The 62,500-nt window shown below is 44.2% G+C and overlaps 2 protein-coding genes across 3 annotated transcripts in view; one reads left to right on the forward strand and one right to left on the reverse strand.

The window, feature by feature from the left end:
• Positions 1 to 12,139: 12,139 nt before the first annotated feature.
• On the forward strand, positions 12,140 to 53,135 carry MMD (monocyte to macrophage differentiation associated). Of its 2 annotated transcripts, none has more exons than XM_027749776.2 (7): positions 12,140 to 12,304; positions 42,089 to 42,170; positions 48,262 to 48,422; positions 49,204 to 49,278; positions 49,607 to 49,708; positions 50,078 to 50,147; positions 50,929 to 53,135. In XM_027749776.2, the coding sequence occupies exons 1-7, from the start codon at positions 12,264 to 12,266 to the stop codon at positions 51,127 to 51,129; spliced, it is 732 nt and encodes a 243-aa protein (XP_027605577.1). In that variant the 5' UTR covers positions 12,140 to 12,263; the 3' UTR covers positions 51,130 to 53,135. The 2 variants fall into 2 exon arrangements, with proteins under 2 accessions (XP_027605577.1, XP_027605578.1); XM_027749777.2 differs by lacking the exon at positions 12,140 to 12,304 and adding an exon at positions 35,628 to 35,799.
• An 8,880-nt stretch (positions 53,136 to 62,015) lies between these two features.
• Positions 62,016 to 62,500, reverse strand: part of HLF (HLF transcription factor, PAR bZIP family member) — a 35,858-nt gene continuing 35,373 nt past the window's right edge. Inside the window, exon 5 of the mRNA XM_039390274.1 lies at positions 62,016 to 62,500. This exon is cut by the window's right edge and continues 3,003 nt beyond it. The gene's annotated coding sequence lies outside the window, so the exon portion shown is untranslated.

Genomic DNA, 62,500 nt, shown 5'->3' on the forward strand with positions numbered 1-62,500 from the left:
CTTCTGCATTGCAGTTTAGGGAACCATTAACTTTATCCAGTGGAGAGTGTTTATATGGAAAATATGAGGCCAGGAAGTCTCTCCTGATTGTGATGTCGAGGCTATCAAAGGAGCTCGCTCTCGCTCTCCCCTTTTTTTTGTCAATCTCTACGTGTTGCTTTCCCACCCTGTTATGGCAACACCTCTTCCCTGGCCCCTGTGGGGTGACACTTGCCATCTCCTTGCCAGCCAAGCTGCTGTTCCTGCCTTCTCCTTCTCCTGGATTGGATGCCACGGGAGCCTGTGGAGCCGCTCTCAGCTGTCCCGTCCTGCTCAGAGTTGTGTGAGGAGGCTTCCTACCACACGTGCACGGATTGGCCACAGTCCAGAGTACACTTGGAAGTATTAAGATGAAGTTTAGGAGTATAATAATAAAAAAAAAAAAAAATTAGCTTCCATGGGAACAAAATTTCTGCTCTTGCAGTTTGTTTAAAATGCAAGACAGTGTGTCTGCATGGACATAAAATATCAGGGGTTGGTGGATGATACCCCGCTGTGCTCACAGGGCACTTGGAGTTGTGGGTCTTCTGCATGAAACATTTAAGACTTGATATTTATCTCCAGTGATTCTGGTTCATTCAAAGTCTGTTCAGTTCCTGCCAGGCAGGTAGAGGTCTTGATTTCTGCACTCCGGGGTAACAAAAAAAAAAAAAAGAAACTGTCATGGAATTATGGAATTACTTGGTTACAGTGTCTGGTTCTTGGAAATCTGACCAGTGGTAAAAGTGGAATCGTTCATTATGTGCCCAGGGAAACTTCCTCCCTCAGCAGCTCCTCCCTGTTGCTCTGCAGCCTCACTGTGCTATGGACATGGCTGTCCCTGCTATGGAATTGCTATCCTGGGACCCTGCTATGGAATTGCTATCCTGGGACCCTGCAGCCAGGCTGGGGTTTTATCCTCACCAGAAATTAGTGTTCGATCACACATGAGGGTCATGGCTGTGGTAGGACTGAGCTTCTATGTTCTGGATCCATCCATTTGAGTTTTGATCTTCTTTTAGCCAGGCCCTTATGTCCTCCTTAGTTTTTCTCATGTCTGTCTATTGGGGGGAGTTTTTATCTCTTGTCTTAAATCCTGTGTATTTATTTCTGTTGCTGAAGTATTTTCCTGAAATTCTCTTACCTTATAGAGATAGTCAAATCTCACACAACTCACACACCCTGGCAATGTTAGTTGTGGGCCAAGTCAGCCTTGGATTTCTTGCAGAAAACCTCCAAATCAAACTCTTCCAATATTGGAGAAGGGGTCTCCCTGGAAGTGGCCTTTTTCTTTTTTTTTGTTCTTTTTAAACTTGAAAGAGCTTTTGTTTAACTTCTGAGCAAGCCCTTTGCTGTCTGTGACCTGATCTCAGGCACACAAACCAGCTGGGAAAACAAAAGAGCTGTAAAAGCAGCAGAACAGCAAAGGCATGGACAAAACCATGAGAAACACGGGGTTTTTTGGCCACGCAGCTGGGTGGTCCACATGGAGCATGGGTGTTGTGCTTGTGGAACATAACACACCTCTGAGCCCAAAGATCTTCTCTGCAGGTTCAGGCACTGAAGGACAAATACTGGGGGTGGATAGTGATGTCAGCCTGAGCTGTGAGGAGGGGTGGCTTTTTAGGAGGTTCTCTTAGGATCTGAGAAACACACTTTGGTGTGAATCCAGCCCAAAAAGGATTGTTCTGTCAATCCCCAAGGGCAGCCACAGAAGACTCAGGGATCACTGAGCACAAGCTCTTCTGGTGGCCTGAGCTTGTCATGGCCTCAGCACAGCTGATCTGGCTCTCTGCCCTTACAGCCTGGGTCAAGTCACCCAGAGAAACCCTCCACCTGGAGCAGCACACCCGTCCCTTGCTGTCCTGTGGTCACCTTTTCTCCAAGAGTTCCCACTGCAGACCCATCCCAGCGCATGGTGGCTCCGCTGTCCTTCCCTGCTTCTCCAGCACCAGGGGTAAGGCAGCTTTGGGCCCTTGGAACAACCATCTCAAACATGCATGTGACAGAAAGAAAGGAGGATCTCTTGGAAGTGGTGGGGTGTGTGGAAAGCTCTGAGGTAAAATTGCTGCATCTGTGAAAAAGACAAATCTTCCACAATTTTTCCACGTGAATCCAACCTTTAAATCCTCACACTTACAGACACACACTCTCACACAAGTGAGCCATTCACTTCCTCACTGAAGAACTCTCTGTATCTCCCTTGAAACAGCACCAAGGGGCAGATGGGCAGCTCCTCTCCCCTTCCTGCAGCTCTGAAGCTTGAGCATCCATTTGATGAGGCAAGGAACAAGCCTTAGTTTTGAAAACATGTATGTGAAGCTCTTGAGGTTGTAATCCAGGATGGGTCAGCCAATGTGCTGTTTAAAAAGAATTACAGTATTCAGAATGAAATTATTTTTCTCCTTTGAATCACGGCAGTCAACTGAAGTGCTTCCAGACCAGAGCCAACTGTTTGTAATTGGATATTTAATTTGTTTTGTGTAGTTTAGCACCGAGTCTCCATGTCGTCTGAGCAAAAAAACAGAATAAATTAAAAAATCTTTCAAAGTCAAAAGGATTTACCAAGCTCGAGGATATTATTTTGTACTCTAATTAGCTCATTTGTCAGAATAAGAATGAAAACAACACTTGGCTGCGCTTGGTTTATTGAGGTGCTGCCCAAACCAGGACAATGCTCATAGTGGGGTTCGCACTTTTCGCTGTCAGGAGGTTCAGCCATCACTGCCCAGGCAGTGAAGGGACACCAGAGAGGAGGTTGGCATGTGCCAGTCTCATATGGCACAAAGTTTTCCTTTGCTTTGGTTTTGTCTCTGCTCTGACTGGGTCTGTGTGGGCTGCAGCTGCTGCATGTCATTGACCCATGGGCAAAGGTGGCACATCGCTGACAGTTGGACTGGAACACCTCTGTCCCCAGGGATTATTGATTGTCTGAGCATAACTGTGACCAAGAACTGCTGAACGTTAGACAAAAGACAGGTTTGTTATATTAAACTGAAAATAGATGTCTCTCTACAGCGTGGCACTCAGCCCAAGAGCAGAAATTGTTGTGTCCCCCTCCCTTTTCACAGGGTGACCTCCCTCTGACACAAGATCTCAAAATTTCCTCTTTGGCCACCTTTGCTGCATGAAAGGTTGTGTGCTGCTAATCAAAAGAAGTTGCTGAGCAACTTCTGAAAGTGTTGGAACTATTCTCAGAATATCATGTATTTCTGTCAATTTTCCTTGTGATTTGTCTCCACTGCATGACCCAATATACAGAGAAGTGCTACCAGGTAGTTAATAACTTACTTGAAAGCATTAAGCAATTTTATTCCCATGTGCATGGAGTTGGCCATCTGCTTGGAGATCTGGCAAACCAGAACTTCTGCAGTCACTTGGAGACAGAAAACTGATGATTTTTCAGCAAATCATGTAAAACTCTAAGCAGTGCCTGATTTCAGAACAGAACCGTATTTTGGCAGGAGTTCACACAGGTGGGTCTGTGGAGCATCACAGGGTTTTTGACCAACTGGGCTCATTTCACATTGTACTTGTGAACACTTTCATGGTCACCTTCACACCACCTGGCCTTCTCCCCCAGCTCAGGGCCTTTTTGGGTCAGTTGGAGGATACGTTTAATTTGAGTTCCACTGAGATTTCACTACATCGAATGCACTGACAAGAACAGAGAGAAACCAGGATGCTGTGACAAATGGTAATAAGATGTCCAATGAATGACATCAAAACCTGACTGAAGATAAGCCCACAGTGATACACACAGAGCCAGAAGACAGATAGGAACTGCAGAGGAAGCCAAGAGGGAACAATGCAGTGATGATAAGACAGCAGCCAGGAGAGAACAATGTAGAAATGATTTGGGCTAAATTTGCAGCAGAAAACCGTGTCTGGTGCCAAGAAAGAAACCTGGGGAACATGGCAGGACTGACTGCAGCACAACTGATGGGGCTAGACAAGAGGGAGAGCCCAGGTATCAGAAGGAGGAGATCAGAGGCCATGGTTTCTTCCTCGTCAGAGAGGAAAAACTCCCAGGAAAAGTCCCTTACTGCAGACTGGAGTCCCACCTTTGTCTGGGGAGTACAGAATTCAAAGGTGGGTGTGGAAGAAGCAGAGACAGAACAAAAACTCCTGATGCTAAACAGGGTGGAAGTGGGTGAGGCAGGGGAACAGGATTCAGCTGGGACTGACGCATCAGCTCTTTATCACTGTTTGTATCCCCGTATCTTCTATCTCAAAAGGAAGGCAAGGGCTTTGTCCTCAGGGCTGGTTTATCTGTGCCCAAGGGCAGCTGGCACCAGTGATGAGGGACCATGTTCCTGTGACAGAGGTGGCTCCAGGCTGACCTTGTGAGAGGTGTAAAGACAGGGATGGGAGCTCTGGGTGCTGGGATGGTGACAGGCTGCTGTCACATTCAACCTTCCCCTGTGGGCACATGAACCAACTCACAGAAACATGTGTGGCTGTGAAGGAGGGAAAAGAGAGGTGACAACGTGGATTAGGTTTGAGCACAGTGGGGATGGAACAGTTCAAGGAGTCTGTCTCAGCAAAACACTGGGATGTGCCCAGCTGTAAACATCAAACAAGTCCTGCAGCCTTGACTGAGGATTAGGAATAAGCCTTTTCTGTTTTTCTGAATTAAACCAAAGCTTTAAAAACTTCATGAACTTGAAACCAGGGACAGCAAAGCCAGTCTTGCTCTATTTTTCATATTTGTTCCCAGAGGCTTCTTGGCAAAATTGTACTCTGTGTGCTTTTTCAAAAGAAATCTGGGACAGAATTACTTGAATAGGGAGCTATAAGTGATAAAAATCTGTTTATACCACAACATCTCCAGCCAAATGATTGACGTATACATTTCTGTCCTTTCATTGATGTAACTTTTCAATTTCCTGTTGATGTCTAAGCTTGATTTATTTTTCCATTTATTTGGGTTTTACAAAGAGCAACTACAGAGCTTGGCACTTGGGGCTCCTTTTTTTGTCAGTTCAGTCCTCTTAGTCCTCGATCACTTCATTGTTTCTGCAAACAATGAAAAAGAGAGATGGAAAGAACAGCTGTGAACAGCTGGTTTGCTCACCAGGTGTCTGACTGGTATTCAAGTATCCTCTTTTGAGGGAGGCCTGTATTCCCTGAAAAAAAACCCAAAAAAATCTAAATTCAGAGTTCACTTTATTTGCTTCCTTCGCACATGATATCACACAGATTTGCAGATCTGAAAGAAGCCTGAAAAAGCAAAGCAAAACAAACAAGAAAAGCTGCTCCAAGAAACCTCAGGGTTTTTTCCCTCAAGTTGCACCCCACCCCAGCTGAATCGAGCGGAGAGCTCTGCAGAACCTTCTTAGGCAGATTGTGTATTTTTAGAGATTCCTTTTTCTTCTCATCATACAACTGCCCTCTGCCTCCTTCACCCAACATCATACTCAACAAAGCAGTGGTCAGGAACCAGACCTGGAGACCTCTGGTTTTGGAGACGCTTCAGCAGTGGCTGTTCATGACCACAGTGACTCCTGTGATTTATTCTGCCTGCAAACCTGCACACTTGGGCAAAGAGTTTCCACCTGTTCCCAGCTCACAGGACTCTCCTGGTTCCTTGAAAAGTAGCTCTGTGTGGCCAGTTGTCCCAAGGTAGCAGAGTCTTGAATGCAAATCAAGAAAAAGCAGATTGAATTCAGAAGCAAAACTGATTTATTGTAGTAACATGATCACACCAGTGCTTGAACATGCCCCAGGAATAGGGAGGTATTCCTTACATCCTGCCCATGAGCTTTATCCAAGGCAAATAGAAAGAGGTAAGCACACATATGTCAGCCTGAGGGAGGACACACAGATTTAGTGACAAACAGAACCAGGAACTGCTTAGCAGCTCTGAAAAGGATTCTGTGTGACTGTCAAACTTTGTGATCCCCTTGGTGTGGGTCAAGCTCTCTAACCCTTCCTCCCTCTGTCATGCAGCATCCTGGACTTGTACACACTCCCTTACAGAAATTGATTTTTTCTTTTTTTTGCCTGCAAAATCCCTATCCAAAGCAAAAATGTCACAGCACAGAATCAGATCCTTCTGGGTTTTTCTCCTTGCAGCATCAAACAAAGCCAGTTCTGATGCCAGCAGAGCCCTCCAGCAGGGAGCTGGGGTAGGAGTAAACACCAGCACCCCATTTCTGTTTGATACATCTCAGCTGGGCCAGAGGTTTGAGGGACACATCTCACCTGCAGCTTGAGACAAAGGAAAAGCAATCAGGAGAAAAGCTGATCAGCATCTGCCACCTCATGGTAACTGCTTTAATTTTCCTGAGGACCAGACCCTCTCCAGCTGAGTCTTTTCTAGTAAGTTGATTTGCAGATAAGGGAAATTGGATTTAAGTCAGTATGTTTGTCTGCTGAGTATAGAGGGCTGTATGTGGAAAGTGTTTTCGTGGCTGTGGTAGCAATAGTGTCTGAGCTTTTGGGGAGAGGAGCTGAGACATGCAAGCAATGTTCATGAGCTTAATCTGGTAAGGCTTCAGTCTTTGTTTTGAGTATCTGACTTTTTTTCAAATCAGGATATGTTTAACCTCAGTTGCCAGCTGTCTCCCTCACCTCTGTAGGACTGTTCATAGCCTCAAAGTCTGTTTTTTCAGTGACTGGTGTGTGTGGGTTTAGGGTCCCAGGAGAGCACTGCAGTACAAATAACTGAGCAAACTGGTTCTGTATCCTAATGGCTATTTTCTATTTTACCTTTTCATCTTCCTGCTTGAATTTCTACTCCTTTCTCAAAAGCAGCATTTTCATAGCTGTTTTCTGATGCTGTAGAGATAAATAACAACTTCACCTGTAAAGCAGGAAAGGGTTTAGCCACTGTGCCAATGCTTCCTGAGAGCGAGCATCTCAGTGTGAGCCCTGAGCAGCGACAGCGGGAGAGATGCTGAAGAAGGATTGAAGCCGTTGACCAAAAGAGCTTTAAAAGTAGAGGTGTCCATCCTGATAAGCGGTGCTGCGTCTGGCAGAGGGGAGTTTGCTGTCAGCGGGGTCCGCCCGCGGTCCCCCGGTGCCGCCTGCCGGGCCCCGCGCGCTCCGGGATGCTCCATATGGAAAGCAACAGCACCTACGTGTGGCCAGCCGGGATCAGGCACGGGGAACGCTGGGGTGGTCTTAGAAAACCCGAGCTGAAAGAGGCCTGCAAGGGAAAAAAAACCCCAAAACCAACACACAAAACACCAGACATAAAATCACGCTGTTACCTTGTACAATTTGCTTGGGTTCTGGGAATTCAGGTCTCCGGTGCCATGGAGATGCTTCAGCTCCTGGTATTTTTAGTGGCACTGGTCAGTTCCAGCCTCTTTTCACCAGAGTTCTCCAATATATTACATTACTTCTTGCATTAGGGGAATATGTAGGCAATATGAGACCTGGGTGAGTGGCTCCTTGTAGCACAGCAGGAATACAGGAGGGGATCAGGCCCAGAGTCTGTGCTAGAGGAGAATGTGACCCCCAAAACCACAGGCTAGGGACACATCTATGTGTGGCCCCTCACAAACACCATGCATTGTTTAAACAGGTATTTGGGTATCCCAGAGACACCCCCAGGGAGCTCAGTGGTTCTGCCATTGGTATTTGCACCCGAGTGTGTAACACATCTGCTTTTGCTGGATTTGCTCTGGGCACTCAAGGTTTGGCCTGTAGGTATTGGAGTAACTGTGGTTTGGCTCCTGATAACATTGAGTTTCTCCCTGCTGCCCCCAAATCTCTGCAGTTTCTCATTCTTAAGTTATGACTTGTTTGAGGAAGGTGATGGCCTTGGGTAGGTCCCTCCAGCTGTCCTGAGCTGCAGCCACAAGGCATTATCCAGCAGGTAGGCCTGTCCTTTCTGATTTCCTGTCTCAGTCCAGTTGTTGTTCTGCTTGGAATACACTGGTATTCTGTCATCCATATTCCCCTCTTTCACACTGCCCCGGGATTGAAAAGGTTTATTTCTGAGGGGCTATTTTTAGCAGTGACACCATGGCTAAGCCAATCCAGCCCAGCAGTGATGGCTCTCACTGGGTTGCAGCTCCGAGGTGCGGGCGGCTGGAATTGGGTCAGCCCTGCCAGGCAATTCCTGCAGCACACAAGGCTCTGCTGGCTATTGGGCTCCAGCTGGGAAGCACCAGGACTGGGAACTGCTCTTTGTTTCCTGAGTCCAGCAGAGCCTGGTCTCACCTGGATGTTCTGCTGTGTGCATCCATCTCGATGCCTCGTGTGCTGGGTCACCCTCCTGAGCTGCTGCTTTGGATCTACCAGCCAAAATGCTCCTGTGACCAGCCTAACCTGCTGTGGTCAAAAAGAGATGGCACAGCAAGGACCTGGTATTGAACTCTTGCACTGGATGAGAAGATGCTATCATTTCTCACAGACTGATTTATTTTTTTCTGGCCATTGCCTGCAATTCCTTTGTAGTTCCTCTCAAAACAGCTCTTGTAGCTCTCTCCCACCAGAACCTCTTCCCAAGACTTTCTTTTTAGATTCTTTTTTTTTTTCTCTGATTGTAGAGAGGTTCTTTGCTGTTTTAGAAACATCTGAACTTTTGTACTCTGAAACTCACTGTGCAAGAGAGAAAATTACAGAAAATATATAGTTCTCAATTACGTACATCTTTTACCTTCATCTCTCCTCCCAGCTGAGCTGGTGTTTGCAGAAGAAGAAGTGCTTTCTGTCCAGAAGTATCTATAAATTGAGATGGAAAAAAAAAAGAGGATAAAAACCTGGAGGAAAGACTGAGTATGGAGTTGCATCAGTGGCAGCTGGTGGCCTTGGGTCTCCACCAGGAGCTCTGACCCTCAGGTAGGCTTTTTGTCAAGCATTAAATAATGGAATAGCGGAATAAATAAATAGTGGACTCCAGCTAATCCACTTTGAGAGGCTATAGCAGAGGTTTTGTGCAGCCCAGCATCCCTGCACTCTGGCACAGGTGGTGTAGCACAGATGATTTGTGAAGATATGAGGAAAGTGTGTTCTCCAGGTGCTGTCTCACCAGTCACTGCTAGACCCAGCCTGCACGAGGCAGTGCTTTTCCCTGACCACCAGCCAGGCTCCTGGCTGCCTGGGGAAGCACAAACACAGCCTGCTAGGTTTTTTTTTTTCCCAACCCAGCAAAGCTCCTGCCGCTCTCAGTTGCTCAGGGGAAATGTGTTCCTGCTCAGTGCAGAGCTGGGGCACTGTCAGTGCTCCATCAGTGTGGGTGCAAAGAGGAATTTGAATGACTTTTCTATAGAAAAGGGTGCAGGCATAAACAGCAGGAGGAGGGTGAGATGCCAGAGGCTGGTGAGGGATGATCAGCTGCAGAGCCGAGGCTGCGGGATGGGCAGGAGGGAGCAGTGTTGGGCAGGGGAGGACCCTGGGACACTGATCCTGGGAGCAGTGCCAGCTTGTTGCAGTGAGGCTCCACTATAAAAAGCCCCAGTGTGTGTGTGCAGATGAGGTTCCCAAGGTGGTTTGATGCTCCTTCTCCTGGGACAGGGCTGCTGGCAGATGGTATTAGATCCTGGCAATCCTTGGGCACAGGAATATCAAATGGTGAACATCTATAGTTTGCCCTGGATTTGGGCTGGGATGAGGGAATAACTCCTGGTATTAAAGCCAAATCCTCTCCTGGACCAGTTTTCATCACACTGACTTGCTGTGTGACTCCCTTAAGCTGGGAGCAGCTCCAGCTTAAGGACAGAAATCCTGGGAATACAACAAAGGCATAAATGTGAGATCTCCTTGCTGCAAGCCAGGCCCTCGGTACAACCTGCAGGAGGTGTCTTGAAAGTACCATCTATTTTCACTCTAAGAGAATGTTTCAAGAAGCTGCAGAGATGGAGAAACCAGAAAGCTTTTCTCTCTTCAAGCGATCGTGTCTGCAGTAATGTAGTACCAGATTTTACATTTTGAAAAGGCCCCTAAAAGCTGGCCTGATGCCTATCTAAATCAAACACTTTATGACATGTATCTCCCTGCTGCAGTGTTAGACAGAAATCTGAAACCAAGCTGTTAGCGTGGAGGACCTTAGAGGAGACAATTCAGGTTTGGCAAACTTGCTGGTACTGAATATGTGCAAGGCAGAAAAGTCCCATAAACTTTGTTTTGTGAGCGCAGTGCTGAGGTTTCAGAACCCAGGCTGCCATTTGAGGACCGGTTTAAAAGACTTAATGTAAAATCCCACCTCTCAGCATGAGAACTATATATTTCCTACTCTAGTACTGATCTTTTGTAGTGCGACATGATTGAAATTTAAGATCATGAACCCTTTTGCCCTTCAAAGACCCAGGTGTTCCTGAACACTTTGGTGGGATTTTCAAATTACTTTGGGTTTTCCAGTGAGCACTGAAACCAAATCCCAGTTCTGGTTGCCATCACTTTGGAAGGAAAGTGCATAATTAAGAGCCTGTCTTGAAAAAAAATCTCAGCCTCATCTAACCCATGTCTGAGAGCCAAGTGCCTGCCCTCCTTCAGACACACAACAGCGGGGTCACATGAATGTGCATCCTGGGTGCTGTTGGGTTCCCTCCGCCCGCCAAGCGTACCCTGGCAGTGCCAGCCTTGGGATTACTCCTCGATACCAACTTCTTCTCAGCTAAAGAGCCGTGAGGGCAGATGGTGGGGGACGCAGCTGACGTTGACCTTAAAACGAGCGGCATGTGCTGAGGTCGATGGCAGCAGGGTGGCCCCGTGACATATTTCTTACAGCTTAGACACGCCAGATTGGATTCCCGCTGACACATAAAGCCCTTTTCCACAGCTCTGGCAGTGCTAAGACCTGGGACAGCCTAATCCCTTCCTAAAGCCCTGCTGTGCTGTAACCAAAACCTCAGAGTTTTGGGTGGAGCAGCGAGTGTGCTGATGTAGGGTCTGTGGTGCTCCTTGACACCACCTCCAGTCTGCCTTCCTGGTGTCACACACTGGGACATCTCTATTTTGGGGGAAGAGGGGTGGTCTCTCTAAGCACTCACTGTGTGGGTGATGTGTGGCAGCTGCGTGTGTCCCTCCTTACTCTGCAGCTTCAGAGATGTAAACCTGGAAGGTGCAATAGGTCCTTGGAGGTTTTGTTGGGTTGGGAGCCTGGCCCTGCTGCCAGGCAGGGAACAGCCACATTACAAACTTCCCCCTCTTTTCAGAAAGCAGAGAGTCTGTGTAGGAATAATAAATTAGCAGTGCCCAGGCTAAAGAAACTCTGCAGTTGTGTTGTACCTTCTCACACGTGGGAGACTCCAAGGGGATGGAGCAGCCTGTGGGAAGCAGGATCCTGCAGTGGAGATTGTGCAAGGACTGGCTGGGCCATGTGTGACACAGCAGTGTGACGTGTCCCTGTAATCCTGATAGGGACTTGGGTAATAAACATCTTTAATTCACTTTAAAGCCCTTCTGTAGCACTAGCCTAGAGAGGTCTTAGTCGAAAGCAGAAGCAGGCTCATGGGATTTTGAGAAAAGTTACTTTGCAATGACTTCCTAATTATTTCTGAATTCATTTACTAATTGCACAGGTCAGTTTTTTACAGCCCAAAAGCCCAAACCCACCTGAGGAAGGAAGGCTCTGCAAAATGCCCGTAGGAGAAACACATTTTGGTACCTGGCTGTCAAGGATAGAGACGGTCCCTGAGCAAGGGGGCTGTTTTCCTGTCAATGTAGCAATCAAATTTAGCTTCTGCCACTGTAGGCAACGTGGCATTAAAAGAAGGAGCTTAAGTTATTAAACTGAGCTGCTTTAATCGTCCGGTTCAGGGAAATCCACTGCTACAGGAGACCTGAGGATTAGTGTATTTTTACCACAAAGCCAATACATCTATTCTGATCGGTCACCGGCCGCTCACTCGTGCATATGAAACTTCATTCTCCGGGTTTGCACTCGAGAGTATGGGACCAAATGGAGTTTTATCTGGAGATTGACCCCGTTACCTTGAATCTCATCATTCTGGTGTCTAGTTATGTTATTTTGCTCCTGGTCTTCCTGATCTCCTGCGTGCTCTATGACTGCAGGGGGAAGGATCCCAGCAAGGAATACGCTCCTGAGGTCCCCGCAGACACCCAGCCCCCGATCCGGCTGGTGGTGATGCAGCAGGGCTCTCCCGGCACCCGCTGGGCGAAGGGGCTCATCTCCGCCTACGAAAACCCCGCCGACCTGCAGGGGAAAAGGACTACTGCTGTGTAAGGGGACCGAAAACCCCGCCGACCTGCAGGAGGAAAGGACTACTGCTGTGTAAAGGGACCTGCCCCGGAGCGCCGGTCCCGCCGCTCCGCCTGCCTCGCCTGCTATGTTTACTGCCCGTTTGCAAAAGGATAACGCGCTCACAAGGTAAGTTGAGACGCCGCTTTATTTGATACGGTGCCATTGCCGAGGGGGTCATTTTATGTCGAGCTGTGCTCTGCATCGATATGAGCTTGCAGTTCTGACTGCCAGCCATAAAGAGACTAATTTCCATCAGCGCTGCCGCTGCCTCGCAGCCCACTGGCAGTGGGAAGCAGTGACGCTGTTCATCCACTCCGGCACTGATGAGGGGCCTTGGTTCAATCTCGAGTTGTGCCTGGCACAGTTATTTTTGCAGGAACGCGGTGCTGTTCAGGGCATCCCACCCGGACGAGCTGAGCTGTGCTGCAGCCTCGGCACATCTTCCTCGGCCAGCAGAGTGCAGATGACCTTGGTAGGCTGTTCCCATCTTCCCAGGGAGAAAAGAAACACTAAGGATTTTAAAAGGATACAGATAGTGTCTTTCTGATAGAAGCCAGCTGCTGCTCCCATCAGAATTTAATACTTTCCATGCTGTCTGTGAGCTCCCCTAAGGGCACTACCTATACCTACCTTCCAAATACCTGCCTATTTTTCGTAGGTAGAACATGAGCTCTGCTCTTATGGGGCACTCTTACCCCTTGCCCACACAAATCCCCTGATGGGATACAATCTGCTTCCTGGAAAAGCTGGGTATGGTGTCTCCTGCCCAAGAGAAAGTGTGAAATGGGGTAAATTTACCAGTAATGTGATATGTGAGTCATGGCTGCCATGTGTTCCACTGGAACAGGAATTTCTGACCCTCCATCCTGGCTTCCAGTGAGCATCTCCACATGTCTGACCCTGCCTCTCCCCCCTGAACCTTCCTTCAGCTGTATCATGTTCCAGCTGAGCCACACGAAGGCTGTTATTGCATCTCCAGTAAGTCTAATGTTATCTGCATCAGCTCCTGTTATTCTTCCCACAATTTGGGAGCTACAAGCTCAAGGCCTTTTTGGTTCACAAGGTTCTTCTTCATCCTGCTGGGTTTCTCCCTCTCAGTGCTTAATGGGATGTTTAACACCAGGTTACTGTGTCCCTCTAGATAGTGCTCAAGTTCCTGTATGTGGTGCTCCTTAACTGGTGGATTTTAACTGGTTACTAAGAGAAAATTAGCCCTGGACCCCAGACTGTTGTAGGTGTCTGTCCCTTGGGCTGTTTTACATCATCTTAATGTGAAGCACCCACAGAGTCCTACAGAAAGCTTTAGTAAACACAGTGAGACTTATTACCTGTCTGTGTCAGGTGGATGACTCACTGGGTTGCAGTGGTCCTAATGCCTTCAGGACAGGCATTTTAAATACTTCCAGAAATAAACTGCAGTGAATTTGAACCACAATTGAACAAAGCTGTTGGCTGGATTGCATGTTTTGTACTCCAGCTGGGTAGGAACTGTCAGCCTGTGCTGCATCCCCAGACGTGCTGGTTTATGAATCAGCCGCAGAACATCCTGGCAGTGGCAAAGAAATCTAGAGAGTATCTTTTCATTTAACTGTATTTTAAGAAGAGGAGCCAGAATCATTAGTGGTTTTTCTTTTGGTTTCTTAATTCTTGTGTGTGAACCCAGGTTTTGTTTTCAAGCTGTCTTTTGCATCCCGGTGAGTTATGGACATGCCTGGTTTTGGAAGGAAGGGTCCTGAGAGCTGGGTGCTGGAGTTAAACCCTTGATGTGATGAAATGGTAATAAATCTGAAGTTGGTGGCATGGTCCTCTTCCACGTATCAAACTGAAATAATTATGTTGAGTGTTGTTTTTGTTATTTAGCAATGAAAAAGTGCAATTATTCAACTGCGAGTTGTAGCTGCTTTGGCAAAACTTGGCAGTGACTAAGCTGCTCATATGTCATGGCCACTGTCACCCAGGCAGGCCAGTGTTGTCTTTTCTTGGGCTCTCCCATCTGCCTTCTATTCAGCCTGTAAGCTCTTAAAAGCTTTTTGTGTGTTCATGTATCATCTCACATGCTAGGAGCCTTTCTGTGATAAGGGATCCCTGGCATTAGGGAACAGAAATAATAATCTTTGCTAAGAAGACCTTGGGGGGACTAAAAAGAGCTCAAAAATATCCCAAAGAGCTGTTTTCTTTGATGGTGAGGTGTCATAATGCCAACAGAAAAGCTCTGTGGTTCTTTGATGAAGGTCATGCAGATAATGTAGTGATTCCATGCCACGTGTGCCATATCATTGCCACGTGTTTGGTTCTGTAATACTGACTGGCAAGGCTGGGTTGATAAATACTTTCAGATAGCTGAAATCCTCCTGATAGTTTCCTCTAATGGCAAACCTTTTGTGTACACCCACCACGGACCCCTGGCTCCTTGAAACTCAGTGGGAAGTTGCTGATTTTGGAAGCTGGGCTGTGGACTGCCAGTGGTGCCCAGGGAGGCTGGGAGCAGGGAAGCAGTTTCCCTGCACAGTGTTCACTCATAAGGAAATTTATCAGCTGTGATAGAGTTGATGGACTCTGCCCTGAAACATGGAGGCAAAAGCAGCAAATGACACTTTTCTCCTGATAGCAGGAAGGCAAACAGAGGATAAATCCCCTTCTGGAAAATGAGAAACTGAAGTGCATCAGGACTTTGCCTTCCCAATGGGGATAAAATGGCTTTCTTAGTTTTGTCTGTACTAGAACAATACTGGAGTATTAAAGCAGTGAGAGAGCCCTGGAGTATGTACCAAGAATTCCAAGTAATCAAGTCACTGCCAGTGAAATTACTGCTTTGGGGAGGTCTGGGCTACCACGCTTTTTTAATGACTGTGGCAGGATTAATGCATGCAAATGGGCTTTTATCAGGCCAAGCTTACCAGAAATCACCCTTGAAGCTGCATTCCCTTGAGTGCTTTCAGTCCTCTGCCACGTCCTTTGCACCACTGCAAGAAAATGGGGGTAAATATTCTCAGAGCAGTTTTGCTATTTTCCCTAAATCGTGCTGTGTAAAATGTGTGTTCCTTGCTGGAATTCACATGGTTTGAAAAGCATCCCGTGCAGCTCTTTGCACATACTCTGTGCCTGGCTCTTCCAACCCTGTTCAGTCGATCCTGGGTTTGTGCCTTGCTTAGTCCTGCCCGTGCCTATCTGTGTGTGCTTTGCCCAGAGGATTAGGCAGTGCTTAGGGCCGGGATATCCAGCACAGAAATACTGTTCTGGAGCAGGTGCTATCTGCAAAGGAGCAAGGTGTTGGTAAAATTGTGTTAGCATTTATTCAGGAGCAATATGAGTTGGAGAACATTGGATGGACAGGCAAGGATTTAGAAAATACTCTCTATTTCCAGTTTTGCCCTTGGCTTATGGGGCTCCTGTTCCCGCTGCTCTTTGCTCCATGTGTCTGCTCTGCATTTATTTTCTCTTGCTCTTCTGCCCTCTGCACTGAGATTTCTCTCTTCTTAGTCATTTATGCAGTTCATAAGGGGGTTACTATACAGCTTGGCATGCAGGGGATGCACCTGAGTTCCACTCTATGAACTAACCCTGGAAGGTTCAAAGAGAATGAAATAAAATATACTCCCACAAAAAATGCCCGGAGCAGGAGGAACAGAGGAGTTGATGAACAAGCCACATTAAATCTGGGCAAACCCTGGACACAGAGCCTTACACCACCTGCTTTGAGTGACCTGTGGTCACCATGGCACTGATCTCTAGCTCTGTGATATGGAGGGAACTGAGGGGTGCTGGGAGGATTTCTTGCTGTTCTGCAGGAAGCAGGAATTCAGTCTGCACTGGCTCACTTTCAGTTGGCTTCAGTGCCCTTCTAAAATCACATATTACTGCTTCTGTAAAGCCTTCGTTAAAGGGTTTCACAGAAACAACACAGGGAAAAAAAAGGATTTCTAGATTTCTCCAACATTAGTTCAAATCAAACATGTCATTAAATTCCCTGAAAATACATCTTTCATGTGAGCCTGTTCCACTGTAAACATACTATCTGAGCCTTCAGATTTCTTTTTAAAATCCTTAATAAGCCACTAAATATGAGTAGAGGATTAGTCCAGACAGACTAACCCATATTCACAAGAGAGAATTACTTCCCATGCTGTGATTGTTTTGAATTTGAAAAGGGATAAATCTTGTCTCATTTTGCACATTGTTTCATGGTGCAAATGCTCATCCTCTGATAGTGCTGAGTACAGAAGCACAGTAACATGTCCAAGTCAAACCCCTGGGCTTTAAGAAGGACTTTAGAATAGTTTTTACTGCCTAGAACTGCATCACCTTGAGTTATCAGTGATTCAGCTTGTGTGATGTTGGTGCTTTGGTGGGGATGCCAAGAGGCAGGAATTGATGTTGGGAGTTTAATTGGAAATACTGTTCTTCCAGCCATGGGCCAATACTGCTTCGTGCTTAGGGGAGCCCTACAGCCCACTTACCATCTTTTAGATGGATTAAAACCCAAGCATCTTGAGCTACCTGTGTCCTTTCTATAAGGCAAAGCATCAGGCTGGGTCTCCTGGTCCTGCTCCAGCCCAAATGACTCCGTGACTCCCCCAGGCACTGCAGAATCTGTCCCATCAGGTGGGATCTGGGGGTTGAAAGCAAATCCACGTGTCCTGCTGGTGTCCCTGAGGGGCTCCTGCAGCCTGACCTGGAATAGCTGCTCTCAGTGGTGGATGGAATGGCAGCTGGAGCTGCAGCGAGGATGTCACGTGGGGAAGGTGTGAGGGATGGGGGGATGTGTGCTGGACTCTGCTGGTGGCTGCTGCTGCCCAGGAGGGAAGCAGGAGGGCTCCCGGGGCAGCTGTCAGGACTCTGAGGTAGAGCTCTGGTTCTTCACGCTTGGATGATGGAAAGCTAAATTAATTGTTTATAAATAAGCTGCCCTGACATTCACAGCAGAAAGGTATCTGACTTATCTAGAGAAAATCATAGCAGAAATGTAAAAAATGGGAAAAGCAGAACAGCTGCCAACTCTAGCTCCTGTTCTGCTCCTGGTTTAATCTCCTCATTCCCTCCTCCTCACGTGTGCTGGTTTCCTTGGAGACGCTGCTCCTTAGTTTCCCTCTCTAATACTGACGCTGTTTGACATTAACATTTCAAAAAGGCATTTCCACCCTAACGTGACAAACTGGGAGCAGCTTTTGGAGGCAGATCCTTGTCACAAGGCATCCGAATCCAGCATCTGATGGTTCAGCCCAGGCTGTGGATGGGTCAGTCTCATCCCAGATCTGCAGCAGATGCTCTGTGTGGGCAATGAAGCTGTGCCCTAGTTTCTCCATCTGTTAATGGCAGCAATAATTGTTACACAAGTGGAGTGTTGGGTTGATTTAATTAATATTTATGAAGGAACACGAGATCCTTTCATGGGTGGTGCTATAGAGAAATTGTTAATTATGAATGATTATATATTTGTGTCTCTTCCTGAATGCATAGAAGACCTGGACATATTGTTTAAGCACCCACATTTCACACCCCTTCAGTATTGAAGCTGATTGGGCACATGATATAGCTCTTCATTATCTAAAAATACACTGAATTTAATTGCTATTGACTTCAGATGAGCAAAGAATACAGGCTTAGCATCCAGCTCTATTTTTAGTAATTGTATTTCCTAAATCATCAATATTTTTTGTAACTTTATTAGGCAATATTTTTCACCTTCTATTTTTAGCTCCCATTCTCTCAGGAGCATATTAAGCATAAACTTGACATAAATCACAAACTTGTTTCCTCAAAAAGAAGAAACCCACCTGTTTTCCTTCCAAGAGCAGAGAGAGCAGCCTTGGCTTGCTGGAGGACACACCTTTCACCTGTCCTGAGCCTGAAGGACACGTCCCTGGGCAGAGAGAAAGGTTCTGTCCAAATTTCAGCTGTACCCCACGGGGAGCAGTGCAGGGCTGTGCTTTGCTCTCTGCAGGGCTCAGGGCAACACCTCCTTTGAATCATTTCTCATCAGCCACCAGCAGCTCTGCAATTTCCAGCCCTCCAGGCAAAGCACACAGGTCACCACGGCAGAGAAGGTGTGAACTCAGAGACGCTGGAGGGGAAGAAAAGCTTTTTACCGAGATGGGAATAGTATTTTATCACTTTTCAGGGCATTAGTTTTAGACCAGGTTTACACTGGAACCAGGGTGGTTTAATAATGGGTGTGTGGTTTTATTACTAGCAAAATCTCTGCTGCTGCCATGATTGCACCAGCAAAAAGCAATTTGACAATAAGCCTTATTTTCCTTGCTGAAACAATGTGTACTAACTTGGCAGATAATCTCATTAATTAATTGAAGCTCTATTTACAGTTGATGGAGAGAGACAGCTTGTAGGGACATGCCATCAAGTCTTTTCTAGAGCAGACAAGGCTCTGTAAAGCTGCATTTTTATTTATATACATAGGCCGAAACGAAAATCGGGGCATTGCTTGTAAAGCCAAGAGTTCTATCCCTGGGGAACTGAATAGAAGGCAAATCTTTGGCATCAGGAGGCTCCGTGTTTGTTTTGGGAAGGAGAGCTGGCAGGGATCCCAATGCTAACTCTGAACATCTGAGGAAAAGGCTGGCTGGAAAGAATTATGTCCTGACGCAGACAGGGGAAAGCCAGGAAATTTGAAGCCAGGACAGAGACTCCAGTGTTAACTCATTCTGGCAGGGAAAAAAATAATTGTGAAGTATTAACACCACGTCCTTGGGACATGTATTTACAAAACATGGTGGTGTGTGAGTTCCTTGGGAGGATGGAGGTTTTCAGCAATCCACGGTGGCAGAGGATGGAGAACTGCTTGGACACGTGGGAGGGCTAAGCTATGACTGGAGAAGATATGGCTCATCATTGTCAAATCTGTGTGCTGTTGCAACTGTGTTGGCAGGGTTATTTGGCTTGGGAAGGGACATGCTGCTCCCCTGTTGTTGCCTCAAGAGAGCTGAAGGGACAGAGGACCCTTTTTCTTTCCCTCCAACCAATTCTGTCCTGCCAGCAGACCCCGGGCTTCCCTCCTCTTGTGATTTTGTGTTCTCGGTGTTACAAAAGTCCATCTGCTTCTTGGGGTGACAGTTAAACTGCCATTAGGGCCATGTAAGACATTATCATGGGCTGGTTAATGGGAAACTGTTTTGCAGATGGACTGGCTGCTCTTCCCCTTTTGCAGACAGAAAACGCTTTCCCTACTTCAGCTGCTGAGGGTGAACGTGTGGGTTTATTTCTTTGCCTGTTTTCTCCTGGTGTGCAGTGAAAGACAGGATGCCCCAGCCTGGGGTAGAGCTCCTCAGAGGAGAAGGCAGTTGTGTTTGAGGCAAGAAGGAAAAGCAAGGTTCCAGCTCTGGCAGGGGGTGGAGGGTGAATGGTGCCTGCTAAAGCTTTCCCACAGGTGACCCAAGCCTGGCCCTCAGGGCAGAGCTTCAAAGCACGGTCATGCTGTAGGGCTGCCTTTTCCTGTTTTGTTTAACAGCTGCTTGGGAGGACAGGGGTTGTGGTTTTTTTGTCCCTGTCTGCTGGGAAGCGCTCAGGGTAACCTGCAGTCACAGATGTTATAGGAGCCCATTTCCATTTTTTTTTTTAGAGCAGAAGTCAAGGCATACTTACTGGATGAAAGGGATGAAGGCAAATGGCTTAAACCCAGGCTGTGCTCTCATCACACAAGGGTGAAGCACCTCTCTTTGTTTCTACATGTAGCAAAGGCTTACCTGGACTGGACCAGGGCCAGCCTTTTCCTATTCCTGATTTCCAGGCAGGTGTACAGCAGCACTCTCACCTGTCTGTACCCTTGGATCTCTGGGCACTTCCCATCCTGTGCAGACAGAGGGAGTGAAAGCTGGATGTTAGCTGCCTACCTTCAGAGGCCAGTTCCCACAGGATGAGTACCAGGACCTTGTGAATGGCACCATGGCACATCCTGAGCAGGGCCAGGCGAGACACGTGTCTGAGTTGGAGCAGTGTGTACAGTGCTGGGAGCGTGGGCAGCTTCCTCTCACTGCACCCTGTTAGCACAGGGCTCCAGAGCATCCTCCTGGGTCAGCAGCATTTTGCTGCTCTCATTTGATTTAAGTGCTACCCCAGATTAGCTCTGTTCCTACAGGGCACTCCAGATTAGCTCTGCTGCTACAGGCATCTGTCTTAGCAGATAAACCTCTGTCGGCCAGATCCGTCGTCTCAAACTCGCAGCATAACCCGCCAGAAGGCAACAAGGGCTCAGATAAGCCCTGAGTTCAAAGGGGCACTTTGGGCTTAGAACTTACAGTGTGTCTGATCATGACTTTAACCTGGGATGGGGACAGCAAGTGCCTGAGATGACCGGAGCAGGACAAGGCTTCGGAGAGAGAACTGGGTTTGTAGGTGCAGCCCTGGCTCGGCACAGGCTCCTGCACGTGGTGAAGGCAGAAAGTGCTTTAATATTTTGTCATGGATTTAAAAACCTGAAACCATCGTAGTGCATATCTCCTAATAAAAGGATAATATGGAATGAGAAGCAACTATATCAGCTTCTTTGGTTGTTATACCCATATTAATGTATAATGCATACACCTACACAGGCAGAGACATGTCTTTGTGCACATAATTACAGCCTGTTGCATAAAGATTGCAAATGCTTCCATTTTAACCCTGTATTACAGTATCTTAAATTTGCAGAAGTCACCCCAGCTTGATTCTCATTCTTCACCTCACCTTGGATCACCCTGTTCTCTTCTCCAGAAGCTCAAGGGACAGGGCAGATGATTTGACAGTCAACTGCATAAAGCAACTACTGGCCCAAGCATCAGCTTTCTAAAAATCATGTTCTGGGATGCAGGTACAGCACATCATGTGCAGTTGGTGTCTCCCCACAAATCATTGGTCTTTCCATGCTGCACTTTTGGGATTTCCAGAGGCCAGATTCTGTTGCTCTGGACTCAGGTGTGACCCTGGACCAGGTCTGTGCTCTGCTCTCCCTTTCCCTGCTGCAGGCAGGAGTTTACTCGAGGTAATTCAACAGGATTTCGGTGGAAATACCCAGGGGTGACCTAAGTGCAAGTGCAATGCAGCAGAGGGGCCCAAATTTGCATGGATACAACCACAATTACCATTTGGCTGCCACACTCCAGAGCCCGTGTCCGGCCCTGGATGTGCTGCCCCAGTTTTCTGCCATCCCTCCCTGCTTTCAGGTCCGGCCGCTCTCTGACTGTTGGTTTTCACACTCCCTCTGTTGCTCTTTGTACAACATGACCACTAATTGCTCCAGCTAATTAACTGTTAAAAGACAGCGGCTTGGGCCTCAGATCCAACCCATGGATTTGAGGAAAGCTTTCCTTGGAGACAAAGGCAGTTACAGCTGTGAACACCCTAAACCCCTGGCATCAGAGCTGCACCCCGGACAGGCAGCACCTCACTTTGTTTCCCCTTTGAGGCCTCGAGCAGGGTTTTTTCTTAGTTGAAAGTCAGGATGCCTTGTAGTGGACAGATGGCGTTTTTCAAGTGGAGATGGGATGAATGAAATCAAAGATCTGTTTCAATTTGAACTAAAATAATTTGTCTAATCAGACTGTCTTCCCCTGGCATCTATCCATGGAAACACAAAACACAAAGTGGCAAGCAGCAGCTCTGGATTTTACACTCGAGTCCCTCCCTAAAGACTGAGTGTCCTGTCCAGCACAGATCTCACTGGGTTCCCAGGGCTGTCTTGCTTTTTTTGATGCTTGGTGCAACAGCAAAAATTGCTTCTTTGTTTCTTTTTCATTTTAGTATCTGCCTAAAGCATCTCTTCTCTGAGTAACTTTGCACCTTCAGAACTGGAGTCCTGATGTACCCCCACAGAACCTCCATCCAGAGGGGATGTGTAATGCTGCTGATACAGCAGCTCTGGCTGCTCCATACCCAGCCAGGAGCAGCTACTGGTAACCAGACCCTTGTTTTTGTCAGCCCAAGATCCCGTTTCAGGTAGACCTGTACACAAGCTATAAATCATCAAGTCTTTTCTTTCACTACCGTTTGCATATAAGGTAATAGCAGTCCTACTTTCCTTTGACAGTGCAGTAATTTATCATTTGACAGTGTTTTAATGAAAACCCTGCTGTTCTTCTCCCTGGAATTGGAGAATAAACATTACAAAGAAGTCCTTCCTTGACCTTTCCCTGTTGGCCACTCCTGGAAATTAGAGTGTCTTTATTTTAATGAGCTCAGAGGATTGGGGAGTTGCAAGAGAAGGAAAATCGACTTCAAAAATACCTAACCTTCTGTGAATATGTCAGGACATGTTTTTAGATACAGAGCTCTTAACCTGAACAGGCTTGTTCTCTCCTTATTCTATGGCTCCTCCAGCAGAGCTGTTTCTTGGCTCCTATGGTTTATGATGCAAGGACATGTTTACTTTGCATGAGGTTTGTTGCAAAATATAGCCCAGATCTTCAGCTGGTGTAAATCACCCCTTTGCTCCCCTGTCCATCGCTCCTGCAGTCAAGCCTGGCTGGCAAACCCTGGGTGCCCTGACTGTGTGTGTGTGGATATACACACACAGAGATCTGTGGGATATGTGAACACCTTTGCAAGGCTTCCAGGAGCTGTGTCTAACCTGGCAATGCTGTTGCACAAGTGAAATGAAAGAGTTTGTAAAGAAAACCAAAATATTTCTCAGTGGTTGATAAAACTCAGATTAATTTTTGGGCTTTTTTTACAAAAAAGTTTCAAAACTGGCCAGGCATCTTGCTGCCTTTCAGGTGTTGAAAAATTTCCTTATTTTACACTTTTTGTTGGGTGATTTTTTCCAGAAGTAGTGTTATGGGGTCAATCAGATCTCAAGCCCAAGCTCCTGGCTGTGGAAACACTCCTTCTCTGTTTTACCAACCTGAGTGCCTGATTAGAAATCCAGTCTGCTCTCACAGCCAAGGGAGAGGGATGGGTACCTCCAGAGGGAATTCAGATCTGAGGTGGATTTAGTTTCCTCTGAGGTGACAAGGCACTTCATTTGGGTTCAGTTGAGGATAACACAGGTTTGGTCTCTGCTGTACGTTTTGGGTTTCTGGTCCTTGATGTGGTGTCAGCACAGGTGTGTGGAGAATCTGCTGCAGCTCTGTGTCTTAGAACATGCTTTGTGTGTGAACTATACATTAGAATTTGTACAGGTTTGGAAGTTGTGTAAATAATAGTCTTCTGTAGTACTACACACGTGCTATCTTGCACACATATTTATTTAGTAGTAAGACGGAAAGCTTGGAAGAGAACCATGTTTGCACAGGGCTGTAATGGCAGAGGTTTCCTTCTCATGTCAGTGTTCAGCACATAATGGAAGTTGATATATAGTGGAAAACCTTGAGGAAAGGTAATTTATTCTATCAGTATGATGGAAAATCTGTAGGAAAGGTAATTTTTTCTATCAATTTCAAATGCCCATACAAACCAGTATGGCTCTATATTCATATTTGCAGAGTTTATTTGCACAAATAATGGTGAAGTAAAAAAAAAACAAAAAAAAAACCAAGTAAAAAAAAACCAAAAACAAACAAACAAAAAAAAACAACAAAAACAAAAACAAAAAAAAACAAACAAACAAAAAACCATGGTGAACATGAAATAAACCACACTGGAATATGGGAGGAATGTTAGCAAAGCTGTCCTTGCTGCTGCTTTAGTGCATTTATCCAATGCTGAGTATTCCCAAACTGGGACTGAATGGTTTGGTTAAAGGAGAGCCAAGGAGGAAGAGACAGTGATTACTGGTTGTGAAACCGGGGCAAACTCTGGAGCAGCCATATGTGAATGTGGACATTGCCATATGAAGGGATGAATGCGCATATACATAATTCCCTCAGGCCTTAAATCACAAAAGTCTGGCTGCACCAGACAGGGATTGCTCTGCAGAGCAGAACCTTCCAGCAGCCAAGGGCTTCTTTGATTAAGGATGGCTTTAAGTTTGCTGGTTTTAGCCCATTTTTAATAACTCCTTCTGCAGGGCAGCAGAAGACAGGGCTCGTTCCTCCAGGGCTGCCTCAAGTCCCACCGTATTGTGGGACTGCAATTTCCTTGATCACATCAAAAAAAGCTTGCCATAGCTGATGGTTTCTCACTGTGTCCTGTCCAGGCAGCTGGGTGGTGTTTTTCCAAGTGGAATGGTTAGTGGAGACCAGCTTTGCCATTATAAAATGAGGAAAAGAGCTGTAGCTTTTGCAGCCAGGTAGCTGAGCGTGGTCACCCCCCAGCAGGGAGGTGGTGTTACGCTCACCTGGCTGTGGCACGGTACCAATCAGACATGCCTGGTCTCCCCAGGGATTTTACAGCCCCGGAGCCGAGGCACGTTAATTATCCTGCCGTCAAAACAAACCTTCCTCCTGCGCTGAGGACAAAGCCGCTGCTCCGAGCTGGACTCGGGAGCTGGAATAACAGGGCTGTGTGAGGTCAGGGTGGAGGTGAGCTGGCAGAGCTCCCCGGGGCAGGCACAGAGTGGCTGCTGCATTCCCATGTGCTTAGCTCAGGCTGCATCCCCTGCTATCATGTCCATTTTTGACAACAAAAAAGAGCAGCTTTGCCACCTCCTGTTTGACAGAAGGATAGGCATCGTCCCAGTCACCTCTGAGCTGGGAACTCTCAAAAATTACCAGCGGGCACAGACACCACGGCCCATGCTGTGACCAGCCCTTTCTCAGCAGCATGGTATGGGGGGGTTAGGGTGGGAACTCCTGCAGGGGCTCATCCTCACAGAGCTCCAAACCCAGTGCAAGATGACTGGGATGCAGTCCCTCATCCCTCATGGGCTGATCTGTCCTTCACGGGTGCTGGGACTGAAATGGGGATGAGCAGAACTCATGTCTTCAAGCTGCTGTTCTCCATCCTTCCTCCATCAAACCCTCTTTGCAGAGAGTAAATTGTGACCAAAACAGATACTCTGAACTGCTTGAGTTGTGTTTTTACATTTCAGTATTAAAAGCAGGACTTGGGACATAAAGCTGTGCAGCCAAACAGCTGGAATAAAGGTCCAGAGAGCAGACCTGGCTCCCACCATCTGCACTGGAGTCACAGCTCCCAAGACAGGCTCAGGATGTGCCCTCCAAGCTGAGTAGAATGGCTGTTTCATTCCTGCCTTGCCATGCTTAGTGTAGGACTGCAAAGTTTAATGGAAAGCCAACCTTTTTGGCAGCTTTTTATTGCAGGGACAGGAGAGGGTTTATGTGAACTGGATTTGTGAAGGCAGTTGTGCAAATATTTGTTCTCTGCTCCTTAGCAGCAAAGGGATGAGTACAAATAACATCTCCATTTAAGGTCCCACTCACTTGTTGCAAAAGACTTGATCCAATTTTGGTCTTGTTCTAGACCTCCAGCTCGGTTTGCAGGTTGTGTAATGTGTAGCTCAGCCCCCACTCCACAGCCCTGAGCAGAGGCAGGAGTTGTGACAGAGTTGTGACAGATGAAAACCCTCCTGCACAGAGAAGAGCCTTGATCAAGGCAGTGGCTGTGCAAAGGGCATGTTTAGGATCCCCAGTCACCAGTACAATTCCATCTACAGCTCAGGTTATCACAAGCATCCATCTGCTCCCCATGAACACAGGATCTAGCTGGGAACAGCCAAGCAATGGGCAGGGGTTTATTCACTCAGTGAGGCCTGGCTGCTCCAGGCAGTTCTCCCCTGTGGGCACTGCATCAGGAGATACTGTTCTTACTGTAGGGGAAGAAAATTCTAAAGACAAAAAAATTCCCAGCAAAACTTTAGCAAGCAGATTGGGCGCCCAAGTTAGATTAGGGCTGCTCTGTAAATGACCCAGGATCAGATCAGATTATTGAGACTGCAGTTTATAAGACCTCTCCCTCCCAGCTGGGATTAAGCCCTAGGCCACATATTGAAAAATGAAATATAGAATAGCTGCTCCCAAAGTGGGTGTAGACTCTCCAGTGTGTGATTTTTCCCACAGGAAAAATGCTGTTTGATTATGACATTAAGTACTGTGCAATATTAGACATATACAGAAAGGCTCCCTAGTTGATTTTGGAACTTCAGTACTAGTCTTTTATGCTGTATTTTATGCTTAAAAGTGTTTATTTTTAAACCATCCCTTGTGCGGTGGAGAACAGGTCTCTGCTGTGCCCATAGGGAAACTGTAAGAAAAATATCAGTTTGAACAAACTATCTTGGATGATTCCAAAATGATTTAGCCTTAAATTTCCTTTCGTGATTTCATATTGGACTTTTATCATCACTGTAATTCAATATTAATATTTTTAAATTGAAGTGCAGGAAAATTTCTGGCAGTTGTTTTTGGTAGGTTCCCTATTAATGTCTACTTAGCTGGAGACAGAAAGAGCCAAGCACACATTTAATTATGGAGATGTCTGCATGACAGCATAAAATCTCAAATGAAAAAGAAACACTCTTTTAATATGAATAATCAGGAGACTTAAAAGTACCGATCTTCTTTAAATAGCAATATATTGATGACTAAAAGCAGCACTTATGTCTAGTGCACTAGACAGCCTGGAGTTTAACGACCATCTATTTTAACCTTCTATGCTGCAGGAATGCAAGGAGAGCATCCCTCAGTTTGTGTGGGAGTGATGTCACTGTCCAAAGGTTGGGCCCCTGCCCCCCAAAACTCCAGAACTCCTCCAGAGTATCACCTCTCCTCTGCTGAGGGACATCTTTCCTTGAAGGAGATGCCCTCCTTTTTGTCTGGAAGGGCAGGCACTAAAGAGCTTTTAAATGGTTAATGTTAGTGAAAATTTACCCAATATAGCTCTACTGCCAAAATATGAGAATCTGGATTTCCACTGAAAAGCTGAAAGTGCCTTTATAAATTTCTGATCAAAAGTTTGTCATTTTGACTGAAACCTCCGCAGAGATCTCCCCAGTGCCAGGTTGCTGACAGCTTTGGGATTCTTTCTTTTCAATTTAAGCAGACTGCTATTACAAGCCTCAAGTAAAGTTCTGAGGAGCTGGAAGTGGTTCAGAAACCACCGTTCCTATTTACATCAGATGTGAGGCTGCTTGAAATGAGCCGTGGGCAGCCGATAAGAGCAGTGCAGGGCACAGCTGCCAGCGGGGTGAGCCCAGGGCAGGGCAGATGCCACCGCGGTGCTTTGCTGTGGCACACGCCGGGTGAGCACCACTGTGCCTTCCCCACCCTCACCCTCACCCCGGGGCCGCACCTCGCCCTGTAATTTATAACATTGGTCCCGCTAAAACCAAGCAGAAAGGGGCAGAGTGCTGTGACCTCAGCCAGGAGGAATGGTCAGAGAGCAGTGCAGGAATTCCTGGGCTTTGATCCGCTGCCAGCGCCGCGTCCCCGCCACGGGGGAAGCTACTGAGGAAACAGATTTTGAAAGCGTGGCCTCTCTCCAAGGCTCTGCGTTCCGTTCCCAAAAATGTGGCCTTGCACTTTTGCACATGAGCTACAGACAAGAAGGTTATAATGTCCAGGGCTGCAGAACAAGGTTAAGCCCCGGTGAGGGTTCCTGCTCCCCTCTGGATAACCAGAAGCAGCTCAGAAGTGACAGGGAAGGAGCAGTTTCTGGAAAGCCATGCTCTGTACACACAAACACCTCTATTTCAGCTCTTCCTCAGGGGCATTGCCTGTTTATTGATTTTGTTCCACCTACTTCTACCTTTAAATATTGCTGCTGAGCCTCAAAACCCAGGAATGGGGAGGATGGGAATTTGCTGTCTGAGGTTCCAACCTTGAAAAACAGGTTGAGGGACTCCTGGACCCCTCTGGATTGTTGTTTGTCCACTCGGTGTGCAACTGGCTCCCAAAAACCTACTAGGGAATTTTGTTCCCTTTAGGCCTTCCATCCATTATGTGACGGGTCAGAGTCTCATTTGTGTGAGTCCAGTCACACAGTTACATCACTGGAATGCTGTACACTTTTGTCCACCACAGCAGGAAGAGGTCTGGGTCGGGGTCTGTCTGAAAACTTATCCCTTCCATCAAAGATAACACAGTTTATAACTCTAACTCAAGGACAGACTGAGAATTCAGTGGATGGTGGATGCAAGGCCTCCACCTTTGGCTACAAAGGTAGCCAATAGCAGTAACATTGGTTTTGCAATCACTCTGTTTGGAGCAGACAAATTTGCACTGGAATCAAACCTTTTGATGCCCCTGTCTCTCTTGCAAGTCCTCTGACCTCTCAGAAACTTGGCCTGGCCACCAGTGATTAAATGTTACATCCCAAGAATTTCCTGTCAGCCAGAAGGGACGTGGTGAAACAGAACTCCCTTTACTCTTTGTAACATACCCTAACCAAGAGAAAGAACGTTTGGAGTTTTGTCCTTGAGTACCAGAAGTTATTTCTGCAGAAACAGTGAAAAAAACCAGTCTCTAAACATATCAGGGGAATTGCAAGTTAGATGATCACTTGGATCTTCTTGTCCCTGCCAGTCCCTCCCCTCTCTCTTCTCAAGGCTAACAAGCATTATTCAGATTGGGAAACATGGTAGGGACAGGGCATCTGATGTTTGTTGGGCTCTAGTAAAGAACATGTTTATTTTGCTTCCGAATTATATTTGTAAATATTTATGAACCAGAGAAAAAAAATGGATTCATATTTTATTAAGTCTGTTTACAAAACCTAGAAGAGCTGAGACAATGCTGTGCATTACAGATGCTTTCTCCCTTTCCAAATGTATTTAAGGAACCTATAAAAAATAAAACTAGCAGGCTGTCAGCAAGCTGCTTTGGGAGGAGGCTGGCAGGAAGGGCAAAGGGAGTTCAAAAGGCTGCTGGGCTCCTCACAGCCCCTGCCAGCGAGGCCGAGCTCCCGTGCAGCCGGTGCTTCGTGACCCTTACGGGGCATTCAGGCATCTCTGCAGTGTCTCTGCCTTACATTCATCTTCATCTTCCTCTCCTGTATTTGTTTTTTTTTCCCCAAACTATTGAGAAAACTAAGTACCATTTTAAGCTAGGACACAATCACAAAAAATAATACAATTTGAGCAAACTTACCTCAAAAATCTCAGAATGAGACACTGTCCCATCAGAGTAAAATTTCAACTATTTAACCTCTGACAAGAAATCGGTTTGTTTTCTTTTGCTAAATATGTCTAAAATCTCTAAGCAGTTCCAAGTGGGATGTAGAAATCATTTCCTCTCAGATGACAAATGACAGGCTAAATTCCACCCACTGTTCACTTTGGCCTGACCTGGAGCTGATAGGAAACAATGAGCGTCTTTCCGTTAACTTAAATGGATTTTGTGTCAGCCCCATTAAGTAACAGCTTATTTCCCTTCATTGATTGTGATGTCAAAGATGAGGTATTAAGAGTGATTATGGATGGCAGACACGTTCACAGAGAAAAAAAAAAACCCCAATGGTGGGAAGAAGAAAGGAGAGTAAAGGTTTGTGCATGTCAATTTTATAAACATTGATTAAAGATGGTCCACTGTGGAAAGGGATTTAAACATGGAACTGCTTCACTCTGGCTTTGTAAGTGTGAACATTTTTCATTTACTGTTTAAAAGGCAAAAACTTGGGAGTTTATAAAATACTGGGGTCAAAGAGAAATAATTCAGTTCTGCATGGGTAACAGGTTGCTAAAAAGATCTTCAAAAGCCTCAACTTCTGGATACCAAAATCCAACATCTGGTCTTTTTTTACCCCAAGAGTGGGGTAAAAAGCTGGTGATGGTTTTCTTTGCAGGCCACAGTGATGAGACCCCATCAGTGCAACCGAAGGATGGGGTGGAAGACTTGGTCCCTTAGGATCTACTGACACTGAGAGTATCTACTGTTATAGTACAATCAGAGTAGTTCTTTATTCTCTGTTGTAGACTTCCTAAAGGCAGCAACAACACACAGTCTCATGACTCTCATCCTTTTGGTTTAAGAATCTAAACTGTGATTTTTTAGGTGCTTTTCACGGTACAGTCCAAACTGGACCTGAAGGCAATGACAGCTGCTTAGTTCCTGAGTCAGGTTGTCCTGATTTGGCCTTTTGGATAAAATTCTCTTTAAGAGCGAATTTTACCTTTGCATTGCCCTTTGATAACCCCCTCCTTGCCTCTTAGCCAAAATTACATACTGATTTCTGCTGGAGGAGCTGATTCATGTTCCAGGGGCTATGGGACACCATCTTCTTATGGTGTAATTACTAAAAGCCAAACTCCCCTGACATTTTTTATTTCTAAAGAAGCCTTGAAATCTGGCACCTCTATGACTAAGGCTTCCCAAATGAAAAGCTACATAATCAATATCTGAAAGCAAGATACTTCTGTATTTTTTGAAGTAAAAGTTCTCTTCAGTCATCAACAGACTTGATTCATCTGATGACTCAGAGTTTGTGCAGCTGGTCCAAGGCCATTTCAGAGACTGAAAAGTGCTGCTTTCCTCTCCCTCTCTGAAGACATGATCTTTTCTCAGCTACATGAAGCACCTCCTGCCCTTGTGTCAGCTTCTTCATCAAGGAGAAGGTTATATTCAGAGCATGCCACCAGGAGGAATTTGACTGAAAAGATGGATTAATATCAAATTTGATCTTCTTTGGGTTTCCCAATATGCATTTTGAAATCTGTGGCCTTTTTTTACTACTGGAAATGCAATACATGGCAGGACTATTGTTTGATTCACAGACCAAATGACTACAAAATAACATTTCTCCATTATTTTCCTGCAATTAAACTTCAATAGTCACATAGATAATCATAGTATAATTTCATGTCTGTCTTTTGTTTAGGAGCTTAAAACTCATTGATTTGAAGTCCCTAAGTCAGATACATTCTCTCTACACTTTGCTTTAAGTTTTCTAAAAATCAGAGCTTACATTTTCTGCACACATTTAGGTTTTATTTTTATTATAAAATTCCAGCCTCCCACCAAATTTTAAAATTCAGCCATTGCTCTCAAAGCAGTTCAATGGCTCAGTTCACAGGTAATTTAAATAGTCAGTTTTAAAACATCTCTCTTTTCTGAGTGTAGAGCTTTCCCATTAATTGCTGTCATATGAATGATTCCTATTGACTTGAAGTGCTTTGGTGTTATTCCCCAAAGTAAGTGTTTATTATCCCCACAAAATCTTTGTGGCCATGAAAAATACACTTTCCTCAGAAATACTGACAAAAGAGAAACCTTCAGCTGAATTTGACATTTCATTATCTAGCCTAATGTAATCTAATACAAGGCCCATTCCTCTAAAACCCCTTGTTTTACTTGCAGGAGGTCTTTCTATTATATTAGGAGCAATGCTGTAATCCCATTTCAGGTCAGTGCTGGCACAAGAGCTGGGACACCAGGTAAATATTTATGTTTCAACATTTCTACTGCGAGTGGCTGTCTATGCCAAGGAGCCAGCCCTTCTTAGATACCTGTGTCACCCTGGAAAAGTTGTCCAGGCCAGAACTAATTCCATTAGTGTTTGGAAAGCTATTTATAAGCCTGCCTTCAGTGGGATGACCTTATTAATTAGACTGGGAGAAGGCTGAGGGAGGGAGAGGTGCTAGTTTCACAAGACCATTGACATGCATTTCAGTAAGTGATGCTTCTCCTTCACACTCCGCTCAAAATGACTGTCAAATAAAGCAGAAATCTGGGTCAGTCTGCAGAAAGGAAAAAAAAAAAAGCCAACAGGTTCCTCATCCTGGTTCAGACCCAGAGTGTAACTTTTCTCAGGGTAGCTCTGCTGCCACGTGTCCTCAGATGTGCTAACAAAGCCCAAATCAAACCTTAACCAAACCATCCCCTTCCTCCTTTATCATGTACACTGCTAAGACAGGAAGGCTGGATCCTCATATTCTGTTTATTATGAAGTCAAAAGAAGGCAGAGGGGTATTTCTCTCCGCCCTTATTTACCAGAAATGCTTGATTTACTCCCCGGTGTAGAGTGGGAGTGGAGAGGAGTTTCACCTGTCAGACTCGTTTCCTTTGCCTCATTAAGGCTCTGTGCTGCTCAGCTTCCTTCACCTCCCCACTGCATTACATTGGCCAAGAGCTCCCCGTGTGCTGCCCTGCTGCCTCCAGAGCCAGCCTGTCACCACTGGCAACTCCAAAAAAGTAAGTACCTGGGAATGTTAGCAATGTCTTGTCACTAATACATCCGTTTTGGCAGCTGGGGAGCTGCTTCTCTGTTATCTGTTTAACAAATCAGGGGACTTGTTATTGTGCAGGCTCGTAATAAGAACTCGTCTGTGCCAAAGGGGCCAGAAGAAACTCAGCTTTTGTGTGAGGTGTTTACTTTTATTAAGATAACACCTGAGGGGATTTCATTCACCACTTGATATCTCATGTGGCAATTAAATGTTCATCTTGGGTGGGGAAAAGGAAGCTTTTGGCAAGTCCTTGATATTCGTTTGATAGATTTGTGCAACTCAAGACAATTTTGCAATGCGGTGAAAACTACAGACCCCACTTCTGTGCCTCTCTTTGCATAATGTTCTAAAGGCATTTGATGTCTGACTCAGAAATTATGGCTATGTGTGACAATTTAATGCTCATAAATAGTCCAGGAGAACAAATTTCTCCATCCCTAGACAAGCAGACAGTGCTTGTGAAGGGCCAGCAGGAGATTCTGCATGGGTAAAATTTGACCTAGAAATAATAAGGGCAAACCACACAGCTCCTGTGCTCCTGACTGTCAAGAATTGCAATTAGTAACAGATTTGCTATGTGAACACCTCTTATTAGGTGCCAAATGGGAGTCTGTTGGGTATCAAACTGAGATTGCCTGGTTCACTTTGGACAACCCATTTTACAAATACCTCACAGCCCTGATCAGAACTAAATTCTCTTTCCCAGTGTAAAAATAATAGGTTAAATGTCTTATTAACGAGCCCTTGGCTGTTCATTTTCAATACATTGCTCCTTCCATGCACACTACCTGATTGTGCCCCACAGCAGGGATGCACTCAAGTAAGAAAAGTTCTTCCATCTTCTTGTAACTCTGACTCATCTATTAAAATTCTGGCTGAGTGCATCAGGACATATTTCTAGTCTTATGAACATTTTTAATCAAATGGACTTTGGGTATTCGAAGGCTCTTTTCTTTTATACTTTGTGAGTAATCAAACTAATAAGTTTTTGTTCCTTAATTTTGTATGCTTAATGCCAATTTTTAGGATTTAGATTTAATGGTTCCATGGTCCATAATAAGGGGTTTCTTTTGTTGTGATTTTTTTTAAGGCATTCTGATTAAATAGATCATCAAAAGCAATTACAGAGATGAGTTCAACAAGAGTCACTGGTACTAAAAATATGTTCTTGGTCAGGACTGCTCTAACAATATGTGTGCTGAGTAATTTAGTGCTCTCCTAAAGAGACACAGACATCCAGTTAAAAATCTTCCACTTTCATCACCGCTGTCAAGATGGCTGGGGATCTTCTTAAGCTGATTCCACTCAGTCAGGCTTCATAAGAGTGTTCTTATTTTCATTCAAAGTAAACAAGTTTGAAACAGTGATTATTTTTATTAACTGTATCTTGAATCTGTACATCTTTGGAACAGGAAGTTACACCCGTTTGAGATCTGTGACCACAGAACAAAGGTGGAAAAACAGGCTTTGAAAACTGTGAGGAGAAAAGCTCTCTGTGATGCGTTTGCTGGTAGAGTCCAGATCAAATGTCCAAGGCAGCATGGAAGGAAATGAAAATGGGAGTGGCTTGGGAAGAGACAGAAGAAAGAGTCAAAGAGGAGCAGGGGGAATGAAAGAAGATGGAGACAAGATCCAAGGACTTCGTGTGCTCCTTTGAAGGTGTCGGCACATTCGTTTTACAGGAGTCAGTCCAGGCTTTTATCAGAATCCCAAAGGAGCAGCTTTCCAGTCACGGTGTCCACAATGTCACATGATCCCGAATGTTTTTACAGCCTGAGAGTGCAAATTACTGGGGCAGTGGCCGAGGAATGCAAGGATGAGTGTGTGGTACTGAGCAGGAAGGGAGCTGCGCCACCACAGGTTCTACCTCAAAATAAAGCCAGGATATTGAGATACTGCTGACAGACACTTCAGCTGTTCAAATGTAGCTGCGTGTGCAGGTCTGGGCTCTTCAGTCGCGTCCTCAAACTTGGCTCCTTTTGGATTAACAGGTAACATAAGCAATATGAAACCTTATTACTGGTGACACTGTTAAATCAGATGACAGATTGTACCAATTTATTAGCAGCGATACCTCAGAGATTAATAGATGTGTTTCTCAGGGAGCCAGCTCAGCTCTGCATTTCAAGGGCTCTCCTTTCCAGCAACAAGCTCTACCTTCCCCTTTGAGCAAAGATGAGCCAAGTGCCTCTGCCTTCTGGCCCAGCCCCAGCTGTCCTTGCAGCAAGCCCCTGTTGGAGACAACCAAAATCTGCAATTTGTACTAGAAGAGCTTATTCCATCCTGAAACTACAGAATCTGAGGGGCAGTTCTTGCCACGGCAGTTTACAAAACTGTTACCACTGAATCCTTTGCTCACTTCTGGCACAGAGGAAGAGTTGGTAAATGGGACTGAGGGCCGTGAAGGCCATGAAAAGTCAGATTTAGCCTGACATCCAGCCAAGTCATGATGTTCACACTTCCCTCTGCTGCCTGTGATGGAGGTGGTTACCTGGCAGAGGTGACATGCTTGGCTGGGGAGATGACTTACAAACCATGGCAGCAGCGGCCAGCAGATCCCATCTGTCTCAGTCCTGCCATAAAAGATGTTAACACCGGGTATGGTTTATTTGTCTAAACCTGTGGTTTGCTTCGGTGTTCCTCTACTAATCACTTTTGTTGAGGCCTGGAACCATTCAAAATCCCAGTGTAAGCAAGAGCTTAGATTCCACAACAGGAGCACGAATAGAATGTAATATTCTCCTAATTCATGCCCTGATTTGTACTATATAAGGCAACACCACATTTATCTTACGGAAACACGCTTGACGTGGTCCCTTCACGTAGTGGAATAACCCTTGCTTGGAAGTTTGTTTGGAGTAGATAAGATTACGGTGTACAGGCAGGGGAACTAAGGCAGCTAGTCGGGTTATCACAGGCAGTCTCAACACTGTAAGCTTGATTCGGAGTAAATTACCCCACGTGCAGCTTGATGTGACAACAAAGCAGGAGTGTTTTGCTGGGCATCTCCACAGCGGGATGGACCCCACGGGCAGGGGGTGAGGACACCCGGCTCAGCCGGTGCCGCATCCCTGTGGAAGGGCTCCTTCAGCTTCCAGGCTTTGAGGACGAGGCGCGCTGCCACCGCCAAGCCCTCATCTCGTGTGGGTGAACGAGCCAAGACAATGCAATTCCACCGCCATCCCCCGGTGCCGTTCCACCCCCCTGCGAGGCTGCGGGACGAGCTGCCGCCTGGAACCCTCAGCGCCGACACGGCGGCCGTTGTTCCCCGGAACCCTCGGCCCCACAGCCAGGCCGCGGCCCCCGGCGCTCCCCCAGCCCGGTCCCCGCGGCGGCGGTGCCGGGGGCGGTGCCGCCCGCCATGGCCGGGGCGGGCCGTGGCGCGGTGGGCGGGCCGGGGCCGGGGCCGGGGCGGGGGCGGCGCGGGCTGAGGGAGCCCTGGGGCCGGTTAAAGCGGCCGCCGCCCGCCCGGCTCCGCGCTCAGCCCGCCCGGCGCCCGCCGTCCTGCGCGCCGCGGCCGCTGGCTCGCCAATGCGGGCCCGGAGCCCGGCCCGAGCCGCCCCCGGAGCCGCCCGCAGCCCCCCGGCCCGACCCCCCGACCCGGACCCATGCGGCGGCTCCGGGAGCGGTTCCGGAGGTGAGCTCGTCCCGCCGTCCCCCGGCGGGGCTCCCCCTTCCTCCCCGCGCTCTCCCCGAGGGATGGGTGGGGGAGCCGAGATTGCCGCGGCATCGCTGGTGGCGGGCGGGGAGGGCAGGGCAGGGCAGGGCCGTCCCGAGCGGTGCGAGGGGATGAGGGTGTGTGTGTATGGGGGGTCTGGATGGGGTTTGTTTCTTTATTTGTTTATTTGCTGCCCCGTTAAGCGGGTGAAGGGTCGCGCATCCGGCCGTGGGTCGGATCGCGCGGGGCCCGACCTGTGGCTCCCGGGCCGGGCTGGGTCCGGCACCTGCAGAGCGCTGGAGATCCTCGTCCAGCTGCCCCTCCGGGCGGATTGGTTACAGAATCACAGAATCCGGAATGGTTTGGGTTGGAACGACCTTAAAGCTCAGCCTTAAAGCTCATCTCCTTCCACCTTCCATCCCCCCCGCCATGGGCAGGGACACCTTCCACTATCCCAGGTTGCTCCAAGCCCCATCCAACCTGGCCTTGGACACTTCTAGGGATGGGGCAGCCACAGCTTCTCTGGGCAACCTGTGCCTCCCCACCCTCACAGGGCATCTTCCTGATGCCCAATCTAAATCTACGCTTTTTCAGCTTAAAAATCAGCCCTTTTTCAGCTTAAAAAGATGCTGCTTGTGTTCATGGCAGGGTTGATTGGGTAACTGCGGTCAGGGTTTCTAGATAAACATGTACATCTGTGGGCTTTAGGTTCTTCTTTGCCCAAAGTTGGGATGCAAGGCTGATAACTATTGATGGACAGTCCATCTCTGGGACAAGGGCAGTTTCTGTGGTGCCTTTCCTCAGCAGGTACCCACCATAGGGCTGCCCTGCCCTCCTTTCACCAACTTACTCAAGAAACTAAAGCCTAAGTATTAAAAGGGAAATAAAATTGAAAGAGAACCGAGAGAGAAAAATGCAAATGCAGTCGGATGTGGTTTTTCTGTGCTAGCCCACACCTCGGCTGTTAGGCTGGCTGGTGCCTTGCCCCTGAGCTCAGATGTGCTGCAGCACCCAGGGGTGACTTTTTGCTGCCCTTTCTTCACTTGAAATGTTGCCTTTCGTACTTGCTGGAAGGCTGAGGACCTTTGGGGAGGTCAGTGGGATGCACAGGCACTTTTTTCCGTGACCTAATCTATGCATGGTACCAGAGTTGTTTATGGATTCTCTGAGTATTGCAGATTTCCTTTCATCTTTAGTATCGTGCTGTAAGTACATGAACCTTTGCACAGCGTGTGATTTCACTGATATTTCCAAATAAGGGAACTGCTTCTGCACTGATCTGAATTATTTCTGTGCCTCAGATGTTCAGTGATAGTAAAGATTGTGTGAGCAGTTACAAACCACAACTAGATACTGTCAAATCCAGGAAGGAAGGCGCCTAGTGAAGAGGAATATGGCTCTATTTTTAACTGAATGAATTTGTAAAGAGGAAATATCAGCCAATTTGGCAAGCTTTTTATGAATCTTTTAGATTCTCTTCAAAATCTTACCTGAATCTTCATCATGAAAATGTAGTGCTGATCTGTTTTGACCTGCTGGTGATTTTTTTTTTTTGTCTTTCCTCTTGAAAACAAAGAGCCTAGATAACATATTAGATAGTGAAGCATATATTTAGCTACTGAAGCAATTTTGAACCCCATTTAATGTGTGCTAATGCTGGTTTTGTAGAGTTACGCCCACCTTGTTGGAGTTTCTCATATGCTGTTATTTGTGGTTTATTGGGTCTAAATGGCTTCTGCTGCTGGAAAGCACAAAGAAAGAAAGACACAGAAAGGGATAATGTGCTTTTATGTTGATAAAAGGAAGTGTGAGGTCTTCTGAGCTGAATAAAGGAAATATACTTCCTGAAAGGACTAAAAAAAAATCCAGATCTTCAAGGCCGTTATCAGTGCTTGCTGTTTTTCCTGACATTTTGCTTCATGCTTAAAAGAATAATTCATTCAGCAGATGGGAATCATGAATAAGGCGAGATTTGATTTCCCTTCTGCAGTCTGGGGTCTAATCTTGCTGTGCTGCCAGACAAGTGCCACACAGAGATGTGCAATAGATTTTGGGATTTTGTAATTTATTTTTCTAAGCTGGATTTGCATGCAAAGATAAAGCATTAAGAACCCTCAGATTTTCCTCCTGCTTTGTCTCCCAAATACTATCCTCTCCTAATTCTGGAATCACTGTGAAACAGGCAGCATCTGCTCCTTGGGAATCAATGGGAGCTTGAGATTGGGGTCTCTCACAAAGGATGGATCAGTCCCTGTGTTTAGCATTTAAAATATTCAAAGTATTTCAAGATCAGAGCTCAAGCAGCGTAAAGGGAGGGATCTGAGTTTCTTCCCTCTTGTTTTAAATTGTCGTATGTCTTTCTCAATACCCCTTTTCCACTTATATTGGGAGTGTGCTCATCAAAGAAGGTTGTTTGCGTGCTGTGGAATTCTGGAGCTTGGACTTCCTTGGCCTCAAGCAGATGTTGAGCATTGAGAATGCATTTAAATTGTGAAAAGCAACTCATTGCTCATCTCAGTGTGAAAGCATCCTACTCTCCTGGCTGGCTGCAAGCAGTTCTTAGTCTCTTAATTTCAGTAATTTCATATTCTGGTGTTGAAGGCATTAATATTTTATATTGGAGATCTTGGATTGTCGGTATCTGAAATGGAGAAGTATTTCTGTTTTCTTGTGAGATGTGCTGCAATATCCCCTGATTAAATTACTCCAGTTTCACCGGAGCCCTGCAATTAAAGAATGCATCAGAGATTTGCTAGAAAATCAAAAGGCTTCACTTAGAAGCCTTATAATTCTGTAAATTATAGTCCAGTTCAGTGGGACTTTATCAGACTGTCCTGCATTTGATAATAACCTTAATGGTTGTGTTAGAGAGAGCCTTTGTTTGGGAGTAAACAGCATCTGAATGCTGTAAATTGAGCTTCCACTTTTAGGAAGGTGAGATTATAATTCTCACAATTATCTTTTCCAGAAGAGGCAAACGTGACCTGTAGACAGGAGGAAGAACAATGTCCCTGTGTTTCAGTATTCATGTGGCAGAAAACAAGAAGCATCTGTTGTTGGTGGAGTGGGGTTTATTTATTTATTTATCTCTAAGAAAGAACAGAGCAGTTTCTGCCTCTAGAATGTGGATAAATCTGTAACCACATTGTTCTGCCTTCATGTTGCAGTGTCATACATCCCTGTAACTGCAGGAGTACATGGCTGACTTCAACTGTATGTGTCAAAATAATTTCTCCTGGTTTCGATGTGTACTTCAGTAATATCACAGAGCAGCTATTTTCAAACTTCAGGTCTGTTCCTTAAGACATTAAGCCTGAACTGTCAAACTGGAAAGGAGAGAAATGTAAGGGAAGCTGCAATTATTGCCCTGTGCAACCACCTCTTTGGTGATCCTCCCTCTGAAGTTGTTCCTGATAACATTTATAAATAATTAATTATCAAAAGGAAGGGGGAAGGAACTGAACCTTTGCTCTACTAAGAGCACTGCCTGTGAGAAGTGGCCTGAGCAAATGTGCTCGTGTTTGATGCCTGGGTCTTGCAACCTGGTGCAGTCGGTGCCTTTCAGAAGGGAGAGGGTCACATGTACAGCAGAGGTGCTGCTGGGGTGTTGTGAGACCCGTTTTTTAAGGCAGAGGTAAAGCTGAACTCCTACCAAAACACACCAGTGGTGGTGTGTTTTTGGTGTAAACCTGGGGGTGAAGGGGATGGGTGAAGTGTCGCTGGTTCCACCAGAACCCTCTCTGGTGGAGAAAGAGCGAGTTTGGGATGTCAGGACGTCCAGTAAATCTTTCAACAGCCGTGTTCCTGACCATTTTTGTTGTTACTGTATGTAAAATGAGAATAAATGTTTGAAATGTTTTGTAAGTGCAAAGTTCTCTGAAATCTGGTGCTTGTCTGTTTTGCCAGCCTGAAGTTACCACACATGAACGGATATTTGCATTGTTCCTGTGATGCCACAAAGGGGAAAAAACCCCAACTCCTTGTGTAGATAACAGAGCAAGGATGGCTTTGTTACTGTTTTTGTGTTCTATTCTGCTGCTGCTAACTGTCTTCAAATTACTGAGAGCAAGGGGTTCTAATTTCTGAAGTGTTCGTTCAGAATTCTGTCTAAAATCTAACATTACCCCGAGCTCTGTTGTGGCTGCTTTAGAAAGATGGAGTATATTTTCTACTAAATAAACGGAAAAAGAATTACAAGTAGTCCTCTGCTGGATAATAGAACATCCCATTAGCAGGCTATCTTCAATTATTTATAGATTTTTATATGATAATAATATCTTACATAGAAATTAGGAACAGTGGGAGTTATAAAGCTACTACTGAGTATAAGCTTATTCCTGTTGGTTCTTCAACTTTGGGTTTCTTTTTCTTTTTTTTTATTTTTTTACTTCTTGTGGAACTTCTAAGTACCATCACAGAGAAATGCAATAATATTCTAGATGTGATCAGTGAAAAGTTTCCCATGACTTTGAATTTATGGAGTTGGGCAAGGGCAGTCTGAGCCTGGTCACTCGCTGAGCCAACAGATGCTTTTATTTTTAAATGTTTTCCTAATTTGGAAGCAGAACTGAGTGAACTGAATGTTCCAGCTTTAGAGGATGCAGAGGTGGTCTTTAGCAGCTGTTGAAGACCTGTAAGCACTGGACAACAAATGTTTTGTGAGTGTGTATATGATGATGGTGTCATTGTCCTCTTGGAGAGGAGAGCAAGGTGACACTTGTCACTGACAAAGGAATTGACGTTTTTTAACCATATATTAACTCCTGCAGTTACTAATTTGCTACCAACCATTTATACTCAGTGTCTGTGAATTAAATTCACATTTGTCTTATCCTTTGTATTAGTAACAACTGAAACTGTTTCTTGAAGGTGCCACAATTTGGGGAGGGATCATGATGCTTTTGTTTTATCATTGCTGCTACATTTTCATAGAGGAGCTTAGAAAAAAATGGTTCACAAATCACTTAATAAGTCAGCCAAGACAACCAAATGAAATATCCCACAGATTTGGAACTGCTTACTCAAGATTTGGGTTGGATTTTTTTGGTTGGTTGGTTGTTTTTCCCTGGGTTGAGGTCAGCCAGTATTTTATGGATGTCATAAGAATAGGACTCATTTTGACTTAAGCCAGGAGGACATGGGGAAGGACCAACGTTTGTCTAACAAGCTTTTTACATAAATCTTGCTAAAAAGCTGCTCTCAGTTGTGAACATAAAGACATATTCTCTGTTTGTTGTGAAGCTGTTCCTGGTTTGTTGGATATGTGACTAATTGTCAGTGCATGGTTTTATAATAAACCATTCCTGGAGTAAACAGGAATTATTAGTGAAGGAGAATCCCTTTCATGGGACAGTCAGCTGTGCTGGGATAACACACAGTACTGGAGCTGGAGCAGTTTATAGCTCTGATTTAACTGCTTGCATATAGATGTGTGCTGGCTTTTACAGAAGTTTCTACACAAATCTAAATTGTGTAGTTTCACAGAAACAACTCAAGTGTTTGGGTATTTTACTACAGTGAAATGAAACGTTTGCATTGGCAAGTTCTTCCAAAGCTTTCTCAAGTTTCATCGTATTCTGTTTGGCTTGCACAGGCTGTGTTTGGTGTGATTGTTTGTTTGTTAGGTAATGTTTGAAAATTCCTAGAGAAAAAGGTGGAATGTCTATGGTAAACCTCTTGAAATTTTTCCTCTTCAGAGTTGACCGTGAGAGTTTCCTTTCATCCCTGTGTATCTCGAATCTTAGTTACAGACACAAGATGGGATTGGCCTTAAAGAACAAATGAGCCATCCAATACTCCAAACACAAATATTGCTTGCTATAGGAATCAAAAAGTCAGTGTTCAGGTTGGTTTATTCCAGGGTGTTGAAGAACTGGATTATTGCTGTAGTTTCGAGAACTTCTTAAAAGAAGAGTAACCCTTGGCAGCTATGAAGTCCAGATTTCAAGAGTAATTCAAGTCCATATTACCTAATTTAAATAGGAAGTAGTTCATTCTTCATCTGACCAAGCTGTCAGAAAAGAGGGAGTCTTGATGTGTGGGAAGCCTTGATGGAAGATAACCAAGCACTGCGACAGGCAGGCACAGAAATCACTTTAACGTGTGCTGCTGGTGGGGAGGACCTGGGAGAACTCAGGTTAAATACCAGTTACTCTGAACGTGTCTGTACTTATAATTCTTAACACTGCTAGGCTGGAGATATTCCTTCAGGACACTCCAAGAGATGGTTTATTAACTTGCCTAAAAGTACCTCTTAATTATTCAACAGGTTCATGAACCACCCAGCTCCAGCCAACAGCCGCTACAAACCCACTTGCTATGAGCATGCTGCTAACTGTTACACACATGCAGTAAGTACAGTTCTTTTTTTTCCTCTTTTTCTCTTTCTTTTTTGTTTTTAAACCAGATGTTTCAGTAAATTTTTGTGGGTTTGGATTGCTAAATGCTCACCTTTGCCCAAGTGTATTCATATTTACGACCTCACTGGTTTTGTGTGTATAAGCTTTAGCTCTGGCAGTCCAGAAAATCAGATGTTTGGTGGTGGCTGGCGCCTGTTCTGAATCTCTAGGAGCTCCAGATGCTTCATAAGGTTCCTTTTTAGCAAAGTTATAAGTCTTTACATTTTTCCTCTCTCCCAGTCAAAGGATGCCTAGGAGAAAGGGAATATAGGCCAATAATAGTTAACCCTGCAAGGTGGATTTCCCAGTTCTGTGCTGACATAATATTGTGTACTGCAAGTACAAGAAAGCTTTATCCATGTTCAGGTAAAGGCTTCATCAGACTCATGTGGGTATGAGCTAGAAAAGCTGGACTGGCTCAGTTCTGATACTTGATATCTGTGAATCGATTCTTCAGGAAATCTGCTGTTTTGCAAAGAGGCACCAATAGTGCTGACAGCCTTGTGAAAACTCCCACTCTGTCCTTATTTTCATAACTTAAAGACTCATTCTACATTTGAATATACAATATAGACATACAGAATAAGGAAAGCAGTCCCCTTTGCTGGTTGTTCTTTTTTTCTTTTAGTAATTAGGAAGTTTAATTTGCTGTCTGGCACTTTGAAAAGGACTTAAAAATGTGTTTGTTTGTTTTTTGAGATAGCATTTGCCCTTTTATAAAAGCAGCTTGTGCTTCTCCTCAATCCCTTGTTTAACTCCAAACATTTGAAGTATGTTTGACTTTGTCCTCAGTCCCTTATCTCCAGAGTGTCTGAGTGAGCTGCAGAGCTCAAGGTAGTGCCCAGGACTCTTCAGCTCTAGAAAGAGCTCTGTTCTTAAGGATCCTTTGTGAATATTTTATAAATAACCAACATACAGCTCCATGGTGCTGGCAAAAACAGAATCACTTGGTTTTTACACATAGAAAAGTTAACTGAAGCTTCTGTGTTCCTAAGCCAAGGGTCTCATGTACAGCATTATGTAAATATATGCTTACTTGCCTAGGGAATGAAGCAACATTCTGTTAGTTAGCACAAATATGTAGTTTATCTCATAATCCTTGTGCAAATCTTGTTTGCTCTGGCCAAAAAGTTAGATTTCAAAATATCTGGCTGAGGTTGCTGTGCTCCTTAGCAATTTTAGCTTTCACCTAGTTGAAAAACAGGCATGTCTTATTTCTGCCTGTTAGCAGGAGGTTACAGCCAAGATGCATCAGTATTTTTTGGAATGCTGCAGTCTGTGCTGTCTGATTACCTCCTGAACAGTCAAACTATGTGCTAAAACCTACCATGAACTGTTAAAATTAAGATGGATGCAATAACTAACTTTTGATCAATAATTAAAGGCTTGAAATTGAATCTAAGCTGGGAAAACAGTGGATTATACAGAAAAAGCTTCTCTGTGTCACAGACTGTTATTAAATGTTAGATGGTCAAAGGGGTGAGTCTTTGCCATAGTGTGAGTTTTCAATTAGACATTGCTAATTCTAACCAGAATTTAGCAATGGCTCTCCATAAAGGTTTGGAATAAAGAGATATATTCATAATTCAGGAAGCAGTCAACTTGTAATTTATGAGTGGGGCTGTACTCCTCAGCAGGTATCCCATCTGGTTTTTGACTTAAAATTACACAGGAGTCAGTTTAGGCAGTTGCTTAATAAAAAAATCCCCAATGATAAATGAGGGTACAGAATCCCAGGCATAGCTTCTTTTGCTACAATGCTTAAAAGGTAACTTTTTGTGGCAGAGTGAGGCATCTTCAAATTTCCAGCTAGTAAGGCTATTTAAAATGCCTTGATTTTTTTTTTTTTTTAGCTTTAAATGAAGCACTGCCTTGCCTTCAGACAGTAGGAGACAGGAAGGGCAACTCAGTAGTTGAAAACAGAGACAGAAAAGACTGTTCTCTGTGTTTAGAAGAACAGGAAGGAAGCAGTGCATGAGAGAAGCAGGGGTTGTAAGAATTGGAGTTGTAAGGTAAGCTAAGTCTGAGGGGAGGGATGGCTCTTTCATCATGAAACTTTCTAGTGTACATAAGGTTTATCAGACAAAAGATGTGCCCTGTTGTGTTAAAACCTCAGAATTCAGGCATGGCTTGCTTTAATACTGCTCAAAAAGTTTCTTCCAGCTACCTTAAAAGGAGGAACTGTTCTTTAAATTAAGCCGTGGCCTCTATTCCAGGCTGGATTTGTGCAGCGCTTGGAAAAATAGAAGTAAAGTAAATATTTAAAAAACGAGACTTGGAGCATTTAGCAGGACATGTGAGCACAGGAGAAGGGGTCATCAAAATCTGAGAAGGGCTCCTGTGATGAAAATGCCTCCGTTGCACCTGACTGTAGGAAGAGTTTCTCTGCACTGTGTGTGGCACAGCACAAGGTGCCCGTGGGCTTCCCACTCCATGGCACTGGTCTCCTTCTTTGAGGGGACAATTGCTGAGTAGGGAGAGATGGTACTTGGCTTCAGGAGGGCACTGCTGGACCAGGCAGCTGGACATGGACAGCCCTTCATGGCTCCCTCTACGTGTCACACGTGATTTTTGGCAGTTTTGTGGATCTTTCTGTTGTCTTCCTTTCCCAAGAGGAAGAGTATGGACCATCTTTATGCCCTCAGTGCACAGAAAATAACTTAATTTGCCATATTTGTTATGTGCAAAAGCAAAATTTCCAACAGATTTTTAAACCTCACTGTGGGAGAAATTGTGTACAGAAACGAAGAACACAGATAAAACACTGGCCAGTGGAGCAGAATCCTGAGCAGAATCCCAGACAGAGGGAAGATACTTTGCTCTAAGTTGGTAACCAGAGAGTGTAATTTCCCTGAAGTGGGTCTGCTCAGGTTTCTTAAAGATTCCTGCCTATAGCTGTAAATAAAAATATTTTATTCCTTTGTCTTCCTCCTTATTTCAAAGGGGTTTTTACTTTCATGCTCTCATTTCGTTCTGGCATTTGTCTAGAAAACTTAGGAAACTGTTGCCTTCTCTTTTGTTCTGCACCTCTCTCTTCCAGTGAGAGATCATCCACTTGTGATGTAGCCAGGATTAATCAAGGTGCTAAAATTAGCAAATTGGAGTATCACAGTTCTGGGTTTGTTCTCAGTACATTAAGTTACTGGGTTTGATGATAATCATTTGGAAGAGTTGCACTCCTTGATGAAAATAAGCAAAGGTTTTGTGACTTGTAGCTGTTCTTTTCCTGAGAATATTGGCAACTTAGAAATGCTGTGTCATCACCCTGAAATGACACGGCACAATCACACTCATTCTCTTAGATCTGATCCTCTGGCTACTGTTTTTGGTGAGTATCCCTCCTTTTAAAGGACTGATAATTGCTTCTCCCTTCTGAAGGCTGGAGATTAAAATGTAGTTCTTGTGCTGGAGACTTTTCAAATGAACATGGGAAAATCTGCCTTGTTTTGTCAATTGAAGTGTTGTGTTTCTTTTGTAAGATGGATGAAGCCCATTGTACCATATGTTATCTGTCATGGCATTGCTATCTAAAGGACTTTTATCCAGTTGGCTGGAGCAGCAGGGTATCATTTCTGGATTTTGTATTTAATCTAACTATTTTGGGTCCAAAAAACAGAGTAATAAAACATCTCTTGTTTAGTCTGACTGTTCCCATGGTGCCTATCAGGCACAGAGGGGAAAGTGTTTCCAGATAGAATACTTAAAATAAAACAGTCAGTCCTTCTCCTGGGGTATAGAGCTGTACCCTGGCAGAAGGGGAATTGTTCTGCAGAGCCAGGACAAGGCAGAAAAGGGACTAAATCAGGTCTTCCTTCATGTGCTCATTTGTACTCTTCATTCTGAAGGTGCAGAGAAGGAAGTGATAAGAAAATTGCTTATTTGTTTTAACCCTATTACTTTAGATAAAATAATTACTGGGAAAAGCTGATTGACACTGAACTTTGTTATGGCCTATTTGAGCATCACACATCAAAGCTTAACTTGTGAAATATTTATTTGAACATATCAGTAAAAAGCTGGGGTATCTGTGTAAGAAAGGCAAGTTATTCTGTGTAGTATCTAAATCTTGTTTCCCAAAGAGGGCTTCCTTCCTCTGAAATGGTCTCGAGCAGAGCCTCTGAGCAGCTCATTCCTCGGCTGTTAGTAGGGAATTAGGAGGGATTTTCTATTTTGCCTTGTACCTGTGGGTACATAATGTCCCTGAAACCTTTTAGTTGTCTCTCAAGTTTAGTCAGAGCTGAAATTTGCACTAGAAATTGGGAAGGAAACTGATAAATGTGGATGCAGTGGGACTGCACAGCCTAAAGAAACACGGTTACAACACTATTCTGGGGCTGAGTATCCTCCTGTGTCCTGCAGAACCCAACTGAAGCAACTGTCACATCTCATCCCTTCCTGGCTGCCTCAAGGGCTTCAGCCACGCTTCAAACTGTGTGTCATATGTGGAAAACAGGAGTGACTGATCTCCTTCAGCCTTCCCTGAATTTGGGGGCTGTCTGGGATATGTGTATGGAAACTTAGGGTTTGTGATAAACGAGGAGCCAGACTGGCAGACTATGTTTGGCCTGAAAGTGCCCAAAGTCAACTTCCACAGTCTCATTCCAGAGCTCAGGAAGTGTTTTCACCTCTGGTCCCAGTGCTGTGGATAAAGCAATGCCATACTTTTCATTTCCATGGCTCTGCAGCTTTGGTGTAAATGTACTAAATTTTGCAAAACATAGGAAAATACAATAGTAACGAAGCTACAGCTGATGTGCTTGAAAGCCAGAAGGAAAAGCTGCTTCTTTTGTGTTGTTAGCTCTCTGGATCAACCAGTTGCTTATTAGATCCATTTGCTTTGCTCTGCATCCTCTGCACTGATCAGAGCCTCGATGTCTCCTGGTCTGTCAGTAGAAAAAGGACAGACAGTGCAGGCCAGGCCAGAACTTTGATCTCTGAGCTATCAAACCTGTAATGCAAAGTGGCCAGATTTGTTTAAACATTGCTTGTTCCTGGCTTTATTGTTTAGCATACAGACTTGGGTTAAATTATAAAGAATTTAACCTAAGAAGCTTATTTGCAATTCAAGTGAACCAATTAGCATCTTAAGACACACTGTAGGGCCTGGAAGGGAACTGGTGCAGTATTTTTAACTAGAAGGCTGACAAGGATGTGCCTTGATAGTGGAAGCAGAGGGGTAGAAATATCTGAGCCAGTTGCTTCTCTTCTTTAGATACTTGTTGGACATGGTTTTTTTTTATTTTGTTTGGGTTATCTCCTCCTCCCCTTTTTTCCTTTTTTTTTCTGAAGGATACAAAGGTGCATCGTGTATTTTATTCTGGAAAGGGGGGTAGTTTTAAATGTATGTGAAGCCTGCAGCCCATTTCTTGGATGCTTCATGCAAACATGCTAATTCTAGTTCCATCATGGTGTTCAAACAGTGCTTGTTTGGGAAGATGTGAATTAAAAATGCTTGAGAGGGAGGTGGGAAGGAAAACAGACTTGGATACACTGCATTAAAAGAACATCTTTGTGCATTAAGAATCTGCTCATGAGAGAAGTTTGCAGCTGATTTATTTATGATATCTAAAACCCAAGTTCTGCAAAACTATTGCTTAATTCTCTCAACTGCACACTGCTAAATGCTTTGTTCTTTTCATTTGGGATTCAAGTTTATTTTGGTTTGTCCTGTGCTCTGCCTCTGTGCACTAGAGGTGGCTTGAATCCAATCTGGAGTAATATCAGCATGGTTTTAAAGAAACGAAGCAGAGTGTGAAAATAAAACCACTGCTAAGACTTGGCAATTTTTTCTGTCTGATTTTATGTCGTGGCTGGAGGAGCTGGTAACCTTCCCTGCTACCATGGGAGGAGAGATTTAGCACAAACAGCTACAATTGTTGCCTGAGCCGTCCTCCAAGATGCTGCTGTGTCTTAAAACTCAATGACAAACTTTCTGTGGGTGGGGACAGGCCATATGGCCTCGCTGCAGCTCTCCCTGCCTGCTGGTGCTGCTCTGTGGGTGGTACTGCGGGGAAGGCTTAACAGAGTCCCTTTGTTTCCCCAGTTCCTCATTGTGCCCGCGATTGTGGGCAGTGCCCTCCTGCACCGGCTGTCTGACGATCGCTGGGAGAAGATCACGGCGTGGATGTACGGGGTGGGGCTCTGCGCCCTCTTCATCGTCTCCACGGTGTTTCACATCGTGTCTTGGAAAAAGAGTCACTTAAGGTATCGGGAGAAGACGTTTCACTTTGTTCTGTGATGTTTTTCCGTTGTGTCTCTCAGTCAGAGCCGGTTTTCCTGCAGGCTGGAGTGGTGCTTTTTACTGAATCCTGACAAAAACCACCCTCGATTCTGTCGGAAGAAATAGTGAGCCAAGCTCGTGTACAGATGAGCTTCAATGTCTGCTGCTTTTTCACAAAGAAAACATGTGTTTTTGTAGGCCCTAGTGGCTCTTAATCCAGAAGCAGAATGGGAAAAACATAGTCTAAGTGGATGATGGATAATACCCCACTGCAGAAATGAGAACACTGTGTGGGACTATGGCATGCTCAAGTGCTTTGAGGAACACAGAGTTTGCCAAGAGAATTATAACACAATAGCCAGCTAACCAGCAGAAAGCCTCTCTGGGAGCAAGGCAGCAAAACTGACATGTGATTTATTATTTATTTTTTATTTTATTTTGTTTTTTTGGTCCCATTATGACCCCTGTGTAATTCTGGGCTGTAAATTGGACCTAGCCAGTAGTCACTAAATAGTTTCTGGATGAGGCAGAGTTGATGTGACAGCTCTACCTCCCTGCCAGGGAGCAGGATGCACGGTGGGGTGGAGCAGGGAAGAGGAATGGAGGAGTGCTCAGCTCTTAGTGTCTCTCTCCTTCCACGTGGCTCTAAGAGGTCATGGAGCTGATGGGGTTTTCCCCAAAGTAATTCCAAAGTGCATCAGGAGAATGAGATGATACAAAAATCTTTGCCAAATGTGCCCTGGTGACTCGCTCTCTCTCTGCCAGGACAATGGAGCATTGCTTCCACATGTGTGACAGGATGATGATCTACGTCTTCATCGCAGCCTCATACGCCCCATGGTAAGGAACTGCCTTCCAAAATCTGCAGGTACCTTCTTAGGTGCAACTGCCCACATTCTGTGCTGTGACAGGCAATGTAATGTAACCTCCTGGGGCTTGCTGAACAGAAAGTAATGTTAGAAAACATTAGAAAGTAGTTTATTTATTTTCCACGTACCCCATCAATGCAAACCCCTTCTGCCTCTGTGGGTGGAATGTCCCAGTGCCTGCTCCCCCATCATGCTGAAGTTAAAGCCCTGAATCTTTATTTACTTTTGTCAAGCCCCACTACCAGTGTGTCAGTGTGTTCATCCATCACTTCTGTCTCTTGAAACCTTTGTGCCTCCAGGTTAAACCTCCGGGAGCTGGGACCTCTGGCATCTCACATGAGATGGTTTATCTGGCTGATGGCTGCTGGGGGAACCCTCTATGTATTTCTCTACCATGAAAAGTAAGAATTATTCTTTGCATTTGACTTCAAACTGAAAATCATCCTCAGAGAACAAGACTAGACTTTTTTTTTTTTGGTTTGGGAGATGAGCTACTGAGGTTCTCATCCAGTAAGAAAATTTAAGTTGTCTCACTAGTTCCTCATGCAAGTGAAGGCATCTAGGCAGTATTTAGAGAAGGTATTGCCTGCAACTGTACAATGCTGATAAATACTAGAGTAATTTTGTCATAAAACATTAGTGATGTCTCTGCATGGAAAACTTTGTGAATAATTTAATGGACCCATGCTAACATAAAACTTCTTTTTACTGTTGAAGGAGATGTTCATCCTCTTGTACCTTTTTAAATGACTCAAATCCTTCCTTTTTAGGTATAAGATCGTTGAACTCTTTTTCTATTTAGCGATGGGATTTTCTCCTGCTCTGGTAGTGACTTCCATGGTAAGGAATGTGACTATTACAAACAAACTTGCCTTTTATAACTAGATTAGGTTCAGTGCAGCTCAATTTTTTGGAAAAAATGTTTATTTTAGTCCACCATAATTGTAAATATTCTCTGCAGAAGAACCAAATACAGCTGGTTATATTTTGGATCTACCTTTCAGTGAAGTGCTGCCTTGTTTTGTTAAACCTGGGCTGCACTGGGGAGATAAACAGAGCTTGGGTTTCTTGATGCATCTGAAAAGTATCCTACTGGCTCTTGTCCACTTCAAAACTTTGACTATCATTTATTTATAGTTACACATTTTAAATAATGTTGATTAACCCTCTCTGCTGCTGAATACAAAATAAATATAAATGATACAAATCTGACATCTTCTCAAGCTAATGCCTTAACTGCTGCACTGAATGCTGTACCAAAACCTTGTTGAATGTTTCATCCAACCAGTAGGAGTTGCTTTAAACTCAAGTTTGCACACAGTAACGTGGTTTTCTTTGTCTCTGCTAATGAGCATGAAGCCAGCCATCGGACTTGTGTTGGTTCTTGAGTTATGCTGTCATAACTTCCACAGTGCTGTTGGGACACAGTATATAAATATATCACTGTGTATTTCACAAAGTGTGATATAAATACACTGCGTTTCTCCTTGTCCAAGATGTTCTGAGCTGTGACACCCACCTTCCTTTGCTCAGGGGGGGAGGAAATCACTTTGCATTTTACACATGAAAAACTCTTTGCCCCCTTCCCAGCCCACGCTGACCTGTCCCTGTTTGTTGACAGACCAACACGGAGGGGCTGCAGGAGGTTGCCTGGGGAGGTTTGATCTACTGCCTGGGCGTGGTGTTCTTCAAGAGTGATGGAGTGATCCCCTTTGCCCACGCCATCTGGCACGTCTTCGTGGCCACAGCAGCTGCTGTCCATTACTATGCCATCTGGAAGTACCTTTACAGAAGTCCTGCAGACAAAATTCGTCACTTATGAGAGACAGATATCTATAGGTATAAAAATAATCTGCACTCGGCCTCTGTAACAGTATTATTTGACTTAAGGAATTCGGGGAAATTGGAAAAAAGTTGCACAGCAAAACTGCACTGACTTTGGTAGTTCTGTGAACACAATTACTGTGAACTGATGTTTGTGTCCTGCCATTGCCCATCACATGGCAAAGTGCTGTAAATAACCAAGATACTGTACTGCAGTACCAAGAGTCCATTCCACGTTAGCAGAACTGGCTACCTGATGTTTACAAACAAATTTTGTATCCTAGTTTAATTTTACGATTTTTAACTACGTGAATTTTTCTAAATTAGCGATTGAAATGGGGAAGTCAGTGCAATAGTGCAAACGTTAACGCTCTTGATTTGAAATTGGTTTCTATCACCTTTCCACTAGTCATTTCTTGAACATGAATCACAGACAACTAATCTACTTTTACCACTCATTATCTTGGTATAATGTGAAACTTTTATAGAAACTTTTTTGTGTTTTTTGTAAACTTTAAAAGTACATTTATTGAACTGAAGACACACAACTGTCATCTATGCAGCTACTCATGTTGCAAACTCTTGCAAGAAATGGTTACATTCCACACCCTGTCCTGACAAGCAAACCTTGTACCTCTTCCAAAGGTTGTGTTAAAGGTGTCAGTGTAGTAACCACTTTTACAAACAAAAGATCTAAATGTGATTCTGCTGAGTTCTAACATGACAGCACTCTGCTGGTCTGTAGTACCACTGAAACGGACCTTAACTTGGTTTTATTTGTGATGAAGTGCTTTAAAGGGAATAGTTGAGGTGATTGTCTCCTCGAGGTTCCCAGTCCTGCCCAGCCTGGCGCTGGTTGGGGTGAAGGCTGGGAGATGTGAAGGGAGGGGGGCAGCTGATGCTCCCTGTCCAAACCAGTAATTTCTCCAGGGCTGTAACATTAAGGCTTGGATTTCCAGAGGGATTTAAACCCACCAACAGAACCTGGTCCCACCAGCTTTTGTTGGGGTGGTTCTGCTGGGAAATCCTGCTCAGAGCAGGTTCAGGGCATCACTGACCACCCAGAGCTCGTGGTTCTCCACGAGCACAGCCTTCCAGGGAGCAGAGCTTGGGGAACTCGATGTGGTGTCATGCTGGGGCTTCACACAGTAAAACTGGTCCTTGTTGCTGTCTGTCTGTACAGGAAATCCAGCTGTGGTAGCGAGTCATGACTGTAGAACACGTGCTGTAATGACCAGTGTAGAAGAGTCATTGTAATACTGTTTGCCCAATAATTGTATCCTGTCCCACTATGTAATGAATGTCTTATATTAAGATTGACTTTATCCTTTTTCTAATTTACTCGGTTTTTCATGTCAGTATTTAAAAACAAAACCAAAATGCGTTGCCTTTCTCAGATTTTGTTCTGGATATTGCCTGTCTGCAAACAATGAGTAGCAAGATAGGGATGTTTTAAAGGTCCCGTTCCACTTAGATTTGCCAGAGGGCAGCAGGTTTTAGAATATTTACATTTGTACAGGGAATTTACAAGAGGGACAAACTTTAAATTCAAAGTATTGAAGAATTGCTGTGTGGTGTTTAGCAGGTGATCAGAGAAGAGGCACCACCACAGAAGAATAATGAACTGCCCCAAAAGAGAGCAAAGAGAAGAGCTGGGCAGGTAATTCCTGCTGCAACAGTCTCGCACATCTGGATGCCTCAGTTTTTTAACATTGTGTCTATTTTAATATTTTCCACTTTTTGTGAGTTCATATATTTTGTTGAAATGCAGTACTGTTAAAACCACTAAAATATACGTGTAAAGGTTTTCTGTAGTCGAAAGTGAAACTATTTGCTTGAGTATGTTTTAATTTTAAGTTAATTTTTCATGGCATTGCTTTTTGGAGTGTTTGAAATGGTTTTTAAAAAATTTCAATTCGCCAAAAATATTTTGAATTACTGTATTCTAGTCAATATGATACTGAATGTACTAGACTAACAATAAACATTTGGTGCAATTTGGAAGCTCTTGTATTCTTGGTGGTTATTCTTTTCCCCCTTCAGCACTTACCCAGGTAAGTCAGGGATGGACACTGCTGCCACTCCTGGCACAAGGGATCCCAAGTTGAAGCTGATGACCCTCATACTTGCTCAGTCAATGCTTTAAAGGTAGTAGGAAAGTCTGCAATCCAAATTATTTAATTTGTGGTATGGAAAAAAGTATATTTCTGTCTCCATTTGGTCAATAGTTGGAACTTGCTGCTTTGCCTTTTGCTGTTCTGGATCAATTTTCTTATACCATTATATATTGGGATTCTTTTTTTCAGCTTAGAACACTGAAATACATAACTTTGCTTCCATCCCTAGAGGAGGATCATTGCATAAAATATAGACAAGCTGAACTAAAAAATATGTTTCTTTCTGGAAAACAAGCATATCAATTAGTCTTTTCTTTTTTTCCCCTCCATCTAACTACAGCTCTCCAGGCTCTTTCCTCCCAGGAGTAGAGGCAGTGCTTTTCCCAGTAATGTTTGCTGCTGTACAGAGATGTGATTTCTTTGTCTTCCTGAGGCAAATGTTTTTAAAAGCACTTGCTTCTGTATTTTCTGTGCCTTTAGGTCTTACAAGTGCAACAAGTAGGCCGAGTCTAAATGAAGCAGTGATAACACACATTTCAGCTTTGCAGATGGACCTTTCCAGAAGATGTCTGGGATGCTGCAGGTACTTAGGTCATGCTTTTATAACACAGTATCATGTGAATAGAAAAATAATTCTATGAAGTGAAGGATTTATTTTTGAATTGCATTGGGGGTTTTAAGTCAACAGCAAAAAAAAAAAAAAGGCAAAAAAGGCATTTTTCCTTCTGTACCAAAAGCAGGTGTAAAAGCAGGGCTGCTTTGCCAGCTCTGTCTTCCCCACATCCCTTTGATTACTCGTGATTGTGATGAGAAATTGTGTTACTGTTTCCCAGTTCTAGGTAAGTAAGTGAGGCTTGAGTGGCTGAACGTGGTTTTTGCAGCCTTTGCTGTTATCAGTTGAATTCTGGTGTAAAAATGGGATACTTGGAGACACCCTGGAACAGCAGGTTTGGACAGTGCTCTCAGGGACATGGGGTGACCCTTGGGGTGTCCTGTGCAGGGCCAGGAGTTGGACTCAATGATCCTTAGGAGTCCCTTCCAACTCAGCATATTCTGTGACTTTACAAAATCATCTTACAGGGGCTGGAATGAGCAAGTTAAAGGCAAGATGCTAAAGTTTTTCATAGAGTTTAGTTGTTTTTTTTTTTGCTTAAATGCCCCTCCTGGTCAGGACCTCTGCACAACTCTTTACTTGGGTCTGGTGTGTGTAGCCACGAGATGTCCCTGGAGGCCAAGGCTGTCATGTTCACATCATGTGCTTGACTAAATCTTTTCTCCACGCTTTGCTATTTTTAAAAGAAGGCAGGATGCTGGGCTCTGCTGCTGATTGCTTTCACCATCAATAGAGGTGTCATGAGGCTAAAGCTAAAAATAGTCAACGAAAGAGTGGCCAGGATGGCAGGCAGAGCTGCCTCCAGGGTGTGGGTGCTTTCTGCCTTCCCTGGATTTCTCAGCTTGTGCCACCATTGTGCTCTGTCAGACAGAGGCTGCTTGTTGCCATTCTACTGCTTGAAAGTGTTTCACTCATCGTTTTTTGGGATACATTCACCAAGCACTGTCATAGGCTGGGAAGGGAATGGTCATAAGACACCTGAGATGTTCTCTAGTGGCTATTTGAAAGCGTTGGGATGCTCTTAATTTGATGTCCCAGCAGTGCTGGGAGGACCAGCACTGCCCAAGTGGCACAAGCAGCAGAGTTTGGATGAGCTTTGCAGCCTGTCTGGAGAATTCAGCAGAGAGAGGCCTGAGGTGCAGCACCCTCAGAGCACCTGTACCACGTGTGGACACATGGGGCACTTCAGCCTCACAGGTCCAGCCCCCAGGGAAAGCACTGCTCTCTTGGAAAAAGAGTTTTTAATTCCTGTCTGGGTAGCATTTTGTGGGTGATGTTTTGTTACAGAGCTGGGGGTCTGTCTGCTGGATTGTTTCCACCCCAGGCATCCTCCTCCTGTCTGTGGCGAGCAGAGAGGGCAGCAAGACTTGTTCTCTTCATAGAACCAGGGGGCTGGTTCCCAAGGATAAGCTGGGCAACCAAAATCCTCTTGCAAAAGGCTGGCAGAGAGGCCAGCACGGGTTTTATAACAGAAGTTACATCACTGACTAATGAGGCTCCTGTGCTCTCACAGGCTCCTGTTGCTTAGCAGCACGAGCCCTGCTGGCGTGGATTTGGGTGCCCAAATCCTTTGGGTGCCTTTGCAAATCTCCCTTAGGTTTTCTCACAGGTGAAAAGCTGTTGAGTGAGTGGGTGTAGCTCCAGCAGACATCTCCTGATGTGTGGTAGGTGGGATTGGCTTCCAGGGGTGACACAGAGGTGTGAACACACATGGCTTCTGTGACAGGGTCAGCCAGAGACCGAGCCTTGTCCCTGACAGGACATCCAGAGCAAACCACAGGATGTTTGGATGGAGAGCTGTAGTTATTTTGGATGTTGAAACTCTGAAACCCAACCCACAACACCTACTGAACTTGGGGAACCTGTGGTACCTTTGGCTTCAAACAGCAGTGGTTTGGGAGCATCATAAACGCTTCTAAATTGATTCAACATTGTTGCTGTGGGAACTCAACCAGCTCCTCAAATCAGAACCCATGCAGTTGGCAAGCTGAGGATTTGGTTAGGAGGGGATCATGGATTGGATTTTTTTTTTAATATGTGTCTTCATATATGTACATGTTTGAATGGGAATGACCTTTGTCTTGAAGCTGATGGTGGTGGTGGGCACTTTAATCAGCCTTCTGCTAAATGAGTGAAAATGAAGCTTGAAGGGACTCTGAGGTATTTTTAGCCCCTCCTCTGCCTGCAGGGAAGAGGGACTCTGCCTGTTATTCCTGACGAGCTCCTTCTGAAAAGCCTCTGACAATGGGGATTTCACAATCCTCCCAGGCAGTTTATTTCAGTGTTTCACCCTGCCCTCCTGACTTTTTTCTGCTGCCCAAGCAGTATTTTCTTTGCTGTACTTGAAGCCTGTTACTCCTTGTCCTGTCTGCAGCTGCTCAGAGAGGAGCCCTTACAGGCAGCTTTTCTGTAGCTGGAGGCTGTCACCTCTTTCCCTTGCTTTTTTCTCCCCTAGTTTTAAACAAACTCAAGCCCTTCAATGTTGCTTCAAGGCCACCTCATTTGACAGAGTCAGCAGGGTGTTCCAGAGTGACTTCAGACACTTTTCCCAGCTGATGATGTGACACAGGGACATAAGAAATTAGTGACAGTGCAGAGGGAGAGAGGTGGGAGCAGGAGCTGTAATCCTGTGTTTCAGGAGAGGGACATCGACCAGGAAAAGGAATTCTACCCCAGCCAAAGCCAGCACACACAGCATCCCAGGAGAGTGACTTCTTAGCATTCTTTGTTCTGGTTATTGGTTTGTTTTATTGTTGTTGTGAGTGGGGGCTTTTTGTTGGATGGTGGTGGGTTTTCTGGTGTTTGGGTTTTTTTGTGTTTTTTTGTTGTTGTTGTTGTTGTTTATTTATTTATTTATTTTTTGTTTTGTTGGGGTTTTTTGTGTGGTTTTTTTTGTTGTTGTTTTTTTTTTAATTCTGTTTTTTAATTACTTTTTGGGCTTTTAAAAAATTATTATTATTTTTTAGTATTGTAATGGAATCTCTCACCCATCTCCAGTGCTGCATTTGCTTCCCACAGAGCTCCCAGCAGCATCTCCAGGACAATCCCCTCCATCCCAGCTGGGGTGTGCTGGGCATCCCACTGGACACATTTGCTTCCATCCAACCCCAAAGTTCTCTGTTCATCATTTGTGCTCTGGGGGAGCAGATCTGACCCTCCACCACGGAATTGTGCTGGGAACAAGGAGGAGCCTGGACTGACCCACGGGGGGACTTTTCCTCCCTAACCTTCCAGTCCCCAGCAGCATCCTCTGGCTCTGCCCCTGGTGACGCCGCTGTCTGTTTGGAGCTGAGGTGGCTGCAGCTCCCGGGGGGGCTTTGTCTTTGCAATCCCATTTTGCAAACCCATTTTGCAACCCTGGCTGCTCACTCCTCCAGCCACAGCCCGACGGGCAGGGCAGGGGGGCAAACGGCAGGGGAGGAGTCCCGAGGGGCCGCAAAGCCTGGGCAGGGCAATAATTCCCTTCCCTGCGTGGGCATTGCTGTCTCTCCTGCCCGTGCCATGCTGGGACATCCCATCCCACCTCCTCCCGGGCCACTGGGATGTCACAGCCTCACTGCTGCCATCCAGCTCATCTGCGACGTGGGCACAGGGTCCAGGGCTGAGCAGGGGGACGTGTCCTTTCCCAGAGGTGGTTTCTGGCTGAAAGCTGCAGAGGTGGAGAGGGAAAACAGGGAGTGAAACACAGGTGAGAGGAATGAGGCTGCTGGGCCAAAGTCGTGGTTAGAAGGAATTACCCCTGGCTGGTTTCATCAACCCCAGGTGGAACCTGGCTGCTGGTTGCTGTGTGAAGGTGGGGTTAGCGCTCACATTTCAATTAAAATCGGGTCTACCACTATGCTAAGCCGTGGTGCTGATGGGGTGACACGGTGTTTGTCCCCCTCCCACGGAGGGAGGATATACCAGATATGGAGGAGGAAAAGCTGATAGTTCGCAGCAGATCCCAGCGCTCGGGAGCCGCTCGCGGCTCTTGTGTGACCCCTTGTGTCGGCACTGCCTGAGGCTGGACCTGCTTCCCAGCGTTCCCACCCATGGATAGCTCCCACTGCCCTCGCATTTAAGGGATGATTACATGGAAAAATGAAACACTAATACGTGGTGGAAATGCACCGGTCATAGGCACAGTGACAAATCCTACTTATTACTCTTAAGTACAACGTTAAGGATTCTTTTCCCACCAGCCAGACTTGCTGTCTCTTGCTGCCTCTTTATTTTGCTCCTGAATTATTTTTTGAGCAGCTGGGCAAGTTCAATGGAGGGTTTAAAGCATCTCGCAGATTCTTAAATTCTCACAGGTTTCGTGAAAATTTGGGCTTGAGAAAAAGAAACTAAAAAGAGAAACACCAAACCCGACCATAAGGCGACCTCGGATGCCCCAGAGCTGCCGGAGCCCGGGCTGTGCCTGGCCAAGGGAATGCCTCGGAATGGGACTTTTCCAGTCTTTTTTATTATTTTTATCGGGGATTTTCTGGGGTCATTTCATCCATGAAATGTTAAATCCACCAAATTTATCTTAAAATCAAAACAGGTGGGTTATTAGGGGAGTGCCAGGACTCCAGAGCAGCAAAAGCTCCGGAAAACTGATCCTAAATGTGCTCTTGGCACCTCGTAAAGATGAGTTTGGGGGGTGTCTCCTGGGCTTGGGGAGGGGATGACCAGGAGGAGCTGGTTTATTTTATATACTTACATATTAAAGTATATTTATGCTACTATATTAACACTTCTTGAATTTTCTCTCTATGTGTACACGTGCTGTGTGTGATGAAGATCTCATGTAAAAATCCTTTGTCAGATATATTAGTGTATATAAAAAATACAAACATCTCCAAAAGCATGTTTTATGTATTATCTGTTCCATATATATAAAAATATAATAACAAAACACTGCTAAATGCACATATAGAGGCAGTCAAATGGTGTGTGTTCCTGCATTGTAACGAATATATTTTGTACATATTATATAAAATAAACAGCAAAGCCAGATCTTTATAGCAATAAAATATGTGTGTATATAAAAAGCTCTAAAGCCATATAAATGAAGTAAATGCTCTAAAATAGGCCATATGAAAATGTAACTATTGAATGTCTATATCTAGCTCTGTGTGTGTACAATGCACATTCACAGATGGAGGTGAGTGTGTGCATTAGGACAAACTTTGTGCCTTGAATAACATTTTATTAAATGTTAACTCCAAATCATCATCATGATAAATTCTACTTTATATATTTTTGAATAAACACCAAAAAAAATATATAAATCTAGCCTTTAAAAATAAATGCAGCTAAACATGGTATGTGAAAATACGATTTTTTAACCTTTATTGCGCATTATTTTATATGTGTGTCTGCATAAATAAAAACAGATCCATTTTTTTAAGCCTCTCTTTCTGTCCTGAGTGTGAAGAGGGAAACGTGTGACGCAGACACACGTGTGTGTCCAGGGAAGGGGAGGGTTTCTGGGTTATTAAAACAGGTATTTGATGTGCAATAGGTGCTATATATTTAAACTCAGACCTTTATACGTCAGTGATGACTATTTTTAGATGCATCTTCGTATAAAATATGAATGAAAACCTTATTAATTCTGTTCCATATGCTCTAGGGAAATAAAATTATTAAATTTCTCTCTGACTAGACAGACAGAGGCAGTGAGAGCAAGGGGAGTGTACGTGTGTGTGTGTGCTCACACGTGTCTGTGTTACAGCAAATACACTCTGTGCATCCTAATGTATAGTAAAAACAGACCTCTATAGCAATAGGTAATTATAGATATATAAATATTAACCTAGATTATCAAATTCTGCTAAATATGTCGTATGAAAATTTAATTGAATTTATATCAGTGTATACAACAGTATTAGGACACAATATATACATATCTATATTTTTTATATATATATATATATATATATATACATATATATATATATATATATATACTATATGTATCTCTATATATGTGCCTGAATATAGTGTAGTATATATAGTGTATATATATATATATAATACATAGTATCTATATAAAATACATATTAGTGTATATATACTATGTATAATACAGATTATACATATATATAATACATATTATAGTATAATACACATACATAGCATATATTTATATTATATATATACACTATGTACATGTATTACTTTATATATTACTGTATATACATATATATACACATAAATATACAGTAATATTATAAAGTAATATATATACATAGTATACATAGGTAATACATATTACAGTGTGTGTATAAAGATATAAATTATGCTATGTATATGTATTATATATATGTATATGTATTATTTTAAATATCATTACTCTAATATAGTGTGTATACATATATATACACATCTGTGTATATATATGTATATATATATATATATGTATGTATATATACAGTACATAGACACCCAGATTTGTAGCTATTTAGGTACAGGGATGAGTGTGGGAATATTGATTTATATGGGTGTACTAAATATTGATTTATATGGGTGTACTAAGACAACTCCTGTGCATAATCAGAGCATTATGTCTCATCACAAAAAGGTCACAGCATTACCACAAAAAGACCTTGATAACAATATTTTTCATATGGATTATAAAACTGCATCCAAGTAGTAAATTCTAAAAGGATTTAATAATTAAATTCTGAGAGAATTTAATAAATTCTGAATTTATTCTCTATGAAATACAATTATTAAATTTGTAACTACATAAGCCATATCTGTATGGAGAGAGAGCTCCAAGGACTTGTGTGCCCACACTGACATCTGTGTTTGTGTATTACAGAAATGATATTTTGTGCATAGCATATATAGCAAACCCAGACCTTTACAGCAATAAAATGTATTTTAAAATGATAAAAAGATGTATTATTAATAGAGTAAATGCTGTTAATATGCTGTATGAAAGTCTAATTGGCCAAAGTATAGCCATATGGATGCAGAGATATATGTGCTTGTGCAGATGCACAGTGTGTGTGAATTAGACAAATACACTTTCTGTCTCATTAAAGTCTTTGTATTAATAAAGTCTAGTTTATATATTTATAAACACATATAAAAATATAAAGCTAAAAGCAATTATGATAAATATATGAAAATGCAATTTTAACTTTTTTCTGTATACACACATACCTTTAATATGTGCATTTAAATATTTCTATATATTTAATTTCTAGATAATAATTTCTATATAATAATTTCTATAAATTATTTCTATATATTATAGCCATATATAAAACTAATGAGTGCATGCACACGGACAAAGGGGAGATTAAGCAAGAGACTGAATTCATCTGTGTTATTAAAACATGGATTTTATGCCTAATATATACTATATATTAAAATGTAGACTTTTATAGATGTGTTTGTGTGTGATTTTGCACGTGCACACACATACGTGTGTGTAACAAATGTACTTTGAGCATAATATATATATATATATAAAAATATATACATATATATTTATTAAAACCAGACCTTTATATCAATGCATACAGATAAATACACCCCCCCTCCCATATGCATACACATTTTAATAACTTGTAGAAAGAAGTGTTAGTGGTGAGTTACATTTTTGTCTCACTGGCTGTACTTTATTATATATAAACTAGATATCTAAAAGCCTGCAGTATGTATTATCTGCCATGTGGTCTATACAAAATATCAGACATAAAGGAGAATAAAATTAATGAGTTCTGTTGTACACTATAATAAAAAATACTCTTTAATGTGCAGCATTTTTGTGAATGTATTACAAAGGAATGATCACATCTCACGATATATGAAGTGTATATAGTGTGTATATATATATATATATATATAAATGATGAATATAGCTTACACTGTATCCCTTTAATACTTATTAAGCTAAACATTTTATTAAAATAATAAGAAGCACTAACTATACTACAACTAGGAATATTTCCTCTCGTGTAAATACCCATTTGCTGGGGTTATACCCAACCCTGGTGGCAGCTGGGCAGGTTTGGGGACATTTGCACCCACCTGGGGTCCATCCCCTGATGTGACACAACCCAGGCTGGAGGCTCTGAGCACTCACAGACCAGAGGATGGGGGAGAAAAATTCCAACACCTCCCCTCCCAAAAGCCCCGTGCCCCGATACACCAAAACAAGCACACAGGTGAGAGAAGAAAAATTTAAAAGTTTATTAAACATTAAGAATAACAGACGAAAAAAAAATATTTGGGCTGAACAGCATACAGGATGCAATCCACTTCTTGTCATACAGGTAATTTGATCTGTTTGTTAAACTTGTATTTAATGCTGTCTTGTGGTGTTGCCAGAAATACGATGGTTGATCACTTGTAAGTTTTAATATTTTTTTTTTTATCTCTTCACATAAAAAAAAGAAGTCGACAAAATAAAAATAAACTGCACATCTCTATCGTAAATTACATGCAAAAATAGTTTTAAAGCAATAACTGGGGGTATTACAAACCCACAGAGGCAAGAGATTCAAGTGTGAGGGGTGTGAGCCGATCCCATCCCCGTGGGCACAGGGAGCGGGTCCAGCTCGGAGCCTCTCTCGGGCTCCTGCCCTGCATTTTGAACTTCTTGCTTTTGTGGATTCAAGTCAGAACTTTATTTCCATGGTGCTCAGTTTTAG

The sequence above is a fragment of the Pipra filicauda genome, unplaced genomic scaffold (assembly GCF_003945595.2).
Source record: "Pipra filicauda isolate LSUMZ 115617 unplaced genomic scaffold, ASM394559v2 scaffold80_size11013439_pilon, whole genome shotgun sequence".
NCBI lineage: Eukaryota > Metazoa > Chordata > Aves > Passeriformes > Pipridae > Pipra > Pipra filicauda.

Bases quoted from the DNA above. Each gene is read 5' to 3' on its own strand.
- MMD (XM_027749776.2), top strand. From the start codon at position 12,264: ATGTTTACTGCCCGTTTGCAAAAGGATAACGCGCTCACAAG. The intron at 42,171-48,261 runs GTAAGTACAGTT...TTGTTTCCCCAG, and splicing joins CTAACTGTTACACACATGCA to TTCCTCATTGTGCCCGCGAT. The intron at 49,279-49,606 runs GTAAGGAACTGC...TTGTGCCTCCAG, and splicing joins GCAGCCTCATACGCCCCATG to GTTAAACCTCCGGGAGCTGG.